This window comes from Triticum aestivum, chromosome 1A (assembly GCF_018294505.1).
Source record: "Triticum aestivum cultivar Chinese Spring chromosome 1A, IWGSC CS RefSeq v2.1, whole genome shotgun sequence".
Classification (NCBI taxonomy): domain Eukaryota; kingdom Viridiplantae; phylum Streptophyta; class Magnoliopsida; order Poales; family Poaceae; genus Triticum; species Triticum aestivum.
The window spans coordinates 240,485,997-240,557,858 of NC_057794.1; the positions used below are offsets into that span (position 1 = coordinate 240,485,997).

The 71,862-nt window shown below is 46.6% G+C and overlaps 1 protein-coding gene, 1 long non-coding RNA gene and 3 pseudogenes across 7 annotated transcripts; 3 read left to right on the plus strand and 2 right to left on the minus strand.

The window, feature by feature from the left end:
* Nucleotides 1-7,457: 7,457 nt before the first annotated feature.
* On the minus strand, nucleotides 7,458-12,234 carry LOC123044198 (uncharacterized). 2 transcript variants are annotated; one of them, XR_006419890.1, is made up of 3 exons: nucleotides 10,394-12,188; nucleotides 10,118-10,307; nucleotides 7,458-8,804 (listed from the first exon to the last, which is right to left on the minus strand). It is a non-coding gene; the product is annotated as an uncharacterized lncRNA (long non-coding RNA). The 2 variants fall into 2 exon arrangements; XR_006419879.1 differs by having other exon boundaries at nucleotides 7,458-10,307; nucleotides 10,394-12,234.
* A 305-nt stretch (nucleotides 12,235-12,539) lies between these two features.
* Nucleotides 12,540-30,581, plus strand: LOC123044203 (ras-related protein RABF1-like; annotated as a pseudogene).
* A 449-nt stretch (nucleotides 30,582-31,030) lies between these two features.
* LOC123113669 (L-type lectin-domain containing receptor kinase SIT2-like) lies at nucleotides 31,031-33,588 on the plus strand (annotated as a pseudogene).
* Nucleotides 33,589-36,770: 3,182 nt separating this feature from the next.
* LOC123044210 (phosphoglycerate kinase) lies at nucleotides 36,771-50,320 on the minus strand. Of its 5 annotated transcripts, none has more exons than XM_044466895.1 (15): nucleotides 49,961-50,318; nucleotides 49,569-49,733; nucleotides 49,349-49,428; nucleotides 48,760-49,036; nucleotides 47,980-48,323; nucleotides 46,589-46,874; nucleotides 45,180-45,262; nucleotides 44,169-44,420; nucleotides 42,245-42,320; nucleotides 41,661-41,737; nucleotides 41,543-41,592; nucleotides 40,607-40,691; nucleotides 40,395-40,493; nucleotides 39,822-40,053; nucleotides 36,771-37,176 (listed from the first exon to the last, which is right to left on the minus strand). In XM_044466895.1, the coding sequence occupies exons 2-14, from the start codon at nucleotides 49,675-49,677 to the stop codon at nucleotides 39,862-39,864; spliced, it is 2,010 nt and encodes a 669-aa protein (XP_044322830.1). In that variant the 5' UTR covers nucleotides 49,678-49,733; nucleotides 49,961-50,318; the 3' UTR covers nucleotides 36,771-37,176; nucleotides 39,822-39,861. The 5 variants fall into 5 exon arrangements, with proteins under 5 accessions (XP_044322830.1, XP_044322846.1, XP_044322838.1 ...); XM_044466911.1 differs by having other exon boundaries at nucleotides 36,771-37,204; XM_044466903.1 differs by lacking the exon at nucleotides 36,771-37,176 and adding an exon at nucleotides 39,488-39,628.
* LOC123044239 (L-type lectin-domain containing receptor kinase SIT2-like) lies at nucleotides 37,604-39,650 on the plus strand (annotated as a pseudogene).
* Nucleotides 50,321-71,862: the final 21,542 nt, after the last annotated feature.

Here is a 71,862-nt window from a genome sequence, read left to right on the forward strand (position 1 = left end):
GCGGTATTAGAGAGGCTAGCAATGGTGGAAGGGTGAGAGTGCATATAATCCATGGACTCAACATTAGTCATAAAGAACTCACATACTTATTGGAAAAATCTATTAGTCATCAAAACAAAGTACTACGTGCATGCTCCTAGGGGGGTAGATTGGTAGGAAAAGACCATCGCTCTTCCCCGACCGCCACTCATAAGGAAGACAATCAATAAATAAATCATGCTCCGACTTCATCACATAACGGTTCACCATACGTGCATGCTACGGGAATCACAAAATTTAACACAAGTATCTCTCAAATTCACAACTACTCAACTAGCATGACTCTAATATCACCATCTTCATATCCCAAAACAATCATCAAGTATCAAACTTCTCATAGTATTCAATGCACTCTATATGGAAGTTTTTATTATATCCCACTTGGATGCCTATCATATTAGGACTAGTTTCATAACCAAAGCAAACTACCATGTTGTTCTAAAGACTCTCAAAATAATATAAGTGAAGCATGAGAGTTCATCTATTTCTTCAAAATAAAACCACCGCCGTGCTCTAAAAAGATATAAGTGAAGCACTAGAGCAAATGACAAACTACTCCGAAAGATATAAGTGAAGATCAATGAGTAGTCGAATAATTATGCAACTATGTGAAGACTCCTAAAATTTAAGAATTTCAGATCTTGTAATATTATTCAAACTGCAAGTAAAGCAAAATAAAATAAAATGATGCTCCAAGCAAAACACATATCATGTGGTGAATAAAAATATAGCTTCAAGTAAAGTTACCGATGAACGAAGACGAAAGAGGGGATGCCATCTAGGGCATCCCCAAGCTTAGGCTCTTGGTTGTCCTTGAATATTACCTTGTGTTGCCTTGGGCATGCCCAATCTTAGGCTCTTGCCACTCCTTATTCCATAGTCCATCGAATCTTTACCCAAAACTTGAAAACTTCACAACACAAAACTTAACAGAAAACTCGTAAGCTCCGTTAGTATAAGAAAATAAATCACCACTTAGTTACTGTTGTGAACTCATTATAAATTCATATTGGTGTAATATCTACTGTATTCCAACTTCTCTATGGTTCATACCCTCCGATACTACTCATAGATTCATCAAAATAAGCAAACAACACATTAAAAACAGAATCTGTTAAAAACAGAACAGTCTGTAGTAATCTGTATCAAACATATACTTTTGGAACTCATAAAATTCTCAAATATAATTTCTGGATGTGAGGCATTTATCTATTAATCAGCTTCAAAAAGAATCAACTAAATATCACTCTCCAATAAAAAATGGCAGCTAATCTCGTGAGCGCTAAAGTTTCTGTTTTTTACAGCAAGATCGCAAAGACTTTCCCCAAGTCTTCCCAAAGGTTCTACTTGGCACAAACACTAATTAGAAGAATAAAACCATGTCTAAACATAGGATAGATGAATTATTTATTACTAAACAGGAACAAAAAGCAAGGAACAAAAATAAAATTGGGTTGCCTCCCAACAAGCGCTATCGTTTAACGCCCCTAGCTAGGCATGATGATTTCAATGATGCTCACATAAAAGATAGGAATTGAAACATAAAGAGAGCATCATGAAGAATATAACTAGAACATTTAAGTCTAGCCCACTTCCTATGCATAGGGATTTGTGAGCAAACAACTCATGGGAACAATAATCAACTAGCATAGGAAGGTAAAGCAAGCAAAACTTCAAGATTTTAAGCACATAGAGAGGAAACTTGATATTATTGCAACTCCTACAAGCATATATTACTCCCTCATAATAATTGTCAGTAGCATCATGAATGAATTTAACAATATAACTATCACATAAAGCACTATTTTCATGATGCACAAGCATAGAATTTTTATTACTCTCCACATAAGCAAACTTCTTCTCATGAATAGTAGTGGGAGCAAACTCAACAAAATAACTATCGTGTGAGGCATAATCCAATTGAAAACTAAAATCATGATGACAAGTTTTATGGTTATCATAAATCTTTATAGCATACATGTCATCACAATAATCATCATAGGTAGCAACTTTGTTCTCATAATCAATTGGAACCTCTTCCGAAATAATGGATTCATCACAAAATAAAGTCATGACCTCTCCAAATCCACTTTCATCAATATAATCATCATAAATAGGAGGCATGCTTTCATCATAATAAATTTGCTCATCAAAACTTGGCGGACAAAAAATATCATCTTCATCAAACATAGGATCCCCAAGCTTGTGGCTTTGCATATCATTAGCATCATGGATATTCAAAGAATTTGTAATAACAACATTGCAATCATGCTCATCATCCAAAGATTTAGTGCCAAACATTTTAATACATTCTCCTTCTAACACTTTGGCACAATTATCGGAATCCTTATTTTCATGAAAGACATTAAAAAGATGAAGCATATGAGGTACCCTCAATTCCATTTTTTTGTATTTTTCTTTTATAGACTAAACTAGTGATAAAACAAGAAACAAAAAGATTTGATTGCAAGATCTAAAGATATACCTTCAAGCACTCACCTCCCCGGCAACGGCGCCAGAAAAGAGCTTGATGTCCACTACACAGCCTTCTTCTTGTAGACGTTGTTGGGCCTCCAAGTGCAGAGGTTTGTAGGACAACAACAAAATTCCCTCAAGTGGATGACCTAAGGTTTATCTATCCATGGGAGGCGTAGGATGCACATGGTCTCTCTCAAACAACCCTGCAACCAAATAACAAAGAGTCTCTTGTGTCCCCAACACACCCAATACAATGGTAAATTGTATAGGTGCACTAGTTCGGCGAAGAGATGGTGATACAAGTGCAATATGGATGGTAGATATAGGTTTTTGTAATCTGAAAATATAAAAACAGCAAGGTAACTAATGATAAAAGTGAGCGTAAACGGTATTGCAATGCTAGGAAATAAGGCCTAGGGTTCATACTTTCACTAGTGCAAGTTCTCTCAACAATAATAACATAATTGGATCATATAACTATCCCTCAACATGCAACAAAGAGTCACTCCAAAGTCACTAATAGAGGAGAACAAACGAAGAGATTATGGTAGGGTATGAAACCACCTCAAAGTTATTCTTTCTCATCGATCTATTCAAGATTTCATACTAGAATAACACCTTAAGACACAAATCAACCAAAACCCCAATGTCACCTAGATACTTCATTGTCACCTCAAGTATCCGTGGGTATGATTATACGATATGCATCACACAATCTCAGGTTCATCTATTCAACCAACACAAAGAACTTCAAAGAGTGCCACAAAGTTTCTACCGAAGAGTCAAGACGAAAACATGTGCCAACCCCTATGCATAAGTTCACGAGGTCACGGAACTCGCAAGTTGATCACCAAAACATACATCAAGTGGATCACGTGATATCCCATTGTCACCACACATAAGCACATGCAAGACATACATCAAGTGTTTTCAAATCCTTAAAGACTCAATCCGATAAGATAACTTCAAAGGGAAAACTCAATTAATCACGAGAGAGTAGAGGGGGAGAAACATCATAAGATCCAACTATAATAGCAAGGCTCGCAATACATCAAGATCGTGCCACCTCAAGAACACGAGAGAGAGAGAGATCAAACACATAGCTACTGGTACATACCCTCATCCCCGAGGGTGAACTACTCCCTCCTCGTCACGGAGAGTGCTGGGATGATGAAGATGGCCACCGGAGAGGGGTTCCCCCCTCTAGCAGGGTGCCGGAACGGGTCTAGATTGGTTTTCGGTGGCTACGAAGGCTTCTGGCAGCGGAACTCCCAATCTATTCTACTCCCCGATGTTTTTAGGGTATATGGACATATATAGGCGAAAGAAGTCGGTCAGGGGAGCCACAAGGGGCCCACGAGGGTGTGGCGCGCCTCCCTGCCTCGTGGCTTCCTCGAAGCTTCCCTGACGTCTACTCCAATTCTCCTGGATTGCTTTCGTTCCAAAAATAAGTTCCGTGAAGTTTCAGGTCAATTGGACTCCATTTGATTTTCCTTTTCTGCGATACTCTAAAACAAGGAAAAAACAAAAACTAGCACTGGGCTCTAGGTTAATAGGTTAGTCCCAAAAATCATATAAAATAGCATATAAATGCATAAAGAACATCAAAGGTTGATAATATAATAGCATGGAACAATAAAAAATTATAGATACGTTGGAGACGTATCACCTGTTCATCAGGTCTGACTTGCTCGTCTTCCCGTTCGTCGTGTTCGGAAGTTGCCTCAACGAGATCTTCATTGTCTTCGGCATTGTCCGGAGTATTGTTCTCTCCCATGCCGGTATTGCTGTATTTTCCACGACGTGACTTAGAGCGGCGCCGCTGACGCCGGCGCTTTGGCTATGTCTCAGGAGGTTTGTCCTCGACTAGATCTTCTTTGTCATCGTCGTTAGTTTTTTAGGTGTATCCACCATGTGCACATCATACGAAGAGGTGGCCGTCCAGCGTCCGGTAAACGGCAAGTTTTGGTCCTGCTCCTCATCGACATTGTCGTCCATACCGTCGATGTCCTCGGAGCCGTAATCGAGCATGTCGGTTAAGTCTTCGACAGTGGCTATGAAGTGGGCGGCGGGTGGGAAGCGAAATTCTCCGTCATCAGCCTCCAGTTCGAACCGAATATAATTCGGTTGTGAGCCCCCGTTAAGGATAGTGCTTTTAATGAGTTTAGCACGTTGCCTAAAGGCGAGTGCCGGAAAATGTTCGCGGAGCTGAATTCGACAATTGATGACTGATCAAGCTCGACGCACACGGACGTGCATGGTTCGGAACCTGTAGCCGGAAACGAGTCCGAGGCTCCGGTGACACAGATTCCACTCGAGGTTGGGTCTATGTGCGGCTCTGACGCCGCTGAGGCTGCGGCATCCGTGGCGGGGTTGAGCTTCCCGTCCTTAGATGGCGCGATCTGCTCCAGATCTAGGGCCAGAGCAGTTACAGGTGTTATCTCCTGAATATGGTCCGATGACAGATTTAGGTCATGTTCATCGCGGTGATAGGGAGTGGATGTCGTAGTCTCGAATCCGTCGAAGATCAAGTCTCCGTGGATATCTGCGACGTAGTTCAAGCTTCCAAATCTGACCTAGTGGCCCGGGGCGTAGCTGTCGATCTGCTCCAGATGGCCAAGCGAGTTGGCCCACAGTGCGAAGCCACCGAATATGAAGATCTGTCCGGGGAGGAAGACTTCCCCTTGGACAGCATTGTTGTAGATGATCGAAGGAGCCATCAAACCTTTTGATGACGGCACAGTGGAACTCTCAACAAAAGCACCAATGTCGGTGTCAAAACCGGTGGATCTTGGGTAGGGGGTCCCGAACTGTGCATCTAAGGTTGATGGTAACGGGAGACAGGGGACACAATGTTTACCCAGGTTCGGGCCCTCTCTATGGAGGTAATACCCTACTTCCTGCTTGATTAATCTTGATGAATATGAGTATTACAAGAGTTGATCTACCACGAGATCGTTATGGCTAAAAACCCTAGAAGTCTAGCATGTATGATTATGACTATGATCCGCTCTACGGAGCAAGCCCTCCGGTTTATATAGACACCGGAGGGAACTAGGGTTATATAAAGTCGGTTACAGAGAAAGGAATCTTCATATTTGGTCGCCAAGCTTGCCTTCCACGCCAAAGAGAGTCCCATCCGGACATGGGTAAGAGTCTTCGGTCTTTATATCTTCACAGCCCATCAGTCCGGCCCACGGGTAACAAGCCGGACGCTCGAGGACCCTTTAGTCCAGGACTCCCTCAACGGCCTGCCAATTATGTAGAATGGAATGCCCAGTTTGGAAGCAAAACAGAGGGGGACATGGGACAATCTAGCTCTCCAAACCATCCAGTTTGGGAAGAGATTTGGAACTTGAAAATGCCAGGAAAAGTGATTTTTTGTGTGGCGATGCCTTCACAACACAATACCTTTCTTGTCAACCCTTGCAAATCGTCACATTGGCACTAGTGGTCAATGCCCACTATGTCAACAAAGCGCTTTGATATCTGGCATGGTTTATTTATTTGCTCAAGTGCCAAACAGATATGGAAGGAGTTGGGACTCTGTGAAATCGTAGCTGACGCGCTAATGGTAGATCGCTTGGGAGCAAAAATGCTTGAGTTCATGCTCTGCGGGAGTAAGTTCCAGTGTCAATACAAGGGTCCGATAGAAGTACCTGAGATTGTGGCAGCGGCATGTTGGTATTTATGGTGGTAGAGAAGGATGATGGTCATACGAGAGGAGGTTCAACATATATCTCGAACAACGATGGTCATTCATGCTCTTAGTCTGAACTTTGTTCGCGCTGCAGGTAAACCGGAAGCATCACCACAAATGACAGATGAAAGTGCCCTCTTTTGGAGGTTGTAGCGCTAAATGTTGATGCTTCTTTTTCCGATGAAGATAAAAGTGGAGCATGTGGGGCGGTTATCCGTGATCATAATGGTGCATTTGTTGCAACAGCTATAGCGAAAATGGAACATGTGGTAGATGTTGTATGCGCGGAAGTAGAAACTCTTCGGCAAGGCTTGCTACTGGTGCTTAGCCTTGGTTGCGGCAAGGTAACTGTCCAATCAGACAATATTACTTTGGTCGAAGCATTAAACAACAATGAGGGTTACTTCATGGTGGCAGCATCGATTTTGAATGAACGTCGTAGTCTACTGCAAGATTTCGAAAAGGTTTCTATTGAGTATTGTAACAGAGAGTCTAATATGATTGATCATGAATAATTATGGGAGGAGTAATCCTCGATGTTGTGATCGGATACGCCTCCTAGTTTTCTTCTTAGCCTTTTGGCGAACGATGTAAATATCATTTAAGTTAATAAAGCTAACCATCAAGGGACGCGGATTTGGTGAACATGGTTCCATGCGCATCCCTTATGAATAGTAAATTCAAAACAAATACTAGAAAAAAATAAAAAATGATTTTTTATGTAATATACATAGTCAATCGGTATACTCGCATATGAAGTTTCACGAAGAAATCATATCCTTAGTAATCTGGGCAAAATGAAAAAATCGAAACTATATTAGAAAACACTGTTTGATGAATAGTACGGTGCCAGTTGTATTTTTTCTTCACTAAGAATACCAGGGGTGTCAATACATAACAAAACTTCACATGTGAGTAGAATGGTCGACTAAGTTTCATACCCCGAAATTTCAGAAATTTATATTTTTTCTAATATATTTTGTAAATTTACTATTCACATGAGTGCTCACTAGCAAAAGGGCCCGTGCGTTGCAACGGGAAAAAACTACACATAGTTCAATATCTCACAGGTGGTCTTGTAGATTCGACAAACTACGGTTTTCAGATCAAGCAACACCAACTTAGGGCATCTTCAGATAATATACCAATAAATCATGACAGTTGTATGTATGTCAAAACAATAAACAATTGTATGTATGAGAAAAGATAAGTGTATGTCTCGCTTCAATAGCCAAAAGAGTCAGCCGAAAATGAAACAGTTTTATTCAAATCTTATGTCAAGGATATCAGTACAACTTTTAGATCATTTACAACCAGCCCTGAATAAATGCACTCTAGCGAGGCCCAATAGCATATGGTGGAACTACCCTATCCTAGACCACCTATACCTAACCCCTCTACACAAAGACTTTGGGAAAAAGTACAGCAATAGGAAACATACCTCTTCTATGTAACAAAAAAAACAGAAAAGAAAGATGGAAGAAGAAGAGGAGGAGATCAAAGCTAGAAAATAGGAAATTACAAGGAGATATATATGTATGATAAACCTGCAGCGAAGCATGGCAGATCAATCCAGGCCGGATCCCTAGCAATCAAATCTTCTGAATTTCACATGATTGTGTCCTGCAGATCACTACTTCTCGATAATGCTAATGCCCCACCTGGTCAACATGCTTTGGCTAACACTAAAAAAAAAAGAAATTAAAATCATATGAAATAGAGTCTGTTATGACTAATAAAGCTTAGAATCACAGGTACATCACATGTACACTGTCCATAAAAAATATGGGAGAAACTACTTCTGCCTATATTATGTACTGTCAAACATGGGAAAAGTGACTAATAAAGCTTATAATCACGCTTACACTAAACTTTCTATTCTATGCATTAAAAGGAAAATCACAATGCACCTACTGTAGAGATTATAACACATCAAGAGGCAAGACTTACACTGAATTTGGTAAGAAGATACAGCTATTGAATAATGTCCGTGAAGAAGCTGTACACTGTAAAACAACATGTACTACCTACTAATACTTTTGATTGCTAAGTTCAAAGATTACAACCTATCATAAGTTCATAACACATTGGGAATTGAAGTAGAAAAGCAAGTCCTAACTACTGTAATTTCAGAGTGCTGCAAGTCTAAAAAACCAACAATGTACCTACCATCCGCGAACAGGCGCTGTGACAGTGACATGGAACCGTTTGTCCCGGCAGCAGCACGCGGAGCTTGTCCCGGTAGGGCGCGTGGGTGGACACGTCGCGCTCCTGGAAGGTGACATGGAGCCTGTTGAGCAGCCAGCACACGGTGGAGCAGTCCTCAAATGTCATGCGCTGGCCATCGGGCGGGCAACGACTCTCGAACCCGGCCAAGGGATCTACGCTGCGGCCGCCATCTATAGCTAGGGGATGTGTCATCATTGTCGCGGCGCTAGGTCTTCTCGAGCGCCTGTGTGTATGCGTCAACAATGGCGCAGAAGGCGATGAGGAGGTCCGAATCGGAGAGGCTTGCCGATTTGAGCTCCGGGCAACGGTAACACCTGCCTGACTTCCCAGGAGACACACTCTCGAGCTCACTATTATTCTGAACATGTGTTATTAAAATCATCAATATCGGGCGGCGGAACAACTAATAAACTGAAATCATCAATATCGAGCTCATATTAAGCATTTCATGTGTTACTAAGCATGCAAAAACCAAAAGAAGTAATAGTACAGTTTTTGGTAAACACACTCGTTTATTGATTGAGTTAAAGAAAATAAAGAATATTTTCTTCCGTAACAGAACATGCTTGGTTTCCCTCACACTATTACTTTCAATACCGTGTATTAGCCAGAAACAAACTTATATTAATTTTCCTTTTAAAAGAACATGCATATGTAGAGCTCTAGTGATATTATGTTCCGAGTTAACAACCAACATTATGTGTTAGGCAGATAGCAATTTTGTAGGTTGCAGATCAGAGCGGTATAGCAAAACCATGAGCATGTAACATAAATTTCGCAGAATAACAAGATTCACATGTGCTTCAAAGTCACAGATCGCTCCATGTCACATAAAAAACATAAATCACTGTTAGACCAAGGGCTGCATTCCTTCTACAAAATTACTGCATCTGCTGTTTGACTGTATATTGAGACTAAAAACCTAATTAAAATTAGTTAGCTATTTATACCCTTCAAAACAGTAATACCAGTAACCAAAAACACAACAAAAAAGATTTGTATATGCTGCTGAATGAAGTAAACCCACCAATTTATCCTTATAGTGATCATGAACGATCAGTTCCTGTATAGTAAACATAAGAAAACAAAATTTGATTCATATTCATTTTCCGATGATAAACTTTACATGTATTTATCATAGTGTGCTCCTAATAGTATTTCCTGTGTAAGTGAACCAAAATCGCAAAGAGGCTACAATCACACACATTGAAGACAAGGTTTAGGAGTTCTAACAGAATTACACTTTTCATACTTCATTTTCTAGCTTTCTCAATACAGGGTTGATAATTTTTATATGTGTCATTTCAGTAGTGATACTTGGTTCTTATATTCAGAGCTCCTAAGTTCACTGAAAATCTTGAAGAAAAACAATAAATAAGAAAATTGTAGGGTTTTTGGCTTATCTGGCTTCCCATAATTGTGGTTTCATGTCTTAGGAGTCATTTTTTCATATTCATAAGCTCATATGTGCAGTTTGTGAGATGAAAAGAATTAGCTATGTAGATTTAAAAAAACCAGTGCACAGTTTGGAATAATTCAGTGAAAGTGAAGCCAAAATAGAGAATTAGTGCATGTTACAGCATCATCATCAGTTGAATAATAGCAGCCAAAAATGCAAGTGCTCAAAATAAACATGTGTATATGTTAGGACAACACATGCAATATACTCACAAGATATGGTAGATTAGTCGCTGACACCCATTACATAGGATGCCAACCACTCAATGCACTTTTGTCATCGGTGACCATTCCCCTCCATCTTCTGCACCCCAATTACAATAGCATGTAGTTGGCTTGCTACCAGAACTTGCTAATGGAAGCCATAGTGGAGTTGATGAGCTACAACGCCATGTTCTTGTCGCTTTGGGTCAAAAGTGTGACTAATTATTTCCAAAAGAATCGAATCAAGGCAACTAATTACACTTTGAATACCTACGTGAACAATACCTGGGTTGTCGTCTGCAATTTGTCTTCTAAATATTTATTCCCTGCCTTTGATCAAACCAATTTGTCTTCTGCCAATAAATAGATTATTGCTCTGAAGGGCTCTATGCAGAAACCTTTTTACATGGAGTAGATCACCCTTGGCTGCTGGAGCATTTGGACAACGAGAAACGCGACAATCTTTAAAAGGATAAGGCCAAGTGAGCTAGACCTGCTACTTCACAGAGCCACCCAAAAATCCTACGCCAATTCCAGTCCTGAGTAGACAATTTTGTTAACAGAGAAGAAGCTTTCTCAATTTCTGGATGTTGCCAATGTTAGTTTGTGCAAAGATGTTGTTTATTCAACTGGCATAATCCATCCACAAGTCATCGCTAATAACAAAGTGCATTACACACACAGAGAATGCAGAGCATCTTAAAGAAGTTCTCAGCAAAAATAATTATACTGGAACAAAAGGATATTAGTAATTCTAAAATTCTAATTGTAAGAACTACACCCATACTGTTTGGGTTTCTGAATCAATCAGCATTATAGAAACTCCTGTTGCTGGGTGTTTTACCGGACGAAATCCTTTGCTTGCATAACAACAAACAACAAATAGGGCTTAGCCATATATGTGTGCGTAGCTTCAACAAATTAATCAAACAAAATTATTGCCTCTCAGTCTCAAGGAACCAAACAAAATCAATAATTTTTCAACCACCACATCAAACTGGTACAATAGCATGGACTGGAGAATGGATTTTATTTTAACAAAAAGAGCACACAAGCCAGCTGTAGTTGGCCGCCGTGGACACCATCCGAATAGCAAAAAATGGTCTCGTACAATAGCATGGACTGAAGAATGGATTTATTTTAACAAAAAGAGCACACAAACCAGGTGTAGTTGGCCGCTGTGGACACCATCCGAACAACAACAAATGGTTATACATCTGGTTTTCTAGGAGGAGAATGACTTGATGTTCCCTCCGTTCTCAGTGCTACCAACAACGTCGGCTCCTTTAGTGCTAGTTCAAGAGAAGAGAGAGAGAGAGAGAGAGAGAGAGAGAGAGATTGGTTAGGTCATATGACATAAGAGCAGCAACTTTCTGCTTCTCTGTGCTGGTTGCAGAGAAACAAAAGAGAGAGGGCCAGATCGGCCTCGCCACTCCATCACCAGCGGCCCAGGCGTCCTCAACCTTGCCTGGCACACGACATGGCCCCGCCACCCCCTCACCAGAGCTCGAACGGCTGCATGTGTCTGTCCCGGTGCAGCTGCTCAACCCAGGTCAGGGCAGAGATCCGCCAGCACCACTCCGTGCTCATTCTCCTGCCTCCCTGCCGATTGTCCTCCCACACAATCTTCCTGCCATGTTGTACACTCTCCGGCAAGCCTGTGCGGGTGCTCGACGTACGCGTTGCCCCCATCCACACTCGCCAAGCTCCACCCTGGGCACTACCCGTTCCCCGTCGTCGGCGCTCACCATGAGAGAGAGAGAGAGAGAGAACAGGCTGAAAAGAGGGGCAAGGGGCAATACCTACAGAGCTCTGCCTACCAGCCATGAAGACCCACCTCCGCCTGCAAGGACTTCACGCCATCGCGCCGGATCCCTCCATCGCCCGGCTCCGGTGAGCTCCCGCCTCGCCGCCCACCTCTGGATCCGCCTCCCCAACCCCTTCCACGCATGGATCCGGCCCCTGCAAGCTCTGGCCGCCGCCGCCATTCATCGAGCAGCCGCGCCGCCGCCAGTCGCTCGAGCAGCAGCGTTGACTCGATCCAGGTAGCCTGTCGACGATGAAAAAAGGACCGCGGGTTGAATACCCGAAAATTTAGGGTCTTTTATGTAAAAACGAAACGTTTTCTCACTTCAGCCACTTAAAAGGGGACTGCGGTTGAATTTACAGAAATAAAGAGACTTTTTTTGCAAAATTGCTAATGACGTACGACCAGAAGTGATACCTGCTTTATTAGTATATATATATATATATATATATATATATATATATATATATATATAGGGAAAGATAAAGAAAAACGTTTGAAATCAACCGGATAAACCCCCCGCGCTGCTTGACACGTGCCCTGGGCCCATCCACCGCTTTCCACCAGCCGCGACCTTATCTCTTCTTGCTCTCTCTTCCCCACACGTTATTCCCCACTCCTTTTCCCTCCTCCCCGTCTCTGTTCGTTAGAGAGATGCTCCCATGGCAACGCAAACAGCAGCAACTCCATAGAGGCAAACCAGGAGGAGCCACGGCGCACCACCTGATGTATCTCGCGGCTTATTGAAGAGCCGTGAAGCCCCGCGCGCCACCAGCTGCGGTGCTGCAACCCCATGGAGGCGACGCAACACGAAGGGGAGAGGCGGCTGCTCGCCGGCGAATCCCGGTGCTTGCGACGCAGCTGGCCACCGGCGAATCCTGGTGCTTCCGACGCAACTGCTCGCCGGAGAATCCCAGTGCTTGCGATATAGCTACTCATGGTGTGAGCGCCATGGTGCAGGGGATCAATTGGCCCTGAGACGCAATGCTCACCAGCTGCTCGTCGGCGGCTCCTGATGCGGCACGCCGGATGGGGGCGCGGCGGTGCAGGGTAATTGTTGTTGCGATGCAGCGCTCATCACTGGCTGCCAGGGTTGCAATGGAGCTTCGCCGGAGTTGCTGTGGAGCTTCGTCGGAGCCGGGTGTACCGTTGGAGCTCCGGCGAGGCTGCAATGGAGCTCGGCCGGAGTTGCAATGGAGCTTCGCGTGGAGCTATCGGTGTTGCATTGGAGCTACGCCGGAGTTGCAATGGAGCTTGCTGGAGTTACGCCGGAGTTGCAATGAAGCTTTGCAGGAGCTGTCAGTGCTGCGTTGAAGCCTGCCGGATCTGCAATGGAGCTCGTTGGACGCTATCGGCGCTGCGTTGGAGCGGTGGAGCTCTGCCATAGGTGCAATGGCGCTGCTGCGTTGAGCTGCCGTGTCGTTGTTGTGATCCAACGGCCACCAGCACACTGATCGGACGTCTACCTAGGCGGATGATCCGGCTGATTTGTAGTAGCCCCAAGATAAAACCATGTTCACCCTTAAATTTTCGACCGTGAAGGCCTTTCCATCAAAAAAGAGAAAGAAAAACTAGACCATCCGCTGAACCGCGCGTGACGGGTAGCGACCGACGCGCACAGCCAAAAAAAGTTGCAAGCTAGCAAAAACGAACCCCACTTCGACGGCAGACTACCGCTGACCGCCGCCTTGATCTGCTTCCGGCGCCACTACGCCGGCCATGGGCTGTTCGTCTTCTCTGCCAGGTTGGCCTCCTTCTCACCAACAGGCCAAGGTGACATCTTACTTTCCCTACTTGGCCCTTGTATCCTTTTTATTCCTCTGTCGCGCTGCATATGGAAGCTGGAGTATCGAAATCTCAGGTCAGTAGGATGTTGCCCTACGGGATGGATTAAGATGGGGCGATTTTAGCCTTTCGGTTAACGGCTCAGGAGGCAGGTCAATGCTGGTGTTGTTTGGGGGTAAATCTTGGCGGGGACTAGCGACGGCGGCCCGGTAGCAAGTTGCTTAATTGTTGAGGTGTTTGGTTCGTACTGTATTTGGTAAGCATGTGTATGTGATTTCTTAGATTTCTTAGATTCTGTTCCATATAACATAAGGGACTGCATTCATGATCGTGGAGTAGGTTAGAGTTTGTGTTGGGGAAAGTTTAATCTTTTTAGGTTGGTCAGTTCTCAGCTGCAATTAGTACACTGGCACTAGGTGGTCATGTAGATGCGAAATTATGAATTTCCGCGATGATAAATAGAGTTAGATTGCTAGGCAGATATACTCACAACTAGTTATGTTTTTGGTAGCTTTTGGATTACCACTGCATCCTGAATGTTGATAATGTAGAATTGCTTCTCACCAAACATGTAGGATGAAACACTAGTTATTGCGGTTGAGTGATCATGCTATTGTGGGAGCAATGACACAAAATGTGTAGACATCTGCATTTTGTGGGTTATGTATAGATTTGGGTTCCTAAATTGGTACTCCATCCGATTCATATTACTTCTCACCCAAAAGGATGTATCTAGACATATTTCAGTGCTAGATACATCCGTTTGAGCGACAAGTAAGATCGGAGGGAGTACCTTAGTCTCATTGATACATGTATGTAAGCTCGCGAAGGAGTCCCCGAGGGGGTGAGGGTGATGTGTACGTTCTTTTTCGATAAAGGGCGCTGTATTACTTAAAAAGGGATGTGTATGTCCTAGTGACGGGTTCTCCAAGAATACCAAATTTGGTGAGATTGATACAATAATTATTACACATGACAACATGTAAAAGTGGTATTTACAGGGCTTCTCTCACAAGAAGAATTAATATACCCCCAAACAGAATAAGTCAGGGTCTGAAGGGTGAAATTATCTACAAAAGGAATATCTACATGTTGATGATGGAGGGGCACTGAGTCAGCTCCCTTCCGAGTACAGCCGTCTCTTGGGAGTTCGGATCATTTGATGTTTGTCAAGGTTATGTCCTTTGACTCCTACAATTTGAAATGCCTTAGCCTGGGGGTGGCCTGGGAGAGCTAGGGGTCAAAGATTGCATCAAGTGCACCTGTCTGGCAAGGTCTAACAGACACCTGTAATAGTGCTAACCCTGAAGGCACATTGATTGATTGGATTTGGATATTTGATCACAAGTTCCAAATATTCGTTCACTGCGTTCTGTAATAGTATGTAAAGTATGAACACAGAATCTGGCTTCAACCTGTAAATTTGTATCCAGTCTCTTGATGTTCATTGATAGACCACATCCAACCTCAGTCAGTAGTAAACCGAGAAATAGAATCTCATGATTTCATCTACTTTACACCTTTTTTTAATATTACCCAGAAAGGAATCTATTCAATTTTTTCTTAAAAAAGAAGGAAATTAGTTGTCAAACATACCATGAAATGGGATATGCCTGTACTTATTGTGATCTAGGCTCATGCTTAGGATAAGAAGACTAGTGTGTGAAGAAGGATGCTTGGGCGTTTATTTTACCACTTTGAGCCACATGTAAACTGTAAGATATTTTGTACTCCCTCCGTCCCAAAATAAGTGTCTCAGCTTTGTACTAACTCTAGTACAAAGTTGTACTAAGCTTGAGACACTTATTTTGGGACAGAGGGAGTATGAAACATGCTGTTAGGGAGATTTCGGAGTATTTCATACTTTTTTATTTTATGTTCTAAAGTGTAGCATTCTTTCACCTAGTATTGACAAGTTCAGTTAATTTGCTATAGCTACTTTAAAAAATATTCTGCTAGAGCTGCTTGAATGTAGCATCCAACATTAATTAGCTCTTCAGTTGTGTTTGCTATGTATATTTATGGGTTGTTTCATTCTGTGGTCCGTCATATGTGTCCAGAATTCACTCTTTCCATTTGACTCTGCTTGCAAGCGGACATTTTTTTTTCTCATGCTGATGCATAAATGGTCTTTTTATTCAGCAAACAGTACTGGAGGCTTGGGCAATATCAACAACGAGAACTCTGCAACTGACTCAAAGAATTTGAAAGTGAAGGTCTGCTATATGCTATCCTCTTTAGATTATTTATTTGTTCGTTGTTAGTTCAAAGTTTATGTCCTTGCAGTATTTTGCATCTCCTTTGTTAACATCAAGTTGAATTAAAATAAGAAACTATGCCTGTTGATTCCATTTTCACTATTGTGTAGTTGGTTTTACTGGGAGATTCTGGTGTTGGGAAAAGCTGCATTGTTCTTCGCTTTGTCCGTGGTCAGTTTGACCCCACATCAAAGGTGAAACAACTACCCAATTTTGTCCAACTTTCTGAACACTAGGAATGATTTCCCTTGTCGCTTTCTACATACAGTATTTCTTTCATCTTATTTAACTACGATGGATTTAGGTAACTATTGGTGCATCATTTCTGTCATAAACATTGGCATTGGAGGACTCCACAACAGTGAAGTTTGAAATATGGGACACTGCTGGCCAGGAGAGGTACACATTCTGTGGTTAAATCATACCTATAGGCTATAGTACATCTTTGCACTGATTTCTAGTATAAAATTACTGTACCATCTTGTACTTTCACATACATTCTGCTTAGCTGATTTATGTTATCTGCAAGCGTTTAAGATGCTTTTCTTACCACACAAGAAGTCATGACAACAGACCAATTTCAGGTATGCTGCATTAGCACCTCTGTACTACAGGGGAGCTGGTGCTGCAATCGTTGTCTATGACATAACAAGTGCAGAATCATTCATCAAAGCACAATATTGGGTGAAGGTATACCATCTTTTCCCTTCCGCTCTGCCATGCAACAAGCTACCAAAGTCACTCTTACGCTTTTGTAATGTGTCCTTTTATGTATTTTGGTTGGATTTACCTTTCTGCTTCTAACTTGTTATACTAGATTTTTATTTTGCCATGGCATTTTTCTAAACAGTCAATCTGTTAGGTTTCCATTAGAGCAAGTATAATAAGGGTCTTATAGCCTGCTTATGTTACCACTTTTGTCTATGTGGAGGAGAGAGAGAAGAAAGAAATGAGGGGTGTCGGCTCTCATCCAAGAGCCCACCTCTACATGTGCTCCATGGCAAACATAGTAAATATGGAGGAAAAGAGAAAGAGAGAAGGTGGAGAAAAGGACTAATCTAATAGCCAACCTTATAGCCAATCTCATTGTATAAAGTGATTATAAATATGCAGCAGCATACCACGCAGTCCAATCCATTTGGTTCCCCAACCAAACATGCCTAAGGTTACGTTTAGTATGCAAGCTCATCTAAACAATTACAAATGAGCAGCCTTGTTAGTCGTGACAAATGCAGCCCAAGTGATCACTGTTCAATTCTGCACATGTTCTGTTACTTTTTTTTATTCAGGGCCAACTGTTTGAGTAGTAGTTCTGCAGTTACTAGAGTTGTGACGCCCCCAATTCGACCGTAGACTAATCATACACGCAAACGTGTACGTTCAAGATCAGAGACTCACGGGAAGATATCACAACACAACTCTACAAATAAAATAAGTCATACAAGCATCATATTACAAGCCAGGGGCCTCGTAGGCTCGAATACAAGAGCTCGATCATAGACGAGTCAGCGGAAGCAACAATATCTGAGTACAGACAAGTTAAACAAGTTTGCCTTAAGAAGGCTAGCACAAACGGGGATACAGATCGAAAGAGGCGCAGGCCTCCTGCCTAGGATCCTCCTAACTACTCCTGGTCGCCGTCAGCGGGCTGCACGTAGTAGTAGGCTCCTCCCGAGTAGTAGTAGTCGTCGTCGACGATGGCGTCTAGCTCCTGGGCTCCAACGTCTGGTTGCGACAACCAGGTAGAAGGGAAAGGGGAAAAGAGGGAGAAAGCAACCGTGAGTACTCATCCAAAGTACTCGCAAGCAAGGAGCTACACTACATATGTATGCATTGGTATCAAAGGGAATAAGGGTATCATATGTGGACTGAACTGCAGAATGCCGGAATAAGAGGGGGATAGCTAGTCTTATCGAAGACTACGCTTCTGGTAACCTCCATCTTGCAGCAGGAGAAGAGAGTAGATGGTAAGTTCACCAAGTAGCATCGCATGGCATAATCCTAACCGATGATCCTCCCCTCGTCGTCCTGTGAGAGAGCGATCACCGGTTGTATCTGGCACTTGGAAAGGTGTGTTTTATTAAGTATCCGGTTCTAATTGTCATAAGGTCAAGGTACAACTCCAAGTCGTCATGTTACCGAAGATCATGGCTATTCGAGTAGATTAACTTCCCTGCAGGGGTGCACCACATAACCCGACACGCTCGATCCCATTTGGCCGGACACACTTTCCTGGATCATGCCCGGCCTCGGAAGATCAACACGTCGCAACCCTACCTAGGCACAACAGAGAGGTCAGCACGCCGGTCTAAATCCTATGGCGCAGGGGTCTGGGCCCATCGCCCTTTGCACACCTGCACGTTGCGAACGCGGTCGGAAGCAGAACTAGCCCCCTTAATACAAGAGCAGGCTTACGTTCCAATCCGGCGCGCGCCGCTCAGTCGCTGACGTCACGAAGGCTTCGACTGATACCATGACGTCGAGTGCCCATAACTGTCCCCGCGTAGATGGTTAGTGCATATAGGCCAGTAGCCAGACTCAGATCAAATACCAAGATCTCGTTAAATGTGTTATTTTGAAATAACCGTGAACGCCAACCAGGGCCAGGCCCACCTCTCTCCTAGGTGGTCTCAACCTGCCCTGTCGCTTCGCCACAAAGATCCACTCAGAGGGCCGTCGGAACAAACGTCCTTTCGGACCCAATCCGTGGATCACTCGTGGGTACTCCTACGAGCCGACCCGTCTTTAGTCACCACAAGTATCATATATTATGTATATAAGTATATACCCGTGATCAACTCCCGAGTGATCACGGCCCGATAGTATAGCATGGCAAATGGACAAGAATGTATGGCCACTGATGATTAAACTAGCATCCTATACTAAGCATTTAGGATTGCACGTAAGGTATCAACAATTATAGCAACAATGACAGGCTATGCATCAGGATAGGATTAATGAAAAGCAGTAACATGCTACACTACTCTAATGCAAGCAGTATAGAGGAGAGTAGGCGATATCTGGTGATCAAGGGGGGGCTTGCCTGGTTGCTCTGACAAGAGAGAGGGGTCGTCTTCAATGTAGTCGAACACACGGACATCGGCAGCGGTCTCAGAGTCTATCGGAAATAAGTAATGAAGGGGGAACACAATAAATAACAGAGCAATTAAATGTAACATAAAGTAAGACGTAGCAATACGTTGTGCTAGGGGTGATGTAACGCAGGGATAGGTGATACCGGCAAAGGGGGGAAACATCCGGAAAGTATTCCCGGTGTTTTGCGTTTTCGGACAGATACACCGGAAGGGAAATGTTGCTTGTTTGCTATGCTAGGGATGTGTGGCGGACGAACGAGCTGCGTATTTGGATTCGTCTCGTCGTTCTAAGCATCTTTCATGTATAAAGTTTTTCCATCCGAGTTACCGATTATTTTATATTAATTTTCAACGTTTTAATCATTTTTTGAATTTTCTATGTTTATTTTTAATACGAAATACTAAATGGCTAATATGCTAAGTACACGCAGGTCAGTACCCTCCAAAGGCAGACAAGTGGGGCCTCGGTCAAAGTCAACAGTCAAGTTTTGACTGGTCAATAGTGTCAGTTGGGACCCGGTTGTCATTGACTTAGCTAGTTAAACCTTATCCATTAAAATAGTGCATGGGTCCCACGTGTCATTTGCACATAATTTTAACTAGGGTTTATTTAGTGGTGGGGACTAACAGAGGGTGTTTTGTACTAGGCTTAGAGCTAATCAACAAATAGGCCCCTAATCTAATCTGGGATGGCCCATCCATTGTGTGGCTGTACATCACGCACAAGAACACACACGCACATGGCCATGGCGTGGCCAAGATGTGTGAGCAGCCGCAGGGGAAAGTAGCAGTGGCCGTGGCCAAGCAGCAGCGGCTGCACGCGGCGCTGGCCGGCGCGGTCGGCGAGCAGGGGCAAGGGCGCTGGGGGCGAGCAGCAGGCGAGTGCAGGTGTGCGCGGGGGCGGCCGACTGCAGCGACAGCGCATCGGCGAGGCAACGCGCGGGGCCGCGGGGTGGACAGCAGGGGCGCGGGGCGGTAGCGGGCAACGTCAGGCGGCAGGCACGCAGCAGCAGTCAGCGACGAGGCGGCAAGCGAGCGCGGTAGCGGGAGCGGTGGTAGCAAGCGGAGCATATCGATAGTAGGCGGCGGCACGAGCAACATCAGCTAGTATGCACGTACGCGTACGCGTGAGCTCGGACAAGCTTAAGAAGATGCAGGGGAGGAAGTGGAGCTCACATCGGAGCTCAAGGGGGACTCGGGGATGCCGGAGCTGCTCGAAGATGGGCGAATCGAAGACGAACAGAAGCGGTTGTCGACGGAGGGGATCGACGGATGCGGCGCCGTCTTGTCGATCCGGGTCGAGACAGTCCACTTCGGGGTTGAGGACGATGGCCTGCGTCTTCTGGATACAAAGGCTTGGCAGGGGAGTGGTCGAGGCCACGACAACGGCGACGACACGGCGACGACAACAGGCGGACGAGCTCGGGAGGGAGAGAGAGCGTGGGGACGGGGATTGGGGCGCGCTAGGGTTCCTCAGGGAGAGGGGGCTTGGTGCGGCCTTATCCCCTTCGTGGACCGTCGGATGGGCGGCGCGTGGGCGTCGTCGGCAGTGGCGCCGGTCGATGGGCGCCACGCCCTGTCTCCGCTCCTGTAGCGAGGAGGGAGGTGACCCGGTTGGGCTGGGCAAGGTCTGCTAGCTGGGCCGGTTGGCCCAGTGGGGGGAGGGGTTGTTTTCTGTTTCCTGTTTTCTATTAGTTACCAGTTCATTTTTGTTTTATAAAATACAAGAGTTGTACCTAGATTAGTATTCCAATGTATTCCACTACCACAAAAGTTGAACTCCAAAATTAAATAGTTTAAAATTTTATTAATCACAAAAAGGCATTTAATTACTTGTTTATGTTGCTGTTTTATTTATTTTAGAGCACTTAAATATTTTATAGGAATGTGGTTTATTCACCACAATTACATATGAATTATTTGCTACAGCTAGAACTTTTTAGTTTTGACTTTTGAATTTTTTTAATTACTTCACTTTGTTTTAAAATTGAATTTTGAATCGGTTTGAATCAACGCGAGATTAACATTAGTAATCTTGGTGACGTGGCATCAGTAGTAGAGGGTTACTGTAGCTTAAATATCTGGGCGTCACAATTCTCTACTACAAGAAATCTCGTCCCGAGATTTAAGAGGGGGACTAAGGGGGAAAGGCCTGGTTACGAAATTCTAACGAATCTTCTCGGTCTTGGTTGCTCTTCTTGAAGAGGTCGATCCATTACATTGACGTCTTCATTTCTCTGCTTCAGGTCATCATGGTGAAGTCGTCCTTTTCTTCGGAAACTTCAACGTACTTACGAATAGGTAAGGGGGCAGCTCGGCTACGACAACATGCTTATGAGGGAAACAATCTGGGGTTAACCCATGAATGAGCATAAGATTATCTTTCGAGCTGAACATATAGAATACATCGAGAGTGAGGTACGAAGGTACAATAAGAGGTTTCAAGTGGATAGATAGTTGCTCGAAGTCTGAACCAGAGTGAGAAAGGGGTTCAGAGCAGCGAGAGTAAGTATTGCATCTGATACCAGAATAGAGCACTAGGAAGGTCGCTCGTGAATTAAATATGAAGCCAAGCGTGAGGAATAACCATTAGAAACAGGGTTGTACAGGAGAGTCAGGTTTCGATCATGTGGAACTGTGGGTTATGAGCCCACAATGTGGGTTAAAAGCAGGAAGGGCGGTGACATCTTGCACGATCATGTAAGCAAGGCATGTCATAGGGTAGCCTGCCAGTTATGTTGGCAACAACGTTGGTACCAAGGGCGAGGGACGAAGAGAACCATTTTCCTGCTCGTTGAACGAGGCGGACCAATAGGCAAGGTTCTCGTCCATCGGTGGCTACCGGAATGTCATCAACAATAGTAATAGGGTCTTATGACAGAGTAGTACACCAAGGTGTTTACATAAGCAGTGAATTATTACTGCTTAGATCATATAAATCACAAGAAATATTAAATAAAATAATGGAAAGGAAAATATGATTATCAGATCAAACAGAACAATGAAAAGGAAAAAAAATGTGTTTAAACACATTCAGTGGTATATCCTTCCCAAGCACAAGCAGAGCATGATATCTATGACAGGATACAACGTAGAAAACTCTATAGGTAAGGGGAGAGAAACTTCTTGACATTACCCATACAACGGTGTTTGGATAATTGATGGATAAAATTTAGTATTGTGCTTCAAATGTTCTTATCGAAAATCGAAGTACTACAGACATGCTTCGAGATAGCATTGGCATGGTCACTGGGTAGAGATCAGACTTTGGATACACAAAGGATCCATCAGGAACAACTCATAGAATAAGTCTTCCAGTTTCCTCACGGAAGAATGGACAGCCTTGCTGAAAAGAAAACTATAACAATAGGGCCTCCGGCCAGGTGTGCTAGGCATGACATCATCTTACCGGGTCATATAAAGACCCGTTGTTATAACTATTGGAAATATGTCCCAATCATCATATTTGACCGAGATTCAGATCTGATTGGTGCCAGGATGCCTCAGACTCAGGATGCCTGAGAAGAAAAGGTGCAACACAATTGACGAGACGACATTGTAAGATTCTCGGGGGATGTACCATGGAAGCGAGTTCCGAAACAAGAGATCATCATTAAGACCAAGGAGAGGATGAAGAGGTGGCTGATGAACTCAGCGACAACTCAGTGAGATTTTCAAAAAATGGATTTCCACAATTATGTGAACAAGGAGATAGCTTTTTGTCAGATCAAATGATATAATGATGTATGCTCGAGGAAAACATACACGATTAAACATTGGTTGATGGTGCACCCGAAATACGGACTTAGGTAGCATAAACAATGTCAGAATGGCGATTCGATAACCAATGGTCTAAGAATGAAATGTTGACCATTAACTTCAAAGTAATAAGGCTGCTAAAAGTTTTTTAAAATTACTAGTCCATCTGTCGGTATTCCTGTTAGGAACAACACGGGGACCAAGAAAAGAATGGTGATGGTGAAGTATCACTGATACAAGAATTCTCAAGAGGTGGTGAAATTCTCACAACATCCTTGACAAAAATGCAGTAATACTTCAAGGTAGAATATAATACGAGCTGGATAGCAAGTTGCATCCATAACATGAACAAGTTAGTGATGAAAGGAAGGTAAAGATGTTGTCGATGGTAACTCAAATTACCATGGGACGAGGATGGCACTTATCATCATGAATTCAATTGATATCCTGGAAGGGGTCAAAATGTTGATGGTGATCACGACACACTTGTCGAGGGGTTTCATGAGGATATAATCGATCATCGATGACATCAAGCAAAAGGAAGGGTGAAGCGAAAGTTATCAGAACCATGGGTATGAAAAAAAACTCGAAATCAAGTTTGCTATTCAAGGAGAAATGATATGACAATGAAGATCAACGTAAGATTAGCTCACTGTCGAAATTTGTTCTCCATGAAGAACGACCAGGTAGCACAGTTAAAAATTAGCCCAATAATGGTATAGCCGATCAGACTAGAAATGACTTGAAGCATTATTAAACTCATAAGCAACGAATTAATAGGGTTATCAAACCGAAATGCGGAATCGGTTCACATATCGGTGTTCTCGGTTGACGACAACCCAGATCCCAGAAAAATTGGAATCAGTGAGATATAACAGTTAATGAAGAACCCATAAGAAGTTATGCAGTTCCATGACATTATCAAGATATCATAGTGCAATACTCGACAGTAGATCAAAGTAAAGGTTGGACAGGTGCAATGATCTACACAGGACAAGTACTTCAATCCGAGAAATGGTATTAAGGAGAAAATATGGTCGGAATCATGATTGCAAGGGACCAAACATAGATACAGGACGAACTTATAACAAGGGGATTATGATCATTTACAAGAAGCTTCGATGAAAAGTTCCACAACGGGTTCATGGGCATGAACGCAAAGGCTCAAGGTCGACTCCCACTTCTTCAATGCATAACCTTTCATTTTACTTCTAGCTTTTGATGAGGCTGTAGTGTAGAAATTATATCTGGCGAAACAACAGAAGAGTATGACTCGCGAAAACTTTCGGGTTCATACCGTTTGGGGAAGGCATAGGTTCAACCCATCGGGGCATCTTAGGAGTATATACCACAAATTTCAAGAATAATAACACAAGCTCGATAGTAAAGCATGCTTGATAAAGCAGAGGATACAATTTATCAAAGGCATTATGTATTCGAGGAAAAGCTCACATGCTTCTTGAATATGAAGGACGCTGTCGGATAATAATCCAACAAAGGACTTGACGGTCCACAAAGGATCTGATGTGAGTATCGGTGCCCAACCAGAAAAGGAAAGAATGCAAATGCATCAGGTTATAGAATCATCTGAATAATTCGAAGCATAAATGCAAAGGAATTATGAATCCAAATCGAAGGATCAGAAGTAGACGCTCTGATCAAGGATGGATAGGTTGAATAGTCTTAGGGGCACAATTTGACGACAATATGATTGGCGAGAACCAGCTCATGTTCAAAAATGACGTTTGAGCCAGAAAGATAATTTGAAAGGATCAACTGATGATTGCGTGCATTCGCACTCATGTTGAATCAATAGGATCAAAATGACGGTGTCTAAGGATACCGACGAATATTGCAGACATATGAAAAGCATCCATAATGCAAGCAGACAAATATTGCAGAGCAATAAGCTATTAAGGATTTTTGGAGGATCGAATAGTATTTCGAAGATCATTGTGAAACACATGCACAACTGGGGGATGAGCTGATACTCGATAAGTGCGAGAATTATCCATAAGGGTATTCAGGTGACAAAGAAAAGCAAGGCAGTAAACTTAAAGGATTATCGAAACAACGACGAGTATTTTGGTGAATCTTGTAATAACAAGACCAACTGGGGATGAATGTAGGAATAACAACTGCAAGTAGTTATCATAAGGGTTGACGGTGGAAGGGGAATTGCAAACGCGATGAACACAAGTTCCCGGGTTAACAGCGGAGAGTATCTTCAGGGTCTTCACATGCAGCAGACGATCATCAGTAATAAGGGGCTCTCCGGGTGAAAGTGATAACGAGATCCTAGTGTTAGATTTAGCAATATTCATTTAGCCCGAATAGAAGAGAGATCAGAGTCCCAGAGTATAGACAAGGAGTAAAAGATCTTAATACCACCCAATGACGACGTGGGCCCGTAAGCCACACATCCATGTTAGTAAAAGTTTTTCAATGACTAGACTCGACTTCGGCCAAGGAGCATGGAAGGGGGATTCCTACAGGCAGTCGGCTCTGATACCAACTTGTGACGCCCCCAATTCGACCGTACACTAATCATACACGCAAACGTGTACGATCAAGATCAGGGACTCACGGGAAGATATCACAACACAACTCTACAAATAAAATAAGTCATACAAGCATCATATTACAAGCCAGAGGCCTCGTAGGCTCGAATACAAGAGCTCGATCATAGACGAGTCAGCGGAAGCAATAATATCTGAGTATAGACAAGTTAAACAAGTTTGCCTTAAGAAGGCTAGCACAAACGGGGATACAGATCGAAAAAGGCGCAGGCCTCCTGCCTGGGATCCTTCTAACTACTCCTGGTCGCCGTCAGCAGGCTGCACGTAGTAGTAGGCTCCTTCCGAGTAGTACTAGTAGTCGTCGACGGTGGTGTCTGGCTCCTGGGCTCCAACGTCTGGTTGCGACAACCAGGTAGAAGGGAAAGGGGAAAAGAGGGAGAAAGCAACCGTGAGTACTCATCCAAAGTACTCGCAAGCAAGGAGCTACACTACATATGTATGCATTGGTATCAAAGGGAATAAGGGTATCATATGTGGACTGAACTGCAGAATGCCGGAATAAGAGGGGGATAGCTAGTCTTATCGAAGACTACGCTTCTGGTAACCTCCATCTTGCAGCAGGAGAAGAGAGTAGATGGTAAGTTCACCAAGTAGCATCGCATGGCATAATCCTAACCGATGATCCTCCCCTCGTCGCCCTGTGAGAGAGCGATTACCGGTTGTATCTGGCACTTGGAAGGGTGTGTTTTATTAAGTATCCGGTTCTAGTTGTCATAAGGTCAAGGTACAACTCCAAGTTGTCATGTTACCGAAGATCACGGCTATTCGAATAGATTAACTTCCCTGCAGGGATGCACCACATAATCCAACACGCTCGATCCCATTTGGCCGGTCACACTTTCCTGGGTCATGCCCGGCCTCGGAAGATCAACACGTCGCAACCCTACCTAGGCACAACAGAGAGGTCAGCACGCCGGTCTAAATCCTATGGCGCAGGGGTCTGGGCCCATCGCCCTTTGCACACCTGCACGTTGCGAACGCGGCCGGAAGCAGAACTAGCCCCTTTAATACAAGAGCAGGCTTACGTTCCAATCCGGCGCGCGCCGCTCAGTCGCTGACATCGCGAAGGCTTCGGCTGATACCACGACGTCGAGTGCCCATAACTGTCCCCGCGTAGATGGTTAGTGCATATAGGCCAGTAGCCAGACTCAGATCAAATATCAAGATCTCGTTAAACGTGTTATTTTGAAATAACCGCGAACGCCGACCAGGGCCAGGCCCACCTCTCTCCTAGGTGGTCTCAACCTGCCCTGTCGCTTCGCCACAAAGATCCGCTCAAAGGGCCGTCGGGACAAACGTCCTTTCGGACCCAATCCGTGGATCACTCGCGGGTACTCCTACGAGCCGACCCGTCTTTAGTCACCACAAGTATCATATATTATGTATATAAGTATATACCCGTGATCAACTCCCGAGTGATCACGGCCCGATAGTATAGCATGGCAGACGGACAAGAATGTATGGCCACTGATGATTAAACTAGCATCCTATACTAAGCATTTAGGATTGCACGTAAGGTATCAACAGTTATAGCAACAATGACAGGCTATGCATCAGGATAGGATTAACGAAAAGCAGTAACATGCTACACTACTCTAATGCAAGCAGTATAGAGGAGAGTAGGCGATATCTGGTGATAAGGGGGGGCTTGCCTGGTTGCTCTGACAAGAGAGAGGGGTCGTCTTCAATGTAGTCGAACACACGGACATCGGCAGCGGTCTCAGAGTCTACCGGAAATAAGTAACGAAGGGGGAACATAATAAATAACAGAGCAATCAAATGTAACACAAAGCAAGACGCGGCAATACGTTGTGCTAGAGGTGACGTAACGCAGGGATAGGTGATACCGGCGAAGGGGGGAAACATCCGGGAAGTATTCCTGATGTTTTGCGTTTTCGGACAGATACACCGGAGGGGAAAAGTTGCTTGTTTGCTATGCTAGAGATGTGTGGCGGACGAACGGGCTGCGTATTTGGATTCGTCTCGTCGTTCTAAGCATCTTTCATGTATAAAGTTTTTCCATCCGAGTTATCGATTATTTTATATTAATTTTCAACGTTTTAATCATTTTTTGAATTTTCTATGTTTATTTTTAATACGAAATACTAAATGGCTGATATGCTAAGTACACACAGGTCAGTACCCTCCAAAGGCAGACAAGTGGGGCCCCTCAACAGTCAAGTTTTGACTGGTCAATAGTGTCAGTTGGGACCCGGTTGTCATTGACTTAGCTAGTTAAACCTTATCCATTAAAATAGTGTATGGGTCCCACGTGTCATTTGCACATAATTTTAACTAGGGTTTATTTAGTGGTGGGGACTAACAGAGGGTGTTTTGTGCTAGGTTTAGAGCTAATCAACAAATAGGCCCCTAATCTAATCTGGGATGGCCCATCCATTGTGTGGCTGTACATCACGCACAAGAACACACACGCACATGGCCATGGCGTGGCCAAGATGTGTGAGCAGCCGCAGGGGAAAGTAGCAGTGGCCGTGGCCAAGCAGCAGCGGCTGCACGCGGCGCTGGCCGGCGCGGTCGGCGAGCAGGGCAAGGGCGCTGGGGGCGAGCAGCAGGCGAGTGCAGGTGTGCGCGGGTGCGGCCGACTGCAGCAACAGCGCATCGGCGAGGCAACGCGCGGGGCCGCGGGGTGGACAGCAGGGGCGCGGGGCGGTAGCGGGCAATGTCAGGCGGCAGGCACGCAGCAGCAGTCAGCGACGAGGCGGCAAGCGAGCGCGGTAGTGGGAGCGGTGGTAGCAAGCGGAGCATATCGATAGTAGGCGGCGGCACGAGCAACATCAGCTAGTATGCACGTACGCGTACGCGGGAGCTCGGACGAGCTTAAGAAGATGCAGGGGAGGAAGTGGGGCTCACATCGGAGCTCAAGGAGGACTCGGGATGCCGGAGCTGCTCGAAGATGGGCGAATCGAAGACGAACAGAAGCGGTTGTCGACGGAGGGGATCGACGTATGCGGCGCCGTCTTGTCGATCCGGGTCGAGGCAGTCCACTTCGGGGTTGAGGACGATGGCCCGCGTCTTCTGGATACAAAGGCTTGGCAGGGGAGTGGTCGAGGCCACGACAACGGCGACGACACGGCGACGACAACAGGCGGACGAGCTCGGGAGGGAGAGAGAGCGTGGGGGCGGGGATTGGGGCGCGCTAGGGTTCCTTAGGGAGAGGGGGCTTGGTGCGGCCTTATCCCTTTCGCGGACCGTCAGATGGGCGGCGCGTGGGCGTCGTCGGCAGTGGCGCCGGTCGATGGGCGCCACGCCCTGTCTCCGCTCCTGTAGCGAGGAGGGAGGTGACCCGGTTGGGCTGGGCAAGGTCTGCTAGCTGGGCCGGTTGGCCCAGTGGGGGGAGGGGTTGTTTTCTGTTTCCTGTTTTCTATTAGTTACCAGTTCATTTTTGTTTTATAAAATACAAAAGTTGTACCTAGATTAGTATTCCAATGTATTCCACTGCCACAAAAGTTGAACTCCAAAATAAAATAGTTTAAAATTTTATTAATCACAAAAAGGCATTTAATTACTTGTTTATGTTGCTGTTTTATTTATTTTAGAGCACTTCAATATTTTATAGGAATGTGGTTTATTCACCACAATTACATATGAATTATTTGCTACAGCTAGAACTTTTTAGTTTTGACTTTCATTTTTTTTAATTATTTCACTTTGTTTTAAAATTGAATTTTGAATCGGTTTGAATCAACGCGAGATTAACATTAGTAATCTTGGTGACGTGGCATCAGTAGTAGAGGGTTACTGTAGCTTAAATATCTGGGCGTCACAAGAGTAAAGTTGAATGATCTGTCCTCCTTCATCTTTCATTTCTTAATGATGTTGTTAAATAATCTTTTTCTTTCTTTCTTCAGGAACTTCAGAAACACGGTAGCCAGGATATGATCATGGCTTTGGTAGGAAATAAGGCTGACCTACATGAAAAACGCACTGTGTCTTCTCAGGTGTGCATAATTTTCTGGGAGAATGTGTCTTGGGATATTGATGCTGAATGAATTATAAGGAGATTTTGAACCATATATGCTTTGCTCTCTGAAGGAAGCACAGGAGCACGCGGACATGAACAATATGTTTTTCGTTGAGACATCGGCGAAAACGGCTGATAATATAAACCAACTATTCGAGGTATGTATCAAGATCCTAGATTACAGCAAGCAATTTGCTTTTGCACGTAGAGAGAGTTGGTGACAAACGTCACAAAAACATTAGATTTACCTAAGCTCTATTCAGGGGTGTACCCAGAGTTGGGCCACGTCCATGGCTAGACAAGAGATTGGTACGGGCTGGGCCTTTTCCCATTTTCTAAACATTCACTTATTACCCTAAAATTAGCTGGGCTTTTGGTCACAAGCCAGGGTTGCAGGCCTTGGCTGCCCTGGGCGGCTCTGTTCATCAGTTTTTTCTTTAACTGAAGAAAAATCAGTTTTTTGTTGAGTGACGCAAAAGTGCTTGTGACAGAGAAGATCAATGCATGTTTATTACTCCCTCTCTAAACTTTTATAAGACGTTTTAGGTCACTAGGGAGTACTAATTGATATGCTGATTGGCCTGTGTGCATAAACTGAAAATGATGGAATTCTGAAATATTTTCTATGTTACTTTTCTTTGGAGAAAACCTTGTGTTTTTTGTTCAAAACATCTAGACTCTCCTAGTCCAACCACCATTCGTCATGTTCTTATTTGTGAAAAAAATGCCGGTTTTATTACATGTTATATGGCCAGGGCATGTTTTCGAAGCTCGACTTCCCCCACATCCTACTGTTGTGCTGTTCCCCTAAACAGTAGAGGTATCAGTAAAAAACCATGTTAAGCACACTGTATTTTACTTGATGACAGGAAATTGCCAAGAGGCTGCCGAGGCCTACACCGCCATCCTGATTAACATCGGTCTGTGTTTGTAAACAGCCTGGGTGATTGTGTAATGCACAATATGAGTAGAAACGCCTGAACGAACATTTGTGGCTGTTTCAACATGGCAGGTCAAGCCATCTGTATCCCTGCGATCATTGTTTTTGGAAACGTAGCTCATGTAAAGCTTGTCCATTGCTCTAACTGTGCCGAAATGGTGGAGGTAATCTGCTCCCAGCACGGGTAAGTTAAATGAAGCTTAGGGCCGTGCTCTAACGCATGGATGTTCAGTAAGTATCTTAATATGGTTGAGACTGAAACATCTTATCAATGCAGTGCATTGTTTTTAGGTTCGGCTTGACTCGCCTGTTGAGCCGCCATTGACTGTAGTTTACTGGAAGGGTTCATTGCCATCACTGTTGTGGATAATAAACCCGGACAGAGGGAGTAGTTAAATAATCAGTTTTGCTGACCAAATAATAGTACTACTAGTTTAATCACTTTTGCTGACTTAGGCTTCCTTCCTTGTGTTATGTCAGCTTGATCTCACTCGGTTAACATTATGCTTGTGTCGTGTGAAAGAGAGAACCAAAAACAAAGTGTTAGTTACTTCCATCTTAGACTAGCCACAGTGGGAGTAACTTCAGCAGTAACATCGAGTTCACCTCAGCAAATTTGCTTATGTGGCAATGAGTTAATGAGGAGAGAGGTAGTAATAGTAACTTAGCTAGTTACTGTAACATCACATGTCCCAATGCAATATGAGTCTACAACCTAATAAATGAAGCTATGCATGTTACCACACTTATGTTACTACCTACTATGAAGATAGTAATATAGTCTAGAAATACGTGTATGTTACTAGTGTATGTTACTCTCCATTGTGGGTCTGCTTGGATGTTTGGTTGTCTTGATCGCACTTTTCAAAGGAGGAAAAAGACTTTCTCTATCTGGGAACAAGGCAAAAGAATGTGCTATAAAGTCAATAAAACTACTGCTACATGGTAAGAATTGTGTAGGAGACAGAATTGACACGAGATGCGGCTCAAGCCTGTATCCGTCGTCTCCTTCCTCGTTCTGCTCCTCTTCCACTTCTTCGCCGGCGGTGACGGGCACTTCATCTACAACGGCTTCGCTGGTGCGCGGCTCGACCTGGACGGCATGACCGTGGTCGAGCCTGACGGCAAGCTCGCGCTCACCAACATCACGTCCCAGCTCAAAGGCAGCGCCTTCCACCCGACGCCCCTCCGCTTCCACGAAACCAACGGCACCGTCGCACGGTCCTTCTCGACCACCTTCGTGTTCGCCATTGTCACCGACCTGGTCACGGTGGGCGGTAACGGCCTCGCCTTCTTCGTCGCGCCCACCAAAAACCTGTCCATGGCGTCGCCCAGCCAGTTCCTCGGCCTCTTCAACCCCCAGAACAACGGCAACGCGAGCAACCACGTCTTCGCCGTCGAGCTTGACACCATCCTCAACCCGGAGTTTCGGGACATCAGCAGCAACCACGTCGGCGTTGACGTGAACGGCCTGGCATCCGTCGTGGCCGAACCTGCAGGCTACTACGACGACGACACTGGCGATTTCAAGAACCTGACTCTCATCGCCGGCGATGCCATGCAAGTTTGGGTGGACTACGACGGCCGATCCACGGTGCTCAACGTGACCCTCGCGCCTGTGGAGGCTCCCAGGCCCATAAAGCCCCTCATCTCCGTCACCGTCGACCTCTCGCCGGTGCTGAACGGTACGGCGTACGTCGGCCTCTCGTCGTCGACGGGGCCGTTCCGCACGCGCCACTACGTGCTGGGCTGGAGCTTTGCGCTGGACGGGGCAGCGCCGCCGCTCGGCTACTCAAACCTCCCCAAGCCGCCCCGCATCGGCGACAGCAAGCGACGGTCCAAGGCGCGCGACGTCATCCTTCCGGTGGCCACTCCGATCCTCGCGCTCGCGGTGGTCGCCGGCGTCTCTCTGGTCGTGTGGCGGCAATTGAGGTACGCGGAGCTGAGGGAGGAGTGGGAGGTGGAGTTCGGGCCGCACCGGTTGGCGTACAAGGATCTGTACCGCGCCACCGGCGGCTTCGACGGCAAGCACCTTCTCGGCGTGGGCGGGTTCGGGAGGGTGTACAAGGGCGTGCTCCCGGCGTCCAAGAAGGAGGTGGCCGTGAAGGTCGTCGTGTCGGACGACGACGCGAAGCTGGGATGAAGCAGTTCGTCGCCGAGGTTGTCAGCCTCGGCCGCCTCCGGCACCGCAACATCGTGCAGCTGCTCGGCTACTGCCGGCGCAGAGGCGAGCTCCTCCTGGTTTACGACTACATGCCCAACGGCAGTCTGGACAATTGGCTGTACGACCGGAAGCGACGTCGCTGGGCTGGGCGCAGAGGCTCAGCGTCATTAGAGGCGTCGCGTCCGGCTTGCTCTACCTCCACGGGGACTGGGAGAAGGTGGTGGTGCACCGGGACATCAAGGCGAGCAACGTGCTCCTGGACGGCGAGATGAAGGCGCGGCTCGGCGACTTCGGGCTGGCCAAGCTGTACGACCGAGGCACCGACCCGCAGACTACCAGCGTGGTGGGCACCATGGGTTACCTCGCGCCGGAGCTGGCGTGCACGCGGCGGGTCACGCCGGCCACGGACGTGTTTGCGTTCGGAGCGTTCGTGCTGGAGGTGGCCTGCGGCCGGCGACCCATCGAGCACGGCGCGGCCGACGAGAACCGGCTGGTGCTCGCGGACTGGGTGCTCGAGCGCTGGCACAACGGGGACGTCACGGACACGGCGGACCCGCGGCTCTGCGGCGCCTACGATGTCGAGGAGGCCGCGGTGGTGCTCAGGCTGGGCCTGGTGTGCTCCCACCCGGCGCCCGCCGCGAGGCCGTCGATGCGGCAGGTGGTGCAGTACCTTGACGGCGACGTGCCGATGCCCGAGCCGGCGCCGACGTATCGGAGCTTCACCGCGGTGGCCTTGATGCAGAACGCCGAGGGCAACGACTCCTACGTTGCCTCATACCCGTTGTCTTCGGCGACTAACGTCGGCGCATCCTCTCTTCTCTCCGGGAGGTGATGTTCGAAGGCCGATCCCTGCCTCTCTGGCAACAACAGGGAGTACGCTGCCAGGGATCACAACGTCTTCTGATCCTTTTTTTTTTGAGATGAACATCTGCTGATCCCTGCAACATTTTTTTTAGATAGCAAACCGCTCATACCAAGCGCACTGCACGGTTTCATCCAGCACGTCAATCGAACCGGCAGGCAGTACGTGAGATAGTTAGCATGATTGTTAACGGATTTTCGGTAGACAATTTGTGAGTCATGAAATGTTTTAGGGTTTTAAGTGACAGAAAAATGTCTTTGTTTATTGGGAAAAGGGCGGCGCATGGGCGATTCAATCTCCGGGGCATATCGTACATGATCTTCACCCGCCACCTCCACCATTAGGCCCGGATCCTTCCTCGCTTCCACTCGCCGTGCTTGGGGTGATCAAAGGGAGCCCTTGTGTCTCTAACCGCCATTGGAGCGCATGGGGTGAGTTAGGGTTCGTGTCCTAGGAGGCCGGCGGAGATGGAAAGCTCGGGCGAGAAAGGGGGAGGTGCAAGGTGTCAAATAGCAGTTGGAAAGAATGAATCTGTCGGAGAAGGAAAGCACGAAGCTTGTGATCGATTATGATCTAGAGGAAGGAGGAGTTGTGCCAGAGTGGATGTTGTTAGGGAGAGTTCTCTCCACCGTAGGGTTTTGCATGTTAACACTAGCGCGGAAGCCCTTCAAGTTGCATGGGGAAACCCAAAGGGGTTGATCTTCAGTTTTGTACATGAGAACACGTTCGTTGCAATTATGGATGGCAAGAGGGACCAAAAGATGGAATCTAGGAGGGTGGTCCTTGGATGGTTGGGAAACATGCAGTTGTGTTAGAAATCTTTGATAGTCGGTCTCGGCTGACGGACTGGAAGTTTGAGAAGCTGCAAGTTCGGGCAAGTGTTATCAATCTGCCCTTAAATCTTCGATATTTGCCATGGTTGAAGAAAATTTCAGTTATGCTAGAGGAGGTGATCAAGGTGGATGTTGATGCAAAGGGCTTTGCCTTTGGAGAATTGCTTAGGGCGAGGTTTGAATTAAGGTGAATGAACCATTGACGCGTTGGGTACAAATTGAACCGGTTCGGCGAAAGGAGGCCAACTTCTATGATACTCAGTACGAGAGCTTATCGTATTTTTCTTTCTCATGTGGTTTACTTGGACATGCAAATCTAATTGCCCTACACCTGCTGCTCGTGATGTGCTCATCCACCTGCCTTTCAGAGAGAACTTAGGTGGTCAAGGGTCAAGCTGTAGTTGGAGTATCGGTAATCAGAGGAACCAGACGGAGCCTTCCGGTAATCAGAGGTGTTGATGATGCAGAAGATGGAGACAAGGCTACGTCCCTATCAGTGTGAAAATCGACAGACCTCGGGATAGGGGGTCCCGAGTTGTGGATCTCGGACAGATGGTAACATGAACAAAGGGACGATGTTTACCCTAGGCCCTCTTGATGGAGGTAAAATCCTACTTCCTACTCTTGTTTATATCAATGGAGAAGTATCAAGTACATAGTTGATCTACCTCGAGATCGTCAGATGTGTTCTAACTCTAGGGCTAGGTGAATGATATTGCATTGAAGTCTCCTCTACGGGCTAAACCCCTTGGCTTATATAGACACCAGATAGGGTATCTAGGGTTACAAGATCGGTATCTTGGCATGGAGGCGGCGGGAGAAGTCTTGGAATATACGTTAAGCCTTCGGCAGGTGCAGTCTTGATTACGCCACGTCATGCAGCTCCCGGTGTCCATCTTGAGAAGAATGAGGGCCCATCGGCCCAACCCGAGGAGTATGGGTCGACTAGGTTAGTACCCCCCTAGTCCAGAACACCGTCAGTCCCTAATGAAACAAATGTCGCCAGAGATGCAGTATATAAATTTAATGCTCGTGGGGGTTAGCTGATCGTGGAAGCAATGGCAATAGAGGAATGGGCGGGAACAACAATTAGGTTTACAAACATGTTGATATGAACATTAAGCCATAGAAAACTCTCAGTTGATGTTGGTTGATCAGGAGTACTTGAATAAAAGAAGGGGAACAATAAGAGTGAATTGTCTAATGAAACAAAAGACAGTAGGTACTTGAAGAAGAAGCGAGCAACAAAAAAAAAAGAACTTTGACGGAGGCTAAGAAACAACCCTGCTAGGACCAATGAATTGTTTGTTTTGGAATTGTCATGAGCTTAGGAACCGGAAGACTGTTCGTGAGCTGGAAGCGCACACACTAGTTTTTGTGTGCGAGATAAAGATTTGAGGGGGAGAGTTGCGTATTTACGAGCCTAGTTGGGGTTCAATGGTTGTCTGCCCGTAAGCAGTATTGGCTTAAGTGGTGATCTAGTGTTTTGGACTAAAGGTTGTTGTTACTATTAATAATTATGACTATCCATTGCCAACTCCATCAAGACCGCCGGAATCGGCACCAAGGAAGAAGCGGGTGATCCAACCAACCCAACAAAAAGAGCCGCCAAGAAGGTTATAAGGGGGTTTCGGGGAAAGAAATGGGAGGAGAAGAAGAAGCGAGAAGTGGCAGCGGCCAAGATGATGGGGAGATTCGAGGACATCTTGGCGAAGGAGGAGGCATGTGTCGAACGCTCCATAGTGAAGGAGAAAAAGAAGGTCTAAAGGTTTAACATCTTGATGGCGACGAACAAGAAGAAGCTCAACCTCGAAGAGAAGAAGACCAACGCTTAAGAGAGGAGGGTTGAGCTCGTGGTCGCTTCAGGGGATACCAAGATGTTGACTATGAGGATAGACAAGTCGGATGACGATGTGGCGATGAACGTTCACGCCATCCGTGTCAAGATGTGGGAGTGTTTGGCGGCCGAGATGGAGACTCGGATAGTCGGGTTTTCGAAGATGGATGCCTTGTTTTTTCGTCTAGGGAATTAATCGGACTATTGCGAGCAGCTTTCCAACAAAAAAAAATGCATGGAATGACCTTAAGCTTCCATCCGCAAGAGAGATAAAGACCACTAGGGCAAAAATACTCTTTTTGCATGGATTGTCGGACAAATACTTTTGTGATCGGACACACTGAAAACTATGAGCATCCATCTCTTTTTTGTTGTGATCGGATGCTATAAACACCGCATTTTAACTTGCTCTGCTCTCATATTGTTACGCATTTGAAATAAAATTGACGGGGTTTAAGCGGATGTTGAGATTTGGTTTGATCGCCAATTCCTGCATCATGTCCGCGTAATGTTTAGGGTGTTTGGTTTGATGGCCAACTCCTACATTCTGTGGTACTGTTCCAGAGCAATTCACAACAAATAGTGTGTGGGTGTGTGTGTTTTAAGGGACGGACAGTGACACACCCGACCCAGCATAAAATCCACACCGGTTGTTATCAATGAACACGGAGTTGCCCGTGCCGCCGGCAGAGAAAAAGGCAGCGCCCAGGGGCCAGGGCACAAATCGTGCGCGATCAAACGTTGAATAAATCGACTGCGACTTCTACGACCAAATTTATTTTGCGGGAAGACTTGGATCATATTCAGACGATTGTCAAACAAGAAATCCAATACAGTGGCATACTGCACTGTTCGACTCGTGAGGGCCCAGGGGAGGAGGGACCGCGTCGCTTACTCACATCTGACCCACTTGCCAGCCAAGGGATCTCTCTGTTGATTATTTCCAGTCCAAAATTCAGGAGGAAAATCTTAAAGAAATTTAGTGCGAAATAGATGTGCATCAGCATCACGTTGCAGTCACGTACTCACACCCACTTGCCAACCAAGCCGCCATGGCGCGCAGGTCGCTCTCCTACTCCTATCATGGTGTCCATCCTTCTCTGCTACTCTCTTCGTCTGAAAATACTTGTCGAAAAAATAGATGTACTTCCTCTGTTTCTTTTTAATCTGCATATAAGACTTGGTCAAAGTCAAACTTTATTGAAAAAAACATCAACATCTATAATACTAAAGTTATATGGTATGACATTTAATTTCATGATGCATCTAACAATATTGATTTCATATTGTGAATCTTTATGTTTTTTCTATAAACTTAGTTAAAGTTGACAAAGTTTGATTTTGATCAAATCTTATATGCAGACTAAAAAGAAACAAAGAGAGTATCTAGATATATGTTAGTTCTAGATACATTCATTTTTATTCATTTCTGCGACAAGTAATTTCGGACGGAGGGAGTAGCTAGCCAGGTACAGTACAAATGGTAGGTTCCTTGCAGCCAACAGTAACCCAGGCTAAACTATACTTTATGCAACATCAAGTATTAAGTACACCGAATCCTTGTGTTGCTTGTGACTTGTGTACAAGTGCGGCGGTCAAAGTTGAGGTGACCAAGCGACAAGCGTGCAGCGCGAGGGCACCATGGTTCCTACTCGCAAGTTGTTGTTGCTGCTGCTCGCCCAGCTGCTTGTGGCAGTGGCCGGCGTCGAGTTCGCCTACGAGGGCTTCCCCGTCGCCGGGCTGGCGCTCGACGGCATAGCAAGCGTCACGTCGGACGGGCTGCTGCTGCTCACCAACGACACCGACTTGAACCTAGCCCACGCCTTCCACCCGGCCCCGCTCAGGTTCCACCGGACGTCCTCCTTCTCGACCACTTTCGTGTTCGCCATCGTGTCGGAGCTCGTCGATCTGAGCACGAGCGGGTTCGCGTTCCTCATCGCGCCGACCAGCAGGGACCTGTCTTCGGCGATGGCGGCGCAGTACCTCCGGACTGTTCAACGCCAGCGACAACGGCGACGCGCGGAACCGCGTCTTCGCCGTCGAGCTGGACAGCGTGCGCAACCCGGAGTTCGCGGACATGAACGACAACCACGTCGGCGTCGACGTCAACAGCCTCAACTCCTCCGCGGCTGCCATGGCGGGCTACTACGACGACGCCACCGGCGCGTTCCGGAAGCTGAGCCTGGCAAGCCGGGAGCCCATGCAGGTGTGGGTGGACTACGACGCTGCCGCGACGGAGATCACCGTGGCCTTGGCTCCGGCGCGGTCGCCCCGGCCCAAGAGGCCGCTCCTGACCGGAAGGATCGACCTCTCCACGGTCGTCGCCGACACGGCGTACGTCGGCTTCTCGTCGGGGTCCAGCATCGTGTTGTGCAAGCACTACGTGCTCGGCTGGAGCTTCAGCCTGGACGGCCCCGCTCCAGCGCTCGACCACGCAAAGCTGCCGACGCTGCCCCGCATTGGCCCCAACCCCCAGTCAAAGACGCTCGCCATCGCGCTGCCGATCGTCACCACGGCAGCCGTCCTCGCGGCGGCCGGCATGGGCCTCTTGTTGCTCCGCCGGCGGCTCAGGTACGCGGAGCTGCGCGAGGATTGGGAGGTGGAGTTCGGGCCGCACCGGTTCGCGTTCAAGGACCTGTACGACGCCACCGCCGGGTTCAAGGACAAGCGGCTGCTGGGCACCGGAGGGTTCGGGAGCGTGTACAGGGGCGTGCTCCCGGGGTCCCGTACCGAGGTCGCCGTGAAGAGGGTGTCACACGAGTCGAGGCAGGGGATGAGGGAGTTCATCGCGGAGGTGGTAAGCATCGGCCGGCTCCGGCACCGCAACCTCGTACAGCTGCGCGGAGCTGTTGCTGGTATACGATTACATGCCACATAGCAGCCTCGACAAACACCTGCACGGGCACGGCCATGCTCTGGAGTGGGCTCAGAGGCTCAGGATCATCAAAGGCGTCGCCTCCGGGCTGCTGTACATGCACGAGGACTGGGAGCAGGTCGTCATCCACCGGGACATCAAGGCGAGCAACGTGCTCCTGGACGGCGAGATGAACGGGCGGCTCGGCGACTTCGGCCTGGCGAGACTGTACGACCATGGCGCGGACCCGCAGACCACGCATGTGATGGGCACCATGGGGTGTGATGGGAACCATGGGGTACCTGGCGTCGGAGCTGGTGCGCACCGGCAAGGCGACGACCCTCTCCGACGTGTTCGCCTTCGGGGCGTTCCTCCTGGAGGTCGCCTGCGGCCGGAGGCCCATCGAGGAGGAAGAGGAGGAGGACGTCTACGGCGACGTCGACCGCTTCGTGCTGGCGGACTGGGTGCTGGGGCACTGGCGGAATGGCGCCATTGCCCGCGCGGTGGAAGCGGACAATGTGCTGCGGCTGGGGCTGACGTGCCTGCACCCGTCGCCCGCGGCACGCCCGAGCATGAAAATGGTGATGCAGTACCTCGACGGCAGCGCGCTGTTGCCGGAGCTTCCCCCGACGTACGTGACGGTCAACGTGCTTGCGGTCATGGAGACACACCAGGGCGTCCTTGGCACGTGGGCGGTCTGGCGGTCGGCGTCCAGCGTCGCCACCATGTCTGACATTGGCCTCTCCGGCCGATGACTGGGGCAAGCTGATCAACACGTTACTAGGAAGATTGATGAATGTATGTTTGGAATTTGGATCTGGACATATGAGATTTCTACAGTTTTAATTAACATATGAAGTATAGGATTTCTTGGAATGCTATATAGGGGTTAAAAGAAGAATCACGAGTTCACACTCAGGATGTGAACTTTGTCAAGATTGCAGTTCGGATTTCTTACACGAGAGCAGTCTGAAATCTCAACTTGGACCTTCCAGCTTTCACACTTTTCGGAGCATCGTTCTGTACATTGGAGCTCCACGAGCCAGGACATGGCGCTCCCAATCGGACACCACGCCAAACGGGTTCTCCATCCGGCCATCGCTGTCCACCACGAGCTGGCCCTTGCCGTGCGAGATGAACTGCTCTTTCATTCCAAGCAGGACAGACTCCACGTCCGACTGTAAATAGATCTGCAACACCAAAGTGCAAATTTATGCTTCATCTTTTTCTTCCCCAAGCTACAACGAAATGTTCTCCCTCTGACTGAGCTTGATGCTATAATCACCCTAACACATGTGCATGCGAGATGCTATTGAGGTGTTTAATACTGTCCTGCTAGATTGGTTACTATCCTATGTTGGTCATCATACTGTGTTCTACTACCTCCGTTTCTAGTAAAATATAAGACGTTTTGGCAGTTTAGGAACGGACGGAGTAGTTCCGAATAACTAGATTTGTTGCTTCCGTGCTTCCGCAGACACGTAACCATGCTCAACATCTGAAATGGGCAAGTGGGGACCACAGAGTATACCTTTCCATTGACCTGAAGAAGATCGGAAACAGCTTCAACAAGCATCCTTCGTACCATTCTCCACCTATTTTGCTCTTTGTTGAAGTCAGGATTTGGGCACTGCAAAAGGAGACCACAGCTTAACCAAGGCAGGTTATCCACTAGGTAGTGTAGCATCCATTGAGATATACACAAAAAAGCAGTATGACGAGATGCTAAAGAGTTAACAATACCTGTATTGAGACAAGTGTCAACAGTCCAGGATAACTTGAAACTATCGAGCGAAATGTGGAGGTTGCATTTGTCGATAGAAAGTATCTGCCAAAAGTAAGCGATGGCATCAGTAATGATGAAATAGGAGTCACAAAATGAAAAAGAAAAACGAGCTACACGAATAAAAGTAAAATTCATAAAATGCTTGGAATAGTTAAAACAGTTATTAGAAGAACTTCCATGTAAGGACTACTAAATGACAAGCAAAAGCATACCCTTGTAGATTACTAAGCGTGACATCTGAACTTGAATACTCAATACAGCAACAATTTTCCCTAAAATGTACTCCCTCTATAAAGAAATATAAGAGTGTTTAGATTACTAAAGTATCTAAACACTCTTATATTTCTTTACAGAGGGAGTAGCTCTCACGACATTTTTAACATGGATTATGTAATCCACCATCTGTTACGAAATCTGGATCTTTGTTGTGGCATACAACAAAGCAAGACATCTCGTACGCAAAAATCTAGCTCCGAGAGATTTCTGAAACATTGTTTAAGGTTAAGCCGATTTCACTGTCATCTCATCATATAAAAAGGTCCAATGGGTCAATAATTCCCTAATAATAGATAACTGCTCTGGTTCCCAATCAGATTATGACACTTGGAAAATTTCACCATCCTACATGAATTGACGAGTTCAAGTCCAATCTACATGCATTGACAAGTTTAGTCAAACTAGTTGTCCAGAATAATAACCACATTAGAAAAAGAATGCTTCAAGTCAAGGTGGACAGAGTCACAGAAACAAGGTTACTTTGTTCTTTGTTGGAGTAATTTTATGAGCAAACTAGTTGTTGGAACTGACATCACTGGCATGAACAGAAAGGGCGAGGGAAAGGAAATAAATAAGTAATAGTTCTACTAATTAAAGTAGATGTACAGGATGCTTACAAGTTTCTTTTCCCAGCTGATGCTACATCCTGAAGGCACCTTACAACAAGCTACAGCTAAAACAAGTTACAAAAAGGTTGAAGCACTAAATTCAATACAGGATACAGTCAGTTTTTACCTTTTCATTCATCTCAAGCCCAAGAAAATTCGAGCCTTCCCAGTTTCTAGCCATTTGGAATAGAAACAAACCATTTCCTGCACCAAGAAATATACATACTTGAGAAGGGTGCAAGAATCAGAGATGCAAGGCCTCAGAATTTGAGAAAATAGAAAAACTATGAAGAAATTAAGAAATGTTCTTTATCTTGGTAATTTACGCTAGCATACATTTGCGAACATACACTTTGACAAAACACACAGCAAACTAATAACAATTGAATTGCATGAACTATTTTTTGTGATGACTACAGAAGAGAAACTGGCATTCAAGTCTACTGAAGAAAGCCCTATATGCACAAGAAAGAGCAATAGCCGTATGTGACCTGTAAAGCTTGAAATACTTCAATGTACTAGACACTTTCACAAATGGAACCAGTAAGAGCGGCCACATTAAGGTTTTCTATCACAAAGCTGTTTTAATGTTAGCAGCTATAAACTAGTGTGACAAACCACAACTATAGATTTGAGATTGGTCGTCTCCATCTGTGTTCATCATGCAACGTAAAATGATTTGAGATTGAATATTCTAGGAGGGAGGCCTACCACTTCCTATATCAACAAACAATGGTTGTTTGGTGTCAGAGAAGACGTCATCCCATGGAATCTGATAGGGATAGCTCTGCAAAAAGAGGAAAAAATAATGAAAAAAAGAATCCGGGGCCACTAGAGAAAGGGAACTTTACAGTGTTCGGTTTAAAAACTATTCTGTCGATAGTAGTTAAGAAATGTTGACCTTCATTTGACTGAAGCATTCAATAAGAAAAATGGTAGAAATTGCATGCAAACTTAGGTGCATGTCATCAAATGCAACAAAAATCGAATAGAAGAGAATGCCTGTGGCTGTGACAGACAGGTCTGATGCATATAGGAACAGAATACATCAATGGGCGATGATTATTTCTGCTACCAAATATATTTATGAACACATTTGTTAAAATTGTTGCAACAACGAGCTGGTTAAATGGTGCTAAGAAGCAATAAGCATGTAATACTACATAGTAAGGTCCATGTTACAAGCAAGGTTTTTGAGTCGATGAGTCGGCGAGTCGCTCAGGGGGGGCGACTCTAGACTAGTCGTGACTAGTCTAGACTCATGGTCGACGAGTCGACATGCGATGAGTCGACGTGAGTTAAGTAGTCAGGAGCAGACCAGCGGCAACCAAGGGAGGAGCCGCAGCAGCCAGCGATGGGAAGAGCAGACCTGTAGTAGCAGTAACCAAGGGATGAGCAGCAGGCAGCAGCACCAGGGGAGAAGGGGACGAGCAGCAAGCCAGGGGCGGCGGCTGCTGCAGAAGAGGGCTGGGTCGGGGAGGGGGGTGGAGCTGTTCGATCTAGGTTTCCAGACGCTCCAATCTTCCTTCAATATTGGCCCAGAAGCAATATTGGCCCAATAAGGCCCAATGAAACCCTAGCCTGCCTAGCTCAATCTGAACCATCTATATTCTCTAATCTTCACCGTCCATCCACTCTCTTCTTTCTCTCTCTCACCTGCTCCCCTTCCAGCCTCCAGGAACGAATCGACAGCCGCAATGGCCTTGCTGCAGCTCCTCTTCCATGGCTTCTCTGCCTCCGCCCCTTCCTCTCCGCCTCCCCCATCCTTCCCTGCTCCGTTTTCTCCGCTCAGCTCCTCTTCCATCACAGATTGATCGAGTCGTTCGACTCAAAGACCGCGACTAGTCGAGACTAGTCGGGACTAGTCGATCGAGTCGCTCGACTCATCCAATGATTCGAGTCGACAGGTTGAGTCAACCTTCATGTAACGACTCGTCGACTAGTCGCGACTAGTCGTTCGACTCGAAATCCATGGTTACAAGTCCTTGAGCTGCTAAAATTTCTCAAGCGGAAAACCCCAGTTAATTATTTTCCCCAAAGATCTCTATTTCTTACGTGGAATATTCATCATTTCTTATACAACTATATGTTGTTCAAGTTTTTCTTAAAGGAGTAAAGAGGATTTTGATTTTCAATCCCTTTCTATAATGTACTACTCCATCCATCCCAAAATAAGTGTCGTGGCTTTAGTTCACGTAAAGAGTAAAGCGGTCTAGAAGTTTGAGTCATAGCATTACATAACAGAAAAACGACCATGTCAACTGTCAAACATTGGAATGTGCTCTTGAATAATTTCGAAACAGGGAACTCTCTCCATTTTCTCATAAATGTAACTTGAAGATACTGTTATATTTACAACGTTAAATCCCAAGAACCACTTGAAAATGAGGCTTAATTGTATAGGTATGCACATATATGTCGGCATGCTGGGGGCATCAGGGTATCAGGCTACACTTTTTGTCTTAGAATGTTGAGGACTTGTGGCAAGATTTGTGTCATGCATGATGCATTGATTGTATAGGTACACACATATGTGCTTGCACTGAGGATCATTCTACAATTTTTCATCTTGATAAAATTTTGAATGCACCAGCAGACTCGCTAACAGAAATAGTAATTCTAGAGCATGACTTACTTTATCCAATGCTGCAATACCAGGCAATATTCTTCCTTTGAGAAATTCCCATACAATAGATTCATTTTCAAATGCTGTATATTGTGATGAAGAATCTGATATTGCTTTTACTGCCTTGCATACTGCACCCCCTACTAAAATAATGTCACAGCTATTATGACTTGCTTTGTTCAGTATCTGGCCCAACTGTGTTGCCCCGACAGAAAATTCTTCTGTCAAGTCAAAGCTTGTAGGACCGATCCATAGGATCTTCTGTGAGAAATAATTAAATTAATGTGAGAACTTGATGGGATAAGAGGATTTTCCTAAGAATTAACGCATAAGTTGATAACTGAAAAAAGGGAACTCCAATCATATGTCATATCGGAGGCCTGTACTGTTAACCCCTCTTTCTATTCAATGAAATGAAACGCAAAGTCTTTGCGTTTTCTCGGAAAAAAAATCATACGTCATATTTGATACTATACCAAGTAAACGTGAAAACATAAATCATCACTTATCAATCATAAGCTCTCAAGTTGCTCAGCATGTATTGTTGTCTGTAATGCGTTATTCTTGTGACCTGTCAGATTTTCAAAGCAACTTTGTGGAGTTGTGGGGTATGTTTTGCCGGTTGATTCTTGTCAAGATGGTGGTAATGGGAGCCAATCACCTGCTATTTTGTGATCGTCATGCACAAACGCGTCCAACAAAGTGGGGACCCACCCAAGCCAGCAGAAAACAGTGAAGGATGAGACTAAAACTAGGCCTTAAGAACAAAATTTATGTGCTATTCTTGGGGCTAGCCCACCCTGGCCCGACCAACAATCTCGCTAAAGCTTGCCACTGGGGGAGGGGGATGGCAGGTAAGTTTTTTGTTGTTGCAATTTTCCAAGCTAAAAAATAGTGCGCATTCCTAATAACAGAAACATGAAATACTGCAAGACATGCTACAAAACTGTGAGATGTTAAAAAAATATTTCTATGCACTACACAGAGCCTCATCACATTCATACCAAGGTCATTTCTAACCTTGTAAGATGACAATAAAGAAGAAATTCTCTCCAATGTCGATGGCCCTATATCAACTGGTGTCCAGCCCAAAGAAATTAAGCCTGGAAGATACATGGACATCAGAAAGTTATATTATTATTTCAACTATCTACTGGTATGTCACTTAAATGACCGAAGTCATCCTTTCAGGCAATTTTGAGAAATAACTACAGCGCAGAAAAAATGCTACCTAGAATTTACCAAATAATATATACCCAAGCAATAATAGACGAGGGAACCATGAACATGCATCATCATCTATCAAATCAGGTGAAGTGTCAACTGTGTAACTTTACACGTTTGCAAATGCAGGGTAATTTCAGCGGCTGATTTGTTTTTTGACCAGAAAACTGTAGGTGAGGCCCTGACAGTAAATTTTATTAATAAAGACAACTTTTTAGATAAAGCGTGCATTTATTAACTTAAAATGTAGCACCAAGCGGATATAAAACATGATGAGCAACACCCGGCCTTTGCATAACTAAGATGCACACAGCCAAACATCAGCAATCTGACAAAAGGAAATAAAAGAACGACATATCAGCAACAATAGTCATATTGGACTGACACTATGCCTATGTCGAACGAGGAGGTGAACCGATCCTGAGAAGTATTTACAGAAGAAAAGAAGGGGGAGTAAGCAATGGAATTTAGCCAAGAGAGAAAAGGACCAGCCAGGAACTAATGCTAGAGTTGGCGTTCTAAAAAAATCTCATTCCTTTACTTCCAAAATGCACCAGGCAGCCATAATGAAGACATCCATGAAGAAAGGCTTGGCAAAAGCAGTTCTTGCAGAAGTGAGGACTGCAGTCATATCACAGCTGATGCTAGGGAGAATACCAATTCTAGGCTAACAGTTTGTACTGAAAGGGCAGGTTAAGAAGAGGTAATCTCGAGTTTCAAGAGGCCCATTTGCACAGAGGACACAACAGTAGCCTTCGTCCATGTAAATAACTTTCTAAGAAAAATATCCCTTCATTCCCTTGTGTTAAGTTGTCGTTGAAAATAAGCTAAGCAAGTAAGATGCATTTTGTCGGAGTAAGGCAAGTAAGCTGAGCAACTGATATCAGTAAAAATCATTCACGTTATTTCAATTCCGTGAATTATATGGGCATAGTCCTGTGGGTAGCAGCCATGCAGCAAGCCAGTAGCAGCTTTGGCAACACTGGGGGGGGGGGGGGTAATCTCATCCATTAGTGTAGTATTTGCTAGACTTATACTCTGACAGTAAGTTGCTCAAAAAAAGAATTAGAGCCGTATTGCAAACAGGATGTTAATTCTAAAGAATGATTAGTGTTGCCATTGCCAATGAATATGGCACGAGTAATAGGAACCACATGAACAAAAATACATAAATAAACAAGGAAATAAAGCCCAGTCATACTCACCAGACAACAGTTCAGCTGAGTCAAATATTTCCAGTTGTTCATTATTGTTGCTGTTCAAACACCACAGGTCTGTTGGATAATAAATAGGAATGTTCCTATTATGAGCTATTTCAATAAGTTGTAACACTTCCTTGGTAGCATTTTTTTCTATCAAACAGGAGGACACTGGAATTCCAAGGCCATTCATTATTTGAAATGATAATTTTCCAACAAAAAACAACCCATCGCATTGAGAGGCTAACAGATGCAGTGCAGGTGCCTTTCTCAAGAAGTTACTGCCTCCAATCTGCAATAAACAGAAAAATATCAACAAGAAATCAACATGGCTAAATAAAATAAAGATCCTCATTAAATAGTTCCTAGTAGAAAGTACTAATCCTGCTTGCAGATAGTTAACGGAATACACTTGCTAGGAACAAGGATCATTTCTGCATGATTACCAATTGTGATTAATTATTAAACACCATGAGTGCAATATTCTCGACCACCAATTGAAGTGACCATGTTAGAAAACCCTCTAAACTTGCCTGTTATCTACCATGAACATAACAGGACAATACATAGAGGAAATAGTCCTTCCGTAAAACTCGAGAAATAGGGAAAGCAACTATTAGCTTGCGCCATCCAGATTTTGACATAGCACCAAGCTTTTTGCTCCATTATGGCATAAAACAAGATCAGAAGTGCAGCTCTAATCATCCGCTGTTGGATAGGCAAGCTAAGCTACATGTTTATACATACGGATGCTGGCCAAGATAATTCCAACCTCCCAGTCTGATCATTATAAAGAATAGTAAAAACAGAAATGGTTGGTGTGGTGTGTGTGTTTAACAAGTCATGGCATCAAAGAATGATTAGCTTTGCTATTCAATGTGGATGATAAGATTCAACATTTTTTTCTCGAACACACATCAAAATGCATGTCGCTTTGTAGAATCAACATATATTCATTATATAGATGTACCCTTTTTCTGACAGAACCAAAACTAAACCGCATATTTACTTGACAATAAAAACAAAGGACAAATCGAGACTGAACACGTTAATTGCTAGAGCAAGAAATTGAACAATATCCAACATTTGTAATGACTTTGCTCTTTGGACCAACCGGTTCCATGTACCGGTAGATAAGGTTTCAGCCACATCCTGGCTGACATACCTCTCCTCACGGCTTGCCGTAACCCTGTAAACCCTCTCCTCGGCTTTCGCTGAGCTTTGAGTAATATAATTCAGGTGGGGATCCTCTCCCCCCCGGTGATTCCTCAAAAAAAAATAAAAAATTGCTAGAGCTAATGCTAGTAAACAGGAATTGAACAAGTCCAACCTTGTAAATAGTTTCTGTAGGTATGTATAAACTATGAACTGAAAATTAAATAAGGACCAGTGATTACTATTGCAATGTATGGGCGCCTTGTGGTGTCATTGATCTTTAGCAATTGCATAAGCTCCTCCTCAAAATGGAAACCAGCAAGAGATGCGTAGCAGAAACGAGTGATGCCAACCGTTGATGCGCGAATCTTATGAGATAATGAGAAAGAATCATTGACAAAGATTGCTGCACCTGAAGCTAGCTTCTGAGAAAAATCATTGCAGTTTGCATTTTCTCCCCTGAAGTTCAAAAGATTTTCAAACAAGATAATATCATTCTGCACCCGTTCTTCCTTCTTACATGATGTTAAACAAGGTGCACCATTCACTGGGATGACCTTTACTTGAAGAAGCGATGACATGTAGTCTGACGATCAGCATTTATGACAGATTATTTTCAGTTATCAAGAATGAACAAAAGAAGCTATTCTGGATAAGTTAGCTGCATTTAAAATATGTGATTCAGAATGCATGACAAAATTAAGCCAGTATAGTGTCATAAACAGTATGAGAAAAGATACAAGGGAGAAATGCAGTTGTCCAGACATTTAGTGCATGGGTGCTAAATAGCATTATTACTCGGTTTCTCCAATAGTACAGATACTTTTGGTTTACAAATAAAATAATATTTACAGGTTTGGGTTCAAACATGTAATCTTTGTCAGATGCCTTGGCTTACTGACGTTAGAATCAATCTGTTGCAAACTGAACAGCTGTTTTTGGGTCCAAGAGTGCATCCATATCTAAAAACTTATCAGTATAAAGTTTGGCATAAGCGTATTAGAATATGAATTTCAAATAACCTGCAAAAGATTCGGTTGACTTGAGCACTGGATTAACAGATTGGAGGACTGGATCCCAACTGGTAACTAGAAGAACTTTCCCTCCTGCTTTGTACAGGTATTTGATAGTTGACAGTGTCTTTTTCAGTGAGCAACTAAATAGTCCTAGAGGATCTAAAAGAATTACAGAATCAAGTCGCACCAGGACCACCTCTCCATAAAGTTTTTCAATTGGGAAATTCCTAAGAGTTTGCACGTGCAGGTAAGAAGTTGACCTATCAACACAAGAATATTTGTCCTGAAATAGATTATAAAAGAAAATGTTAGTAGTCCATACTATCAGTGGGTTAACATGTTATGCCTGACACTTATGAGAAGATTCAGAAAATAAACACTGCTTGAGAGGACTACATCATAGAGAAGAAACACTGTTTGTTTTTGTCCTTCGATTCAGAATGGTTCGTTCATACATAGCATTCAACATGACATAAAACATAGGACATACAAATGCAACACTTCACATTATTTTTTGCTAATGATATCAACTAAAATCAAACACCACAGTGACTGATATTCAACTATATTTAGCATCTAGTGCATTCTGGAGTACCTCCTTCTGAAGATGAGCTACATTTCTAGTAGAACGTGGCACCTGACAGCATTGTACTCTACATAACGGTCTTTGAATCCCTACAATAAGAAATTTAAGATTCAGCACAAATGACCTGAAACTGGAGCAGGGTATTGCCCCACAAATCCTTGAGGGGTCGAGGGCTAATCACAGAGAAAAACACGAGATAATGCAACGCATGATGGGACATCGGGCTCACCAGAGATGCAACAGCTATGTCCAGCACACTCGAAGGATCCACGAAATGGCGGCCATGATTCTCGCCAGCGAGATGTTGCTGAGCTCAACTGAACGCCACAAACCTGCATGAAGCCTCTCTTCTGAAATCTCGACTACTTGGTGCGCCGATGCTGAAATTTGAGCCCTAAATCAACAGAGATCGAAATGTAAGTATCAAGGTGGAAGCGAGAGCACAAGCTGAGACGCAGTGCCGCGGAATCTCGGAAGGGGCCATGGGCATCGGTTCAGTTGCAGAGGTGCAAATTGCAGGGGCAGGCATGTGCTGCTACAGCTAGCCGTGAATTTCTGCGTCGCGGTGATGCGAATGCTCGATCAGAGCATCAGATTCGAGTGAGCGAGAGGGAGGATTACCAGGCTTGCGTGCCGGTGCCGCCGACGGGGACCCCGACCCCGACGCTCCCTCCGCCGCTTTCGTCTCTCCGCGACGAGGAAGATGAAAGGGGGGAGGGGAAGGAGAAGCTTCTCGCTGGTGGATTGGTACCCGGCGACGAGGAGGAGGAGCCCGTGCCGCTTCTCGCGCTGCAGTTAGAGGGCAACAGGGGAGGGGAAGGCGCGCTGTGTGCCGTTGGGGTCCGGAACCGCGGAAGTGGAATGACGACGGGATAAGAGCATCTACAACCGGAAACCGGAAGGCTAAGGCGTCACTCCACGCTCGATCTCTTGCTCCTTGGTGATGAAGTTCTCTAACTTGCAGCTTCGGTGTGTGTTGATGGAGTAAAGATAAATGCGTTCGTAGACGTCTGCTGAGCTGGAGGGGTAAAAACTGAAGGTGCTGAGGGTGCAACTGATGGGGCAGTAGCTGCAGTAGACACTGTAGCTCTGGTCTATTACTAAGCAGTATAACGTAGTGAGTTAGGAGCCTCCATAGCGTTTTAAGTCTATGAGCCATCGGATCACTCTAATGTACGATTTAAATCAGCTCAGTCAACTTTAGGTCATCACACATTCACGCACCGTTTCGTAGGCCGCTACTCCACAGAATGAGCTTCGGATTCTGTCTGTAATTGGGCTGTCAAAGGTCCGGGTCCAGGCGAACGTGCATGTTTACAGGCCCGAGTTTTCTTTTGGCAGGTCTATTCCTTCGAAACTACTTCTCTATTCCTTCGTCTGTGATGCGCCGCCGCCGTCCTCCGTCCCGTCGACGAGCTTCTGCTCCGGGCCTGCCTCCCCGTTGATGACCTTTACATGCCATGTACTGTCCTCGGCAGGCCCCTTCTTTCATGTTTTTAATGTCGTGTCCTGAAGCATTCCTTCGTGGCAGCTGCGACTGTCGCCCGTCCGTCGGCGTCCATCGTCGGTTGTCCTCCTCCTGCATCCGCCTCCATCCCCTTTCCTTTTTTCTGGGTTCCTCATGTTGCGTGTCCGTGTCATCCTTTTCTTCTTCCCATCTGACCTTCACCTTGGATCTTCTTATTTCAGGAATTCTCGAGCTCAACGGTGTGAATTGCTCTGCTGGGTTTGGATTTGGCGTGAGGGCCACATAATGCTGCATCTTCTCGATTCCCCATGTATGACGCCCCACCCATTTTTCCTTTGTTTATTATGCTTTATTCTCTTAGTTTATAGCAAGAGGATCAGGGGCAAGCCTTGATGCATCTTCGGTGATGGACGATGATTGATCTATTTTGGCTAGAGGAGAATTTACTGTGATTTAGATGTAAATGAGGTTCTGATCTGTATTTTTTTGTGGGAAACATCATGGGAGTTTTATTAATAATTTGCAAGATTTCAGTATGCTAACACAAGATTTAGAAATAAAATTAGGAGAATGGTCAACTATATGAAAAAACAATTAAACCAATGTCTCTCATAATCCTTCGTTGAATTGTAATGTTTTCATGTATGTAAGAACCTTTTTTCAGCAAGCTGGAAGAACTTTGGAAAATATGTTGACACATTTTCTTATTTTTTCACTCAAAATTTGCGCTACCCAGTGTGGTAAATTTAGGAACTACTCCTACTTTACAGAAGTTCTATTAGCAGTGTTGGGTAACATGGATTGATAGGTTCTGGTGCCCAAGAATTCACATGCAACCACTTCATAGTGCATTGTTTAGAAGCTAAATTTAGCCAGTCAGAGACATCAATTAAGCTTTGAACGGTAAGTACAAAATTCAAGAATGAAGGCAAAAAATAATAGCCGCATTGCAATGGTAATACTCGGAGTTCTGGTTTTACCTTTGTTTACTGGGGGGAGGGGGTTAGCTTTCATTATATTATGCTGGAGATGGCTTGTTTTCCTTTGTACTTTTGTAGATAAAACAACCCTTTTGATGTTGGACAATCACCAGAATGGGGAGCTCAATGTAGGGCAAGGTATATTTAAAAAAATATACAAGATTAGTCCAAAGAATCATTTTTTGCAAGTAACCCATTTATATTATTATTATATTTTTATCCGAGGTAAACCAAGGACAATTTGTTCACGAAGATCCATGTCGGAAAAACCATTTGTACCCCGTCAAAAGATGATAGAAGTATAGAATTTTACACGAGATTGAAATAATGTTTTCATCAGTGATTACACGAAATATAAAGTAGTGTTTTCATCGGTGAAACCAACTTATTAATAAAAGTGTCGGTAGTATCTAAAAATGAGCGGGCGCGGCAACGCGGGCCATCATGTTCTAGTAGGACTGGTACTGTAGCTGACCTGGTCATCTTGTGGAACTGGTCGGGGGTGTAGGACCATCATCACCATCACTATGAGTGCTCATTCTGGCCTCGTCTACATCCTTCTTCAGCTTATCAATAGTCGTCTGAATCAGGCATAGAACTTAGTTCCATGATCCTCTCTAGGCTCTCTTGATTCTTCACAAGGTTGGCCAAACTTCGCTCGATCATCTGAGATGCTTGAAGAAAACAAGTCATTTGATTTGCCTTGGTCTTGTGTAGTCCTGGCCATGGGAAGCCCGGCCCAAAAAAGCCCGACCCGGCTCGGCCCGACGTTGCTTCTGGGTCGGGCCCGGGCCTGTTGTTTTTGCGTTTTTCTGAAGGGGCCAAGCCCGAGGCCCGACAGGCTTTTACGCGTTCGGGCCGGGCTTGGGCCCAGGCCTAGGTTTTTTGCCCCGGGCTTGGCTAGGCCCGGCCCGGCTCGAGGTTTGGCTAGGTATAGTCTTGAGAAATGGAGCAGATGAAGAGCTAGTCTCAGCATGTGCATGTGTTGCAGCAGAGGCAGGATGAACAGTGGCGGAGCCAACGTGGTACCATTGGGTTCAGAACTTCAGATGAACCCAATAAAATTTGCTACCTACGTGCATGTTATGTACGACGTATTAGGCCTAACCCCAATAAAAAATCAAGCTGACCCCATCAAAGCTGCTATCGCCACATAAAGGCCTAAAAGCCCACTATCAGGCATCTTCGTTACTAGATCTAGTTAGGGTTTCGTTCCTCTCGCCGCCTCGAGCGTCATTGTGATCTACCTTCCCTCTTGCCGGGGGTTTCGAGCTTTGCGCCTGGGATCGAGGCAGCCCTGTCGCTGTCAAGGCCCGGTGCTGGTTTCTCACCATCGGGGGCTAGGGTTTTTGTGGTTTCGATCAGATCGTCCGCCTCGACCGCCTGTTCAAGATGGCGGACCGGGGGAGTTCGTCGACAGCCGATCGCAAAGGAAAAGGCAACCTGGAGGAGATGATGAAGGAGTTGGCCCTCAAGGAAGATGACCTTGATGATGTAATCTTTGAGGATGATGATGCACATGCAGAGGAGTTGCTTCGCTGGATGATTTTAGCCCGAGTTCATATGGACAAGGACTTTAGTTCCTACTGGTTCTTCCGCAACATGAAAACAGCATGGGATCTAGCAAGGCCAGTAAAGATCAAAACCTTGGAGGAGAACCTTTTCCAGATGCAATTTGACTGCTTGGGAGATTGGGAGCGTGTGACCCAGGGCGGACCATGGCACTTCAGGGGAAACCCAGTACTAATTGCCCCGTATGATGGTTACACAAAACCCTCTTCTATTGAGCTTTTCACCTTCGAGATTTGGGCAAGGATCATCGAGCTTCCAATCGCTTTCCATGGAAAGGTCAAGGCGCTTGCATCAGAGATTGGGGTGTTTGTGGACTCTGAGCCTTCATCGTTTGATTTCGAAGGCAACTTTTTTAGACTCAGAGTAAGATTGGACGTCCGTCATCCTCTGAAGAAAGCTATATCCTTGATCCGGGGAGGAGAGAGGGAGATTTTTGCTGTAAAGTATGAGCGCTTGCCTGATTGGTGTCAGGTCTGCGGCATGATGGGCCATGAGTTCAAGGAGCACGGCGACGGGGTGCACCCCCCCCCCCCTCTGCACTGGTGTTCAAAAATCTCCGGGCGCCAGCTACCACTGCGTGGGGAACCCGACGCCGGAACAGAAAGCAGCAGAACCAGAGGCAAGAGATGCATGTGGAATTCAGTCCAGAGGCAAGCCAGCAAGAGGCACATGTAGATGAAGGTATGGACCTAGATAACAACAGGAAGCGTACTTCCGATCAGGTTATTAGCTCTCCAAACCCTAAATCGACGGGGCTGGAGCTGGTGGCGGGGACGAAGCCAAGTGGGAGCACGGTGTCGATTAGTCCTCCTCCAAAGCAGGACCCGAAGAGGTCTAAACTCACGGGGCAGATGGGGAAGACAGGCACTTCGGGCGATAAGGAAGGGACAGTTGGTGTGCTGAAGAAAAACCCCAGTGGGGGGAAAAGCTCGGACGCGAGATTGGCGGCCTCTTCGGCGGAGGACCGCCGGACGGAATGAATCTGTTATGCTGGAACTGTCGGGGGATTGGCAACGCCCCGACAGTTCAAGAGCTGCGCGAACTCACGAATAAGTTTGCCCCTAGAGTGCTTTGTCTAGTTGAAACCCAGATTAGTGGGGTTAGAGCTGAGAATTTGAAGAGTACTTTAGGTTATGATTGTTCTTTTGCTGTTGATGCCTCTGGTAGGAGTGGAGGCTTGGCTATTTTCTGGAATGATGAAATAAAGGATGAAATTTTGGGTTATTCTAAGTATCATATTGATTGCAAACTCGTTGGCATAGGAGACCAACCATGGAGGCTATCTTGTTTCTATGGCGAAGCTCAGACGCATCTTCGCCATCACACCTGGAATACAATGAAAAACCTGTCCACCCTACAAGATCTGCCGTGGGTGTGCATAGGCGACTTCAATGAGGTGCTGAGACACGATGAGCATGACGGGATTGGCTCGAGAAGTCAATCGCAGATCCAGGGCTTCAGAGATGCGGTTGACGTGTGTGGCTTACTTGATCTCGGATACAAAGGTGTAAAATGGACTCATGAGAAGAAGGTAACAGGAGGCTCATATACCCGAGTCAGGCTGGATAGAGCTATGGGTTCGGTGGATTGGTGTGGTATGTTTCCGTCAGTGGCTGTTGAACATGTCACGGTAGCGACTTCGGACCATTCGGCCATAGTGCTACAGCTAAGCCAACCGAATGGAGGAGCCAAGAAGGCCAAGCAGTTTAGGTATGAGGTCATGTGGGAGACCCACCCCGATCTGAAACTTGTGGTGCAGGCAGCATGGGAGCCCAATGGCCATAATCTAACGGCGGGTGAAGTCCGCGCAAATCTCGAGGCCTTAGCGAATAATCTGGGAGACTGGTCACGTACCACTTTCGGAAGCGTCAGAGGAGAAATACGCAGTTTAAAGAAGGAGCTAGACCGCCTGCGTAGTGACTGCATGAGAGCTGGTCCTTCACATGTGGAAATCAAGATCAATGACCGCCTTATTGAACTCTATCTGCGAGAAGAGCTGATGTGGCGTCAGAGGTCTCGGGTTGAGTGGTTATCAGCAGGGGATCGGAACTCCCGTTTCTTTCATATGCGGGCATCTATGCGGAGGAGAAAGAACTTGATCAAGGCACTGCAGAAACCAAATGGGCAAGTGACCACGGAGCTAAGGAGATGCAACAGATGGCAACTGATTTTTACAAAAAACTATACACTTCAGAGGGAGTTGAGGGCCTGCAAGATGTTCTTCAACATGTGCCTTTGAAGGTTACTCCGGAGATGAATGCATCGTTGCTGGCCCCGTATGAGGCGAAGGAGGTCAAGAGTGCTCTTTTTTAGATGTTTCCTACCAAAGCACCAGGTCCGGACGGGTTTCCAGCTCATTTCTTCCAGAGACATTGGGATGTTTGTGGTGAAACAGTCACCAGAGCCGTCCTGGCTATAGTCAGGGGTGACGAGAGCCCTGCTTGCTTGAATGATACCCTACTGGTTCTGATTCCGAAGGTATCTAACCCAACCTTGCTCTCACAGTTTCGCCCTATAAGTTTGTGTAATGTTTTTTACAAGATAGCTTCAAAAGTGCTTGCAAATCGGCTCAAGGTAATCCTCCCGGATATTATATCAGAGGAGCAGTCAGCTTTCGTCCCCGGAAGACTTATTACTGACAACATTATATCGGCTTATGAATGTTTACACTTCATGAAGCATAACAGATCAAAGAACAACAGTTATGCAACTCTCAAGCTTGATATGATGAAGGCTTATGACCGGGTTGAGTGGACGTATTTGAAATCAGTGATGGAAAAGTTAGGCTTTGCAGCACCATGGGTGTCTGTTGTGATGAACATGGTGAGCTCTGTATCATTTTCAGTCATGTTCAATGGTGTGAAGTCAGAAGTTTTCAAACCTACAAGGGGTATTCGACAGGGAGATCCAATCTCTCCATATTTTTTCTTGTTAGCAGCAGAGGGCCTTTCGTGCCTCTTAAAATCTCAGAATCAATCATCCCAACTCAGCGACATTAAGGTGGCACCGTCGGCACCGGCGGTAAACCACCTTTTATTCGCAGATGATAGCCTGCTGTTTTTCAGGGCAAGTGTTGATGGAGCAGAAGCAGTGTCAAACCTGTTGGAAACGTATTGTAAGACATCGGGTCAAAGGATAAATAAAGAGAACTCTTCAATTTTCTTTAGCAAGGGCTGCTCCGAGATAGTCCGTGACGCTGTCAAAGACCACTTCCAGGTTCCTAATGAATCGTTAAGTGAAAGATATTTGGGTATGCCAACGGATGTGGGTCATTCTAAGAAGGGGACTTTCAAATATTTGAGTGACAGAGTTTGGGACAAAGTAAAGGGTTGGATGAGCAAATGCATGTCTGCGGGGGGTAAGGATGTGCTAATCAAGTCGGTAGCTCAGGCTATCCCGGTGTTCTCTATGTCATGCTTTAAGCTGCCTCGAGGCTTGTGTGATCATATCAAATCCATCATAAGGAAATTTTGGTGGGGCTGCAAGCAGGGTGAACGCAAACCGGCTTGGGTGTCATGGGATGTGTTGACACGTCCAAAACACCTAGGCGGGTTGGGATTCAGAGATTTGGAGATTTTCAACCTAGCTTTGTTGTCACGTCAGGCCTGGAGACTCTTGCAAGAACCTCTGAGTTTGAGTGCAAGGATTTTGAAGGCTGTATACTACCCTGACAGTTCGATACTTAATGCTGAGTTGGGATCTCGACCTTCTCAGGTTTGGCGAGCTATCATGGAGGGGCTGGATTTGGTAAAGCAAGGAATTATTCGCAGGATCGGTAATGGACAAACAACGAAAATATGGAATGACAACTGGATACCGAAGGAGATGACGCCATGGCCCATCACGTCGTTGGTCGCCAATCCCCCAAGGTTTGTATCGGAGTTGATGTCTCCAGCAACAGCCTCATGGAATGAGGCTCTAGTCCGGTCAGTTTTCTTGCTGATAGATGCGGATGCTATTCTGAAGATCCCGGTATGCAGGCGTAATATAGAGGATTTCTGGGCTTGGAACCCGGACAAGAAAGGCAATTTCAGTGTTAGCTCAGCCTACAAGTTTTTGCTCAAGACAAAGTTGCAAAGAGAGGAGTGGTTGTACGGCGGGAGTGGATCATCTCATTCTGAGAGAGATGAACAAGCCTGGACCTCGTTATGGAAGTTGAAAATTCCGTCGAAGGTGCGAATCTTCCTTTGGAGGCTTGCACATCATTCATTACCCACAATGGATGTTTTGAAGAGGCGAAAAATGTCAGAACGAGATGTATGCCCCTTGTGCGGAGGGGAGGATTCATGGCGCCATGCCTTGGTCGCATGCACGATGGCCCGTTGTGTTTGGGCGCTGTCGGATGAAGCACTGGTGCCAATCATGTCTGAACACGAGGAATCCAACGCAAGAATTTGGTTATTCGAGCTGAGTGAGAAGATGGACCATGCAAGCTTCATGAGGATGGTTATAACGCTGTGGTCATTATGGTGTGCTAGGAGGAAGGCTATATATGAATCGATTTTTCAGAGCCCTCAACAAACAACGTCCTTTATAAATAACTATATTGATGAGCTAGGCCAAGTGAACGCCAAGGGAGTCCATGAAGGCACTCCTAATGTTGCACCACCAAGACCGAAGCGGTGGCTTCGCCCGCCGAGTGGCAATGCAAAGATTAATGTCGATGGGGCTGTGGTGAGAACATGGAGAGGTGGAGCTGTTGCAGCTCTATGCCGCGACCAAGACGGACAATACTTGGGGTCATCGGTGGTGGTTTACTATGGGATCACTGATCCCTTAACTTTGGTGACTTTTGCATGCCGCGAGGCCCTTGCTTTGGCGGAAGATCTCGGAGAGCAGAGGATCTGCGTGGCCTCGGACTGCCAAGAGGCGGTGAATGATATAAACAGGGGAACATGAGGCCCCAATGCTGCGTTGGTACATGAAATAATGAATCACTGTAATAGTTTTATTTCTTGCTCTTTTGTTTTCGAGCGTAGGAACTTCAATTTTGAAGCTCATAATCTCGCCAAGTTTGCTTGTAACCTAGATATAGGTAGACATGTTTGGTTGGGCACCCCCCATGACCCAAGCCTTGTATCTATGACAATTGCTTATGAATAAATAAAGCAGGCGAGATTTCTCAAAAAAAAAGATGAATGCATGTGCTCACATCTCATCTCAAAAAAAGAGAAAGATAAATACCTGTACGAGGAATTCACGGACGGCAGCCGCACGCCTCATCGCTTTCACAACTCGCCTCGCCTCTCTCTCGCCCGTCTGGCCCAGTTTTCTGTTAGCCCTTCGCTTCAGTCCTCACCTCGACGCCGACACCCGACGACAAGCACAACAGGGCACAATTACAAATCGATAGCGGCAAGCGCAGAAGCGCTCAACTGCAGTTTAATTCGAGGCAGTAAGATCACCTCCGCGTCTCTTCTCTCTATACGTTCTACCCGATCTAAATCTAGTAACCTAGTACGTGAAACTTTTTACCTCAATTTTCTAATTCTCCTTTTCATGGAATTTGATTAATGTAGGCCATGGAAAGATATTTTTCAAAGAAGATAAGTCGATCATCTGATCCGGATAATGATGCGGGGACATCAAGGTCACCCGTTAGATGTAATGATGTTGTGTTTGATGTTTTAAGGCGGTGAAAAATCAAAAAGGGACACTCTGAAATGTGAGCGACTTTACATGATTCTTTCACATGATGTCACTTTTATTTTAAACTTGCCAAACTAACTTGTTATTTTCTTAATGTTTTCACAAAGATGAGAAGTTGGATCCGAAATATGAAGTTTATTTTGGTATTTCTTTATCTATAATATGTAAACAGGTCATTTTATAACTTCATCCGATTGGTACGTTATGCACTCTTCAATTTTAAAGTAACAAATCTGTGTGATAAGTGATATCATATTCATATTCATTATGCTTTCTTTGACTAGTACAATGTCGTTGCGATATGTCACAAAATAGAACTTAGTTCATGCAAAATTTTCACAATAGTGAATTAACCCATTGCCGAAAATTTCTGGCTCTGCCCCAGGATGAAAAGGGCTCATTGTCACAATACAATCTTCCAACTCTGACTATAGCGGCAGGTGCGGGCAATCAAGTAGATATACTTTGCTACCAACTTTGGAGTTGATGAGCATCTAAATGTGGGGCGCAAATACACATGAGCGCTTCTAGTCTGCAGTTGTCCTCTTCACAGTCTCGACAATGGGATTCATCACTTTGAACTTGGTGAATCCATCCACTAGGTGCATCATGTTGATGGAATGGCCTCGTATCATCTTTTTATCTCCAGACTTGAGCATAAGAGTGTGCCTCAAGATAGTGTTGATAGTGGTCATTGATGAAGCTATGTATCTAGGGTAGGGTCATGGATCTGTCCAACATACCCTCCCCAAGGACATCTCTACTAAGAATCAGAAGCAGTCAAAGAGAAAACATCATCCACTCGACCGTGAAGAGGTGCTCACTCGACCACCTTGAAGACACTCGGCCATCAGAAGATGAGAAACCCTCCACTCTGGAACGGTCATGACTTAAACCATAGCTTTATGGGCATTTATAGCACTTTATTGTAGACGTTACCAGTAACGCCCCACCTTTATGAACATTGTACCCTATGTAACGGAGGGGAGCTGGGGTCCTGGCGCACTCTATATAAGCCACCCCCCTCCTCTGTGACAAGGGTTCGCACTTTCTGTAATTCACACACATATATCCAGTCGATGTCTCAGGGCTCCGAGACGCAGGGCTGTTACTTCCCCCGAGAAGGGTCTGAACTCGTAAAACTCGTGTACAACTCCTCCATAGCTAGGATCTTGCCTCTACATTCTCACCCCCTACTTTACTGTCAGTCTTAGAACCACGACAGTTGGCGCCCACCATGGGGCAGGTGTCTTAGCGACTTGTTGGAGAAGTTGCGATTTTTCCGATCCCCTTCATCATGGTTTCAGGCGGAGGTTTGGCTGAGGGCCGCGAGATCCGTCTCGGCGCGCTCGTGTTTGTCGCTGACGACTCCGCTTGGCTTTAGGAGGCTCCACTCGACGTCGACGCGCTCCCCGCTCGCGGGGCGACGCACTTTCGCGCGTGCGTCCGCGGCATCCTCCTGCGGCAACCGTCGACCCAGTATCAGTCGACTCTATCAGCTTTCCCTTCCCTGCGGCTCGCCGGAGCAAACGCTCTGGTCGGTCGAGGCTTCAGCGGTGGGTGAGGCATGCGGTGGCCCGCCAGTCGGACACCCCTCAAGTCGCGGCGATCGAGCCCGACGAAACTCTCTACGGCCTGTTCGATCTGTCGACTGGCTCCGTAGAGACCGCATCCGAGTGCGACAGCAGCGACCCAGCGGCTGAAGTTCTGATGGTCAATGGACCACGCAGACCCCCTGGCTTCAACGGTGAAGACGGAGGCGACGGGAACGGCGATCCGTCGCGCGTTCACGAGGAGTACCGCCCCGAACCCCTCTCCTTGCAGCAGAGGGAGGAACTTCGCCGCCGGAACATGGATGCATTGCATACTCCTATAGTTGGAGAAACCCCTGAGGCCCAGGCCTTGGAGCAGGCGCGCTTGGCCAACCCGGCTGAGCGCACTCAACTGGAGAACCTCCAATGCGCACTCGACGATCGCGCTCGGCAGCGCGCTCCAGAATCTAGTCGACGCCAGCTTTTTCCTCCTCCGACTCAGGTATACTGAACCCCGATCCAGAATCTAGCTGCTACTGCCCGGATAGCAGAGTCGATCCAACCCTCCCAGTCAGAAGTTGGTCGAGGTTTGGTGCAGATCCAAGCCTTGCTCCGGGCGGCGGGAGAGCAGAATACAGTTGTATCTCAGTCGCGGGATAGGATCCACAGCAGATTCGTGATGGCAGACACAGTTCAGTCGGCCCATAGCCCAAGATCGCCTCCGAGGCATGAGGGACGTGGGGATCGATGAGATCAGTACAGAAACCGAGAGCAGTATGATCGCCGAGTCGATCGTGATGATCGCCGTCGAGTGCCCACGCCTCCCCCGAGGAGCGGGTCGTACGTGCCTCAGCAGCATGAAGACAGACGCCCTCACAGTGTTGGGTGAGGTATTCCAATCGACCCCAGGGAGCCAGGCTTTGACGCGAGATCTATTCTCGTGCAGGGCTTGGTCGACAGAAACAGAGCTCACCTAGAGGGCCATGATGGAGGTCCACAAACAAGCAACAGGGTGCATGTCTCTGGTCCAGAGTGCTTCAGCAGAGCTATCAGAGCTGCAGTGATTCCCCCCAACTTCAGGTTGGTGTCTGGAGTTAGTAAGTTCACCGGAGAGTCCAAGCCTGACACTTGGCTTGAAGACTACCGAGTGGCTGTCCAGATTGGTGGCGGCAATGATGAAGTGGCCATGAAACACCTTTCTCTGATGTTGGAGGGCTCAGCCAGAGCATGGCCGAATCAGTTAGCGCCTGGCAGCATCTATACTTGGGAAGATCTCGCCCAAGTGTTTGTCAGAACATTCGAGGGCACTTGCAAACGGACGGCAGGTTTGACAGAGTTACAGTGTTGTGTTCAGAAGCCGAATGAAACTTTGAGAGATTATATCCAGAGATGGATCACCCTACACCACACGGTAGAAGATGTGTTAGATCATCAGGCAATGTGTGCCTTTAAGGAAGGCGTCAGGTATAGGGAGTTGAATATGAAATTCGGCCGGACAGGAAATATGACTCTGGCTCGGATGATGGAAATTGCCACCAAGTATGCCAATGGTGAAGAAGAAGAGCGACTTCAGAGCGGCAAGCACAAAGCAGTCACCCACAAAGCCGGAGGAGGAAACTCCAATCGGAAATAGAAGCGAAAGGCTGAGCCAGCTGCTCCGGGCGAAGCCTTGGCTGTGGTTCAAGGAAAGTTCAAAGGGAAGCCCAAAGGGCCATGGAACCCCAAGAAGGTAAAAGATCAAGATGGGAATGACGTGTTGGATTTGTTGTGCCATATCCACACCAAAAAGGATGAAGAAGGAAACTTCATTTACCCGAAGCACACCACTCGGCAGTGTCGCCTCCTAATCCAGCAGTTCCTAGAGAAACAACCCAGGGAAAAGGAGAAGGAAGCAGACAAGGCTGAGGATGAGGGTGAGGATGATGATGGTTATCCCCACGTGAATTCCACTCTGATGATTTTTGCTGATGTTGAGAGCAAAAGTCGATTGAAAGTCATCAACAGGGAAGTGAACATGGTCGCTCCGGCGACACCCAGTTACTTGAAGTGGTCACAGACTGCCATTACATTCGACCAGTCAGATCATCCAGCGCACATCGCCACCCCTGGGAGGCAAGCACTGGTGGTCGACCCGGTGGTCGAAGGCACTTGACTGACAAAGGTCCTGATGGACGGTGGCAGTGGTCTGAACATACTGTATGCAGAAACATTGAAAGGAATGGGCATTCCGATGTCCAGACTCAGTGAAAGCCATATGAGTTTCCATGGGGTCATTCCAGGCAAGAAGGCTGTATCCCTCGGTCAGATTGCACTCGACGTGGTTTTCGGTGATTCCAAAAATTACCGCAAAGAAAAGTTGACATTTGAAGTTGTAGATTTCCAGAGTGCTTATCATGCAATTCTGGCAGACCAGCTTACGCATGGTTTATGGCTCGACCATGTTACGTGTACCTCAAACTGAAGATGCCTGGTCCCAGGGGAGTGATCACTATCTTTGGTAACCGGAAGAAGGCAGAAGAGTGCTTCCAGAAGGGCTCAAAGATTGCCGATGCCCAGATGGCCGTGGTAGAATTGCAAGAGTACCAGAAAAATGCAGATCCGAGTGACTTGCTGCGAGCCAAGAAGCCAGCCACAGATTCAGCATTCCAGTCGTCTGGTGAAACGAAATCGATTCACATTCACTCGACAGATCCCAACGCTGCTTCGACTCACATTTCAACCTCAGTCGACTCCAAATAGGAAGAAGCGCTCATCCAGTTCCTCCGTGAGAACTGGGAAATCTTTGCATGGAAGCCTTCTGACATGCCGGATGTTCCCAGGGAACTGGCTGAGCATCATTTGCGAGTCGACCCGAAGGTGAAACCAGTTAAAGAGCATCTTCGACGGTCCGCCGTCCAGAAAAGAAAGGCAATCGGTGAAGAGGTGGCTCGGCTTTTGGAAGCTGAGTTTATCCGAGAGATTTATCACTCCGAGTGGTTGGCCAATGTTGTCATGGTCCCAAAGAAAGACGACTCACTTCGCATGTGTATTGATTTCAAGCATATCAATCGGGCCTGCCCGAAAGATCACTTCTCTCTCCCTCGCATTGATCAGATAGTCGACTCGACTGCAGGGTGCGAGCGTTTGTCCTTTTTGGACGCTTACTCCGGGTACCACCAGATCCGTCTATACGGACCCGACGAAATAAAGACAACTTTCATCACCCCGTTTGGGTGTTTCTGTTATGTCACAATGCCATTCGGTTTGAAGAACGCCGGAGCCACATTCATGCAGATGATTCAGAAGTGCCTGCTCACTCAGATCAGTCAGAATGTGGAAGCATACATGGATGACATTGTGGTCAAGTCACGTAAAGGTTCCGACCTACTGACTGACCTTGCTGAAACCTTTGCCAACCTCAGAAGGTATGATATCAAGCTCAATCCATCAAAGTGCACGTTTGGAATTCCAGGCGGAAAGTTACTCGGTTTTCTTGTTTCCGAACGAGGAATCGATGCTAACCTAGAGAAAGTAGGCGCTATACTCCGAATGAAGCGCCATGTGCGTGTGCATGATGTCCAGAAGCTTACTAGTTGCTTGGCTGCCCTAAGTCGATTCATTTCTCGCCTCTTTGAAAAGGCGCTGCCTCTTTACCGACTGATGAAGAAATCAGACAAGTTCGAGTGGACCCCAGAAGCTGATGCATCGTTTGTAGAGCTAAAAGCCCTGCTTTCCACCCAGCCGGTGCTTGCTGCTCCAATCATCAAAGAGCCTCTACTGCTTTATATAGCAGCCACTGGACAAGTCGTCAGATCAGTACTTACGGTCGAGCGGGAAGAAGAAGGAAAAGCTTATAAGGTTCAACGCCCAATTTATTATATTTCTGAAGTCCTGACCCCGTCAAAGCTGAGATATCCTCATTATCAGAAGCTTGTCTATGGGATTTACATGACCACGAAGAAGGTTGCACACTATTTCTCAGATCACTCTGTTATAGTCGTCAACGACGCTCCATTGTCAGAGATTCTGCATAACAGAGATGCAACTGGTCGAGTGGCCAAATGGGCGATTGAACTCCTTCCCTTGGATATCAAGTTTGAGGCAAAGAAAGCTATCAAGTCCCAAGCAATAGCAGATTTCCTCGCTGAGTGGATCGAACAGCAACTGCCAACTCAAGTTCACTCTGAGCACTGGACCATGTTCTTTGACGGATCCAAGATGCTGAACGGTTCTGGTGCTGGAGTAGTTCTGGTATCCCCCCGAGGAGACAAGCTCAGATATGTCCTCCAGATTCACTTTGATTCCTCCAACAATGAAGCAGAATATGAAACACTCATGTATGGGTTGCGCATGGCCATCTCACTCGGCGTCCATCGCCTCATGGTCTATGGCGACTCAGATTTGGTAGTTAATCAAGTGATGAAGGAGTGGGACGTCAGAAGCCCAGCCATGACTAGTTACTGCAACGCGGTGAGAAAGCTTGAGAAGAAGTTTGAGGGGTTAGAACTCCACCACATACCCCGACTGAAAAATCAAGCAGCCGACGATTTGGAAAAGATAGGTTCCAAGAGAGAAGCCATTCCCAGCAATGTATTTTTGGAGCATATCCACTCGCCGACAGTTCAGGAGATCCTTTTACTGAAGAGCCCCCGCAACCTAAGAGCGCCATAGATCCGACTGAAGTCGAGGTCCCAGCCGTGGTCGACCTGATCATGGAGGTTCTGGCCATTACTCCCGACTGGACGGTGCCCTACATTGCGTACATCCTCAGGAAAGCACTCCCGGAGGATGAAGAAGAGGCTTGACAGATCGTCCGTCGATCCAAGGCCTTTACTGTGATAAGAGGGCAGCTGTTCAGGGAAAGTGTGACTGGAGTCGGTCAGAAATGCATAACACCAGAAGAAGGTCGAATGATCCTCAATGACATCCACTCGGGGACCTGTGGTCATCATGCGTCCTCTCAGGCCATCGTGGCTAAAGCATACCGAGCTGGATTCTATTGGCCACGAGCAAATGAAATGGCGAAAGATATAGTCGACAGATGTGAAGGCTGCCAGTTTTACTCCGACATGTCTCGCAAGCCGGCGTCAGCCCCGAAGACCATCCCCCTCATCTGGCCCTTTGCTGTTTGGGGTCTGGATATGGTTGGACCACTGAGAACTGGCAGGAGTGGCTTCACACATGTGCTTGTTGCAGTCGACAAGTTTACCAAATGGATTGAAGCTAAACCTATCAAGAACCTTGATGCAAGCACCGCTGTCAGTTTTATCAGAGAATTGACATTCAGATATGGAGTCCCACACAGCATCATCACAGACAACGGGTCGAACTTCGATTCTGATGAGTTCAGAGCTTTCTGCGCCTCTCAGGGCACTCGAGTCGACTATGCCTCGGTCGCTCACCCGCAGTCGAACGGACAAGCAGAAAGAGCCAATGGCCTAATTCTCAAAGGACTGAAACCCCGACTGATGCGTGATCTCAAACACGCAGCAGGCGCTTGAGTTGATGAACTTCCGTCAGTTCTGTGGGGCTTGAGGACAACCCCTAATCGGTCGACCGGACGAACCCCTTTCTTCTTGGTTTACAGGGCCGAAGCTGTTCTGCCAAGTGACCTGCTCCAGAACGCACCCCGAGTCGAGCTCTTCTCCGAAGAGGAAGCATAACAGGCCCGGCAAGATTCAGTCGATCTCTTGGAGGAGGAAAGAGAGATGGCCTTGATCCGGTCGACCATCTATCAGCAAGACTTGCGTTGATTCCACGCCATAAATGTGAGGGGTCGAGCCTTTCAAGAAGGAGACCTAGTTCTGCGAGTGGATCAACAGAAACCACACAAGCTTGCCCCGACTTGGGAGGGCCCCGTCATCATCACCAAAGTTCTTCACAACGGAGCATGTCGTCTTTACAGTATTGAGCATCAGAAAGACGAGCCACAGGCTTGGAACGCAGAGCTGCTCCGTCCCTTTTATACTTAAGCACTCATTCAAATAAAATGTAATAAGAAACACCTTTGTAATTTGTTTATCAAAGACAAGAGCGTATGGTCCTATCATTCAATTGTTGTGTTCTTATTTACTTCTGAAATCCCCCAGTGGGTGGCTTAGTCGCGAATCCGTTTCGCCTAAGTTCGAAAGAAAATCCTACCGAGTGGAGAGCAACCCTCCCACTCGGGGCTTAGCTGCAGTCCAGCACTCGCCTAAGTTCTCCCACTAGGAGACTTAGCTGCAGTCCAGTACTCGCCTAAGTTTGAAAAAATCCTACCGAGTGGAGAGTAACCCTCCCACTCGGGAGCTTAGCTGCAGTCCAGCACTCGCCTAAGTTCTCCCACTAGGAGACTTAGCTGCAGTCCAGTACTCGCCTAAGTTTGAAAAAATCCTACCGAGTGGAGAGCAACCCTCCCACTCGGGGGCTTAGCTGCAGTCCAGCACTCGCCCAAGTTCTACCTCTAGGAGACTTAGCTGCAGTCCAGTACTCGCCTAAGTTTGAAAAAAATCCTACCGAGTGGAGAGCAACCCTCCCACTCGGGGGCTTAGCTGCAGTCCAGCACTCGCCTAAGTTCTCCCTCTAGGAGACTTAGCTGCAGTCCAGTACTCGCCTAAGTTTGAAAAAATCCTACCGAGTGGAGAGCAACCCTCCCACTCGGGGGCTTAGCTGCAGTCCAACACTCGCCTAAGTTCTCCCTCTAGGAGACTTAGCTGCAGTCCAGTACTCGCCTAAGTTTGAAAAAAATCCTACCGAGTGGAGAGCAACCCTCCCACTCGGGGGTTTAGCTGTAGTCCATCACTCACCTAAGTTCTCCCTCTAGGAGACTTAGCTGCAGTCCAGTACTCGCCTAAGTTTGAAAAAATCCTACCGAGTGGAGAGCAACCCTTCAATTCGAGGGCTTAGCTGTAGTCCAGCACTCGCCTAAGTTCTCTCACTAGGAGACTTAGCTGCAGTCCAGTACTCGCCTAAGTTTGAAAAAATCCTAGCGAGTAGAGAGCAACCCTCCCACTCTGGGGATTAGCTGTAGTCCAGCACTCGCCTAGGTTCTCCCACTAGGAGACTTAGCTGTAGTCCAGTACTCGCCTAAGTTTGAAAAAATCCTACCGAGTGGAGAGCAACCCTCCCACTCGGGGGCTTAGCTGCAGTCCAACACTCGCCTAAGTTCTCTCACTAGGAGACTTAGCTACAGTCCAGAACTCGCCTAAGTTTGAAACATATCCCTATCCACGGGGACAATGAGGTGCAGGTCGACTGCAACCTTCTCCTTCGGAGCCGCGGCACAAGTACAACGTCTGTTCCATCCCCATCCACAAGGATGACAAGGTGCAGGTCGACTGTAACCTTCTCCTTTGGAGCTACGACACAAGTACAACGTCCGCTCCATCCCCATCCGCAAGGATGACGAGGTGCAGGTCGACTGCAACCTTCTCCTTCGGAGCTGCGGCACAAGTACAACGTCCGCTCCATCCCCATCCGCAAGGATGACGAGGTGCAGGTCGACTACAACCTTCTCCTTTGGAGCTACGTCACAAGTACAACGTCCGCTCCATCCCTATTCGCAAGGACGATGAGGTGCAGGTCGACTGCAACCTTCTCCTTCGGAGCCACAACACAAGTACAACGTCCGCTCCATCCCTATCCGCGAGGACGACGAAGCGCGGGTCGACTGGAGCTGCCCCCTCAGAGCTGCGTCTCCAGCACAAAGACTATTCCAAGCAGTGAGCAAAGTCCATTCGAAGGCAAACACAAGCACATTCGGAGATAAACCAAATTCAGATAAATCCTAAAAGTTCCAAGCAACAAACCAAAAGTGCTCGGGCACCAAGCCCGAAGGAGTTCAACGGTTACAACAATCACTCGGCATTCCGAGGAAAATTTAAAGCAGATTCAAGTTTCATAAGTTTGTTCACTCGGCCGGAGGAGGGCTGGCAGGCGCCACAAATGAGTCCAGGTCGATCCCATCAGCGATCCGAGTGGCGGCAGCAATGAAAGTCTCCATGAAGGACTGGAAGTCATGCCTTTTGGTGTTAGCAACTTTGATCGCAGCCAGCTTGTCTTCACGAGCTTCCTTGCAATGGACTCGCACCAAGGACAACGCCACATCAGCACCACACCGGGCGGAGGATTTCTTCCATTCTTGCACTCGTTCAGGGATCTTGTTCAGTCGAGTCATCAAGGATTCCAAGTCATTCTAAAGTGTCGCCCCCAGCCAAAGCGATGAGTCGATTCGGGAGACTACCTCCTTCAGGCGCGCGATGTAGCTTATGGCGCTGGCGATACGGGACTCCAGTCGGAGCACGTTCATTGCAGTTTCGTCGCGGACTGGAGAAGCGATAGGGTCCAGACCCGTCTCGACCCTTCCAGTTTCCTCGTCGAAGTCTTGACAGAATTCTGCAACAAAAATTAGTGAGCAAGGTCCGATCACAAGCATCAACACAGTCGGATTAAAAGAAATACCTTCCAGCGTGAGATAAAGCTTCTTGGCAAGAGTCCTCAGATAAGCTTCCGTGTCATTCCTCTTGCGGATCGCAGACTCCAGCTTTTCATTCAGGGCGACCTTGTCCTTCTTCAGACTGGTCACTTCGCGGTTAGCTTCATTAAGACAAGATTTCATTTTGGTCACCTCTTCTTCCAGCGTTCCGATTGAAGCAAGCTTCTGGTCTGCGAGAGCAGTTTTATCTTGAGCTGCTTTTTGCACGGCGGCGAGGTCCGTGTCCTTCTTCTCCAGAGCCAACTTCATTTTCTCTGCAAAAGAAGCAATCGAATCAAAGAAGAGATCAAAGAAATGTATTGGAAGTCAATCGACAGTCAGTTACCTTCCATACCAGCGGCTTCGTCTTGATCTTTCTTCAGATTCTGCTGGGCTAATTCGAAGTCAAGGTTGAGTTGCCTCTGCTTCTCCTCAAGTTCAGCAAACTTAGAAATAAGAGTGCAAGACTTCTGCAGAAGAGAAAAGACGGATTAGTTGATAAGATCAAAGGTTGTTTACTTCCGAGTGAATAAAGTCTAAAGAAGTTCGATTAGACCTCAGCTGACTGCACACAATCGACTGCAGCCTCAAGGGCTACACCCAGCGGGTGCACTTGGCGTGCCCCCGCTAACTAAGACTCAACTCAAAAAAAACTGCTCAGACCCCAGCCGACTGCCAGCAGTCGACTGTGGTCTCGGGGACTACACCCAGTGGATGCACTTGGCGTGCCCCCACCGGTTCTGATCCCACTCACCCAGACCGAATGCAAGAACGAAACTACTCGACCGGTCCTCCTGAGTCGAGTGTAAGGAGTGCAAAGGAAAGGAAAGAAGAACTCAGACCCTAGTCGACTGCTAGCAGTCGACCGCGATCTCGGGGACTACACCCAGTGGGTGCACTTAGCGTGCCCCCACCGGTTCAGATCCCACTCGCCCAGACCGAGTGGAAGAACGAAACTACAAAAAACAACAAAACACCCAGTGGGTGCTCTGATTCGACGCAAACAACAAGAGATTGTGTAGAAGAAGATTTTTCAAGTAACATTTCCTCATAGAGCAAAAACAGTCGGAAAGTTCACTCACCTGGACATTGGCCCAAAGAGCAGCGCTGGCGTCGTAGGCAGCCTGGCTGTTCTCATGCACTGTCTTCACCCGCTCCATCATTATGTCAGCTTGTCGGATGGCTTCCGCAGCCGCTTCCGACTGGTTGTCCGGGACGGGGTAGCTGGTGAAAAAGTGGGCAGACGACCCAGGTGTGGCGGCTTGGAGCTCCGTGGCGTGGAGTTGGACAGCTGAAGGAATCACAGGTGCAGTCGATGGTGCAGGAGGCCCACTCGACAAAGGTGCGGCGAAGGTCACAGAAGCCCTGCCCGCATCTTCAGGTTGACGGACGGGAGGTGTCGTAGTGGGTTCTTGCCGAGACATCCTACCAGCGGTTACCTTCTTGCTTTTCCTGGGCTTAAGAGCCACATCTTCATCGTCATCTGGAAGATCGATGACGTTGGGTGGAGCTGCAAGGCAGATCATTCGACCCCAAGTGAGCCACTCGAACGCAATCGACCAAAGAATCAAGAGCAAGATCGCAAGAGTTTATACCTGGGTTGGAGGTTACTGCATCTTCCATTTCCTCGTCACGGTATTGGAGAGAAGAGGTTCCTGACGTAGTAGCACTACAAAGACCCACATTCAATCGGTTACGTCCGGTTAATTGAGTCGACGAGAAGGACAAGTCAGATGGTTACCCGGAGATAGTAGGAACGGTCACTTTGATCCTGGGCAAAGCTTTTGGCGGCTTGGAGGAGGTAGCTTTTGGCGCTGGAGGCGGCGCAACTTTGGACTGCTTTGGAGCCTTTTCAGTCGGTGTCGGGGAAGACGTCCTAGGACGCTTCGAAGACTGACCAGTCGGCGCGGCCACCAAGTCCGGAGCGCTCGCCGGGTCGTGGGCATGTTTGGATCTCCTCTCCCTGCGAGGAGGCGAGTCGACTTCTTCGTCATCAGTCGATTCGTCGCTCTCCTTGTCTTCCTCGGCCTCCGAATGCTCCTTGCCACTCTCGCCACCGCTCCCTTCCTCCTTGGCTTCTTGGTCCTGCACTCCGTTGGGCATTGAGTACATGTCGATGAGGGCCTGAAAGGACAACAATAAAAGGAAATTCAATCGACCATAAACAAGATGTCACTCAGTGAATCGAAAAGATACTTGATAAGACATAATTATACCTGCTCCGGCTGGTGCGAGTTGTCGAATGGAATCACCCTCCTAGACCCCCGAGGGTTGTTTTTGTTGCTGGTGATCCCCATCAACCACTTCTCCAAGGTATCCTCACTGACGTTCTCCGGGTGGATCCGAGTGGAATCCTCGAGCCCAGAGTACATCCACATCGGATGATCGCGCGCCTAAAGAGGTTGGATGCGTCGACCGAGAAAGACCTCCAGCAGGTCCATCCCGGTCACCCCGTCACGGACAAGTTGGACGACCCGCTCGACCAGCACCTTGACCCGCGCCTTCTCTTCTGGAACTACCTTCAAGGGGGCGGGCTTCTCCACTCGAGCCAAAGAAAAAGGAGGAAGTCCAGTCGACTGGCCCGGGGTCGGCTGATCCTTGCAGTAGAACCAAGTCGACTGCCAGCCCCGGACCGAGTCGGGAAGAATCATGGCTGGGAAAGTACTCTTGCTCCTCATCTGGATCCCCAAACCCCCGCACATCTGGATCACTTGTGTCTTCTCGTCACTCGACTTGGCCTTTTTGACTGACTGGGATCGGCAGGTGAAGATGTGTTTGAAAAGGTCCCAGTGCGGTCGACAACCCAAGAAGTTTTCGCACATCGATACAAAAGCGGCCAGATAGACTATGGTGTTTGGAGTGAAATGGTGGAGTTGAGCCCCAAAGAAGTT

Bases quoted from the DNA above. Each gene is read 5' to 3' on its own strand.
- LOC123044210 (XM_044466895.1), bottom strand. From the start codon at position 49,677: ATGCAGGTTTGTGGCGTTCAGTTGAGCTCAGCAACATCTCGCTGGCGA. The intron at 49,429-49,568 runs GTGAGCCCGATG...TTCTTATTGTAG, and splicing joins ACATAGCTGTTGCATCTCTG to GGATTCAAAGACCGTTATGT. The intron at 45,263-46,588 runs GTGAGTATGACT...TGTATCTTCCAG, and splicing joins CTCAGCTGAACTGTTGTCTG to GCTTAATTTCTTTGGGCTGG.